Source organism: Corvus hawaiiensis, chromosome 15, assembly GCF_020740725.1.
Source record: "Corvus hawaiiensis isolate bCorHaw1 chromosome 15, bCorHaw1.pri.cur, whole genome shotgun sequence".
Lineage (NCBI taxonomy): Eukaryota > Metazoa > Chordata > Aves > Passeriformes > Corvidae > Corvus > Corvus hawaiiensis.
The window spans coordinates 14,389,797-14,460,162 of record NC_063227.1 but is presented as its reverse complement, the minus strand read 5'-3'; the positions used below and the strand labels follow the sequence as shown (position 1 = coordinate 14,460,162).

Genomic DNA, 70,366 nt, shown 5'->3' with positions numbered 1-70,366 from the left:
TTCCAGAAGCTGAAGAAGCTGTACATTTCTCCTGATAAACAAACGAGAATGGTTCTCAGCAGGAGGGAGGAGAACATTGTGCAAAACTCCCCACTTAATTGCACAGAAGATAATGAGGAGAGGGAATATCAAAAGCACGACTAAATGTTCAAACTAGTATTGTGCATCCAGTTTCCATGGACTGGATGTGTAATACTCCTTTTGTGCTTTTAGAAGTCAGGTTGAAGTGAACAGTACTCTTAGGGAGTGTGCAGGCCTCATGTAGGCTGAGACAAGCACTGCTGCTGCAGAGTGGTTCCAGACAGTGTGTGAGGGAGATTTGCTCTTACAGTATTTACGTCTTGTTTACATGAAAAGATAAGATTAATATTACACATTTTAGTATTTTAGTTACTAAGTTAAGCATATCTTCATTTACACTAATGTATTTGTTTTCAGATGGAGGACTTTTGTTTACGGGTACTGGTTATCTTGTACTTTAACTGTGTCTCTATGCTTTTCTTTTTTTCTTCCAATATTTGTTGCCTTTGTGTATCACTGTCATCAGTGTACACAGTTGCATTTTTGTTGGAGCTAACTAACCACTAAAGACTTGAAGCAGTCATGCACAGGCTTGGTCCCTGCTTCTTTTTCCTTTCGCTAATCAGAGATTGTCCCCCAGGACGTCTGATGCTCTATGTCCTCAGGGAGAAAATCGGAAGGTACTTAACCTGTGACAACCAAGCAGCTTTTCATATTGCCTCTTTGATATTCATACACCTGGGAGGGATAAAAAAATACTGCTATTGTCACTCATTGGGCTGTGTTCCTGTATTGCCCATTCTTGCAAGAAACAGTAGAACTATTGCAAGACCAATGATTTACAATTTAGATTAACTACTTTGAGAAAATATACAGAATATCACACAGAGGAATATGTTCTGCTTTAACTTGGACCCTTCTCCTATTCACAAATTCTTCCCTTCCTGCCATCTTCATTCGCAAACTGAATTTGGGCAAAATAAAACCTCTTTATATACAAGGGCATGTTGATTAATTTTCAGTTCTTTAGACTTACACTCATTTTTTGAACCTCCACTGTTGCAAAGCATTTGCTGCGCAAAATACTTCCCACTCCTGCTAGAATATTGAAATATATAATTCATCTTGACCTTGTGCCTTGTCAGCTTTTAATAGTTCTAACTGACCGTCTGCTCCAGCATAATCATAAAACCTTTTAACATCTCACTTACTCCAGTTTCCAAAATTTGACCTTCTCCAGCCTTTCTCATGAATCATGGACCAAATAAATTCACTTAGACTACTGCCAGTGTCTGTTCAAGTTGTTGTTGAACTAATTGAACTTATATAGGATATTTGTGCTACCTCTTTATATTTCCTGGGTCAACAGAACTAAGGGGCTAAGACTGGTATACAAATCCAAGCTTCTTTTTTAATGGATTCCTTAACCTTGACTCCTTTTAAGCCTTTTTTTCCATACTTTATTTGTCCATCCATCATTCAGGACTTTCAAAAATACTGTCTGATTTACCTGTATTCTAATGACTCAGAATTTGCAAGACACTCAGTATTAGATGATGATCAGTAATTCTGAAAATTAGACCTTTTGCTTGTTGAGTTAAAAATACACCAGTTGAATCAACTGGCAAGACAGGCAAGAATAGAACCTGGTATTTGAAATTGTTGAGTACTGGGTTGTTTTGGAAACTTCCCACAAGACAGTGGCAAGAAGCACAACCAGTTGTGTACCAAACATACTAGGTAAATATAGCATATATCTATAAAAAGGAGGATCAGAAACTCCAAGCAATTAAAATTTCTACTGATGACTAAGAAAGATTTGTGTGCTGGAGTGCTGGCAGAAGGAGGAAGAGCATAGCAGAAGCTGGGAAAATGTTTTTATGTACAACCAGGCGTTAAAAGTACATCAACCCCAATATTTCAAAGAAGCTTTTCCTGGACGTATCTGCCAAATGTGTCTTTTCTGTTTTCTGGAAGTTGGCCATCTTGGAGGACTCAGAGCCTGTTCCCACAACTGCTGACCATGCAGGCTGCTCCCTTTGCTCAAACAGCAGAGTCATGGCTGTTGGTCCAAGAGAACTTTTTCCCACACAGTGTTTCTTTAATGTCTCTGCTTGACTACTAGTCACTGTGAGCAGTTAGCTTTCCCAGATTTCCTTAAAGTAAAAACTACAAACTGTTTTAGCCCCTCCTTTGCCTTCTACCGACACAACAGCCCCATAAAATGCAGTATAAGCCCTATTTGCACACATTCGTACTTGTACAGCATTGTCACTGGGACTGGGGTAGGAGCAGTGGCTTTGGGGATCTCATCAGGTCCATCCACTGTGATTGCACTCACTGCCATCACCAGTTCCTAGACTTCAGTGAAAAGATTTGCTGCACTCTTTGATACCAATTTGAATTACAGTATCCCCAACAGAGTACTATCAAAACTTAAAAATACATGGAAGTCCATAATCTGTATCCTTATTTGCCTCTCATCAAGGTACTCCCAAGCATTTATGCTTAGAAGTTTTATCCTGTGCTTAAATGTAAGCATGGTAAGGAACCCTACTGAAATCAGTGGAATATTAAGCACAGAGAGAAATCCTTCCTGTAATAGTTTTCTTAATGTAATTCCTAATCCCTGCTGCCTACACACTTTTTCTTTTTCCATACCTATTAATGACATTTTTTCATGCTGGCAAATGCCCTATGACATTACACAGCAGTCATTATTTTGGAAGCCAGTGTCACTGAACAGCCATTCCTCCTCACAAGCCCTTTTTCAGGTTATAAAGAAGCCATTTCAGACAGAAGCCTCACTTCTCTAAGGTTCTAATTAAATACTAATTCAGGCAAGTAACTGAATAAAGTTTTTATAAAGTAAACAAGCAACACTGCAAAGCCACAAGTTCCCTGAGCTCAAAGCTGCAACTCAGGGACCCTCAAGACAGCGCTAAGCTTACCATTCAATTTATCTCTGAAGTCCAAAATCTCATCAAAAACAGTGGATATTGTAGGAGGCTATATATTTCTATCTTGTTATACAGTTCATTTAAGTTCCTGTTATACTGTAATCGCTAGATGCACAAGCAGTTTCGTATGTGAGTGACTGGTTGTAAAGTTAACACACGAAGCAAAGAGCTTAAATAAAGATGTGCCACTTAAAAAAACATCCAGTTTCAAATTAATTACAGAGTATGTGGGAACGGAATGGTTAAAAACTTGAATAATTTATGTCATTAGTGAGTTAATGTAAAACAGCCTCATGTAAATTAGGGCAGAAATGACTAATATCATTTGAGATTAAGTTACCTGCTCTGCCAGGTGCTGCACAAGTCACAGCTCTGCAGGTACCTCCAGCAGGTACACCCCGGTGCTTTGGAGCAGGAGTTGTTCCCCTGCTGCCGTCATGCTCTCCACAAGCAGGTGCTTCCTGAGCCTCCTGGAGAGATGTGCAGTCCCTTCAGACACATACTGGGCAGAGAATGTGAGGGGTGTCATTGGGGGAATCCTCCTTAATGGACTTACTTATTTCTCATTATATTAATCACTGAAAAAATGGTTTCAGCCAACTGTCCTAATTCCCATACCCATATTTGCCTCTGTGGCAGAACAGACTTGAATTCAATGCACTGAGATAAAGGCTTATGTATGTGCACGATGTTATAGGGGGATGATGTCAGGCAAGGCTGACTGAATTATTTCAGCTGTTTCTTAAGAACTTCAGCACACAGAAGAACTTCATCCCGAGGAGTATTTTTTTAATTAAGTTTTTCTTCACAGATTCAGTTGCAGACCCTGTAATTCACAACAGCCTTTGAAACGCATCTTTCTCGAAGGCCCATGGTGGGTATGAGAGGGACAAGCTCCTGGTCCAGCTGCCTCCTAAGCCAGCTGTAACTTGACACATCAGTGTATTACTCTGGAGTGGACTGCAGCCCGGCTGCAGCCCAGGGATGTGGACATCAAAACGTCCTCTCTTTTTGATCAGCGATGCAGCATGTGGTGCACTTCGCTTCTGCCTTCCTTCAGCTGTAGTAATTTAGTGTGCAACTGACAGGTGCATTGATCATCACTTGGGCAGATCCTTTTCCAGACAGCAGATGGAAAAAATGCCAAAATGCCATTTTGTGACTTAGAATTCTCTTTGTGTGATGAGAAATGTCACCAACTTTTTTTTTTTTTGTCAACCTGCTTTTATTTGAAATCTACTGTATAACTTAGATGTAGTGGGTTCAGTTTGTAAACCAGGCAGAAACACCAATTAAGTGTAGGGGTTTGGTCCAAAATATCCATTACTTACTTATTCTCCTCCTGTGAGATAAGAATTAGGGGAAAGCAAAGCACGCACAAAACTTAAAAGAATATAAAGAAGTTTATTAACAGACCTAAAAGGAAGGAAAAAAAGTCAGACTAAACCTTCAGAACACTTCTCCTCCCCCCACCTTTCTCCCTTCTCCCACTGAGAACATAAGAAGACAACTGTTGGGGTCTCCTCCCCTGCCATGGAGCCCTGGGAGAGGGGCCCTGAGGGCACAGACACGGGGTTTCCCTGCCCCTGCTCAGCCTCGTTCCCATTGGTTGGTTTGTGTTCCCTGCGCGGGCAGAAGGACCCTTGGTCCCGTGACTGGAACAGTTCCTCGGCAGAGCCCCGGCCATGCGGCTGGAGAAATAAACATCTCTCTGAAACAGCTATCAAGAATCTGTCTGTCCATATATATTTCCATTCCACGGGACGCCTGGTTTGATATATGCATGTTACAGTATCCGCACTGCAACATAATGGTGGTGAATTGTGAGCAGAACGATCCCCGATCCCTAAGCGACTGATTTGTGTGAGTAAACCCTGGAAAACTCTGGATTCCTCTTCTTGGTTTTGTTTTGCTATTCCATAGCTAAACTATGGAGGAACCGTGGGAAGACTCTTGGCTCTCAGAGCCGCATATGGACATTTATCTTAAACTTAAAATGATTCTTGAACAACGATTTGTAAATTTTAGCTTGATTCAAGCTCAAAAAGAACTGAAACACTTCCTGGCACGGTTATTTAAGAACTTTTTCTATGTTTCTTGGGATTTAATTCTTACCAAGGGCTTTTGGAAAACCGTTTGGACACAGTTAATATTTGAGTCAAAATATATGCCGATGGAAGAATATTTTTGTGAATATTATTTAATTACCGAGACTGTTGAGCAACGTCAGCTGTGTCCTAGTGAAGGGAAGCCTGCCTCAGGGACTGTGCGGCCCAGGCCATGTGCACCGAGCGCTCTGCGAGCAGCAGCAAGGCAGTTCCTGCACGTGGGCGGAGCCACGCGAGCCACAGTGTCGGTGGCAGAGCGAGGCACGGCAGGAGCAGCGGGACCCAGCAGTGCCCACCTGGCCCCGCACAGCGCGTGGTGGAGCGAGCCCCGTGAACGCCCGACCGAGAGGGGCGGCGCGCGGGCAGCGGCTGGCGGCGGTGGCGGTAGAACGGAGCCGCGCCCAGCCGAGACGTGCGCTGGAGCAGGGCGCGGGGGAGTCATCGCCCGGGGACCCGGCCGAGACGTGGGTGCAGCGCCCGGCAGCGGCAGCGAAGCTGCGACCAGAGGAGGCGACGCACGGAGAACTGAGCGGCGCGGCCCGGCCCGGCCCGCACAGCCCCGAACGCGACCCCGGGAAGAGCGCGCAGGCACGAGCAGCCTCGACAATTCCAACACAGGAGCGACCAAAAGAGAGAGCAAAGACACAGCGAGACAGAAAACAGCAGCCACTCGAAAAAAGGAAAAAATCATAGTAGCTAAGATCTTAGGGATAGTAAAATGGTATAATGTTAAGCAAAATTATGGTTTTATAACAAGGTGTGACAACCAGCAAGACATATTCGTGCATAGAACTGCTATTAAAAAGAATAACCCTGAAAAATGCATCCCAAGCTTGGGAGATGGAGAGGTGGTGGAATTCAAAATTATACAAGGTAGAAAAGGGTTACAAGCATCGCAGGTCACTGGGCCTGATGGTGTTCCTGTAAAAGGCAGTATATATGCAAAAAATCGTAGTCATGTTAGACAATATCTCCATTGTAAGCCCCCCCTACAGTCTCCCTTTCCTAATCCCACCTTTCCCTTTTGCCCTATGTCTTACTACCCCCAGTGTATTCCCAATCCGTTTTTTCATCCATGGTTTCCCTCACAAAACCATGCCTTTGCCAATTGTTTCCCCAAAAATCCCTTTCCAATGCCGAGGGGGGGATGAAAAGGGGGAGGGAAGAAATTAAACCCTCTCCTGCCTCAGTTTCCCCACAAAGCATGCTTGGAGAGTTCTGTCTCCCTTCTGTCAGCCCTAAGATGTTCCACAGAATCTGTTTGGACATTTAAAGACTCAGGAGGGTGGCTTGTTTTGTTTTGAAACTGTTCTTGTTATGTTTATCCAGTTGTTTTCATTCTCCTTTTATTAAAATAAAACGGGTGAGGTGTTGGGGTCCCTCCCCTGCCGTGTAGCCCTGGGAGAGGGGCCCTGAGGGGACAGACATGGGGTTTCCCTGCCCCTGCTCAGCCTCGTTCCCCATTGGTTGGTTTGTGTTCCTTGCGCGGGCAGAAGGACCCTTGGTCCCGTGACTGGAACAGTTCCTCGGCAGAGCTCCGGCCATGCGGCTGGAGAAATAAACATCTCTCTGAAACAGCTATCAAGAATCTGTCTGTCCATATATATTTCCATTCCACGGGACGCCTGGTTTGATATATGCATGTTACAGTATCCGCACTGTAACAGACAACCCTTAAGATTTTCAATCAGTTTACCACCACTATAATAATCTTTTTCAGTTCACTTAGAAGAGGAGTCTCTCTTCCTCATGCTATGGAGACATCTCCACAAGAGGTTCTCTCATGGCTTCAATGTCACAACGAGACAGCCACCGTGGTTGGTTCTCTGCCCGCATGTGAGAGTCCCTTCCCCCGATTTACAGCTTTCTCCACAACTGCTTTCAAGAGTCCAGTCTGGAGCTACTGGGGTACCATGTTAAGGTTGAGCTGTTCAGAAACAAAGGTTCTCTTCACCTATCTCTGGGATCATCTTCAGCTCCAGGAACAGAGGCCCTCCTCCTCCCCTGGGAGCAAGGGTCTTCATCACTTTCATCTCCCTCTGTTCAAGCTTATCATCAGATTACAGCTACTTCAACGTTTGCTTGTTTCAGCACAGGTACTTTTGCTCACAATTGCGGTTTGAATGCTCCACCCTCCATGCTTCATGGAATTACAACGGGTACTCTGATGTATCATAGTCCATCACCATAGCTTTACAACAGAATTTCAGCTTCTAGGCTTTGAAGCATCTCCTCTTTCTCCTCTCTCAGGGTTTCAGCTCTTCCTTCTTCACTGACTTTGGTGTCTTTATGGTGTTTTCTTCACGTGCCTTCACCCTTCCTTTTCTTTTGACTTGGGAGAGGATTGATGTCTGCAGGCTTCATCTGTTCTGGAGAAAACTTACAGCAGTAAAAGGGTTAATCGCACCCAGGCCCCGCAGCTGGAATTCACTTACCGTTATTGGGCACATGATCTTTGCCGGGCAGCGGCCTCAGATGAATTTCGGCCGCACTGGGTGAGGGCTGGCCTGGCCGCGCCATGGGGCCGCCTGCATGGAGCAGGGCTGCGGGGGCTCCGGGGTGGCTGTCTCCCGGCCGGCCCGGCTTGCACTGAGGGGGCTGCACCGGGTGTCCAGCGACCAGAAGCAGCTGAGATCTCAGCCAAACCGCGCCGAGCAGGGCCCAACCCGGCCCTGCTGGGCTGCGCCGCGGGCCCCCAGGCACCTGTCCAAAAGCTGGAAACAAGAGAGCTTTCCTGGCTTTGTTTGTTCTTAAATGTGGATCACAGAGGCGTGTCGAGCTTCTTAAGTGGCTTAAAAAAAGTTGCCAATATTCAAACTAGCCAGTTGATTGGTTCTGTTGGGTCTGGAGGAAGCTATAAGCACCTCTTTGCAAAGAATCACTTCTGGGACTGATGGAGCCCTCTTTAACTAAAAACCCAAACTATGCTAAACCATGACAATAGAGTAGGAAGTGAGAGACACTAAAAGACTGGTTTGAGCTGTAATTAGGTTTTCCTAGAGATTTTAATGTAAAATTCCAAAAATGTGGCTCTTAATAACCAAAAGGATTTCAAGCATCATGTGATTTTCCTGTTTCATTTTTACCCCATAAACCATGAATCCCAGAGTACTAAAGCAAAACGGACATGTAGAGCTGTGACAATTTTTCTTTCAGTTTTTACAGAACAAATATTAAAGTTTGGAATTTAAGAGAATCTAGAACTCCAGAATCCAGGTATGTCACTTAATACATTTACTTTTTTCTTTTTTGTTTGCAAAATCCTTAGCAAATTGGAAATTTAGAATGCAAGGAGGCAGTTTAAACCTTAAAAGCAAAAACAAACAAAAACCTCAAAACAATGAAAAACTGGCAACAATTTGTTTTATAAATCTAATGGGCTTCGAAGTCCTGCTCTGCACGAAAGTCCTTGGAGATTACCTCACTGGCACTTCCACAGTTTCTACTGAAAAGCAAACACTTCTTACACTTGGGCTTCCCAAAACAACCAAGAAATTTCCTCAAATGATTCACTTGTGGTTGCAAAGAACAACAAAAGTCAGAGGGTCTGCAAAAGCTTACAAGGTTTTATTAGTGAATTACACGCTTGGCATGGAAATTGATACCAGTTAATCCCTAACCTCCTACATAAGCACATAGCAGGGGGTTTTACATAAAGGAGTAGAGTGAAAGGGAAGGGAGAGAGAGGAGGAGAGAGGAAGAAAGGGAGAAGAGATCACCAGTCCTGGCTTCAGAGCTGACCCAGTTGATGGGGTGCCCAGGGTTCTGAGCTTGGTGGGGGTACCTTTCTCTAGGTAAGTTTTCCCTGCCCTGGACATGAGTTTATCATTTTCCATGCAAATTAGTTATCATGCAGTCCTGTCAGGTTTAGCGTGCTAGCTCGAAGAGAGCCCAGAGGTCTTAGCGGCAACCCGACTGGTCCTAGGCGGTCCACACAAAAAGAGAGGATGCAGGAGGGGATGAGCTCCTCACCCGAGGGAGCCATCTGTGAGCTGTGTGTGAAGGCATGCAGGCGGACGCGAAGAAGAGAGAACGGGGACTCCGTGTAAGTTCCATGCAGAAGGTTTATTTAGGTGAAATGATGTGGGGAGGAGATGGCGAGGCAAAGATCTGAGTGTGTCCAGGGATTTTATAGTGGGGATAGGAAAGGCAGGGATAAGGGATACAGCCAACTGGATACTTGACAGGAGGTGGGGTTGAGGCTGAGGGAACCAATGGAAATAACACCAAGGAGGGACTTAGGGAAGGAACCAATGGGGTGTCGAGTACAACAGAACTTTCTAGAATTAATGCATATTAACTTAGGGGAAATAAATATTAACAAACTTATACATTAAACAGGAAGGGGAAAACATGAACCAATCATACAATATGTAAACTGCAGAACTGGGGGATTATGGGCTCTCACCCTAAATAAGAATGAGGCATTAAACCTCAGGGCCTGACCACAACAGTTTGGTGTCTGTTGGATCTTCAGGGGCCAGGGCGGCTGCAGCCACTTGCACTGCCACACAGTCCATTCTTCCAGACCTTTCTGGAAATGGGTTAGAAAGCTTTGGGGTCTTTTTAAAAAAATGTATGCCCACTTCTGGACCACATTCCTGTGCTTGTGCTGTATGTGTTGTGTATATGTCCAGCAGCCAGAACAAGGACATTTGTCCCAGAAAAGTGCTGTTCAACCCACCCCTGTATGGCCCCTTCACCAGACACCAACAGTCCTTGGCTGACTCTGCAGCCATCCAGCTATTGGTGTTTGAAACACACATTAGCCCCTTCTCTGCTGAGCTTCTACAGCATCGTTGCAGCCTGAACAGAAAATGAGACTTTAAAACCAGTGACTTTTCCTCCTCTATGCCCAATGCTGACAGATAGCAATGAATAAATGAATATAAACCTCCGATAACCCTCAAATGAGGTCTCACGCAGGACTGTGTATTGCCATACTTCCATCACTAACCTGGCAGAAATTGGCACTGCTTCTGTAAAAAGAGGCCTCTCTTTCCTCCCAACACCAAGACTGTATCTCATGCAATCACAATGGTTTTGACCCTAAAAGGTTCCTGGGCCCTTGTTGATGAACACAAACACCTCCAGTGCCACAGAGCCAGAAACAAAGCCAGAGACAAAAAGGGAAGAGTATGGCAAGTTCTTTCAACAGCAACACATCTTTAAAGTGGCTGGAAAATGACAGTTCCACTGCCTCTTGCAGTATTTATTGGTGCTGTCTTAGATTTCTAAAACCAAAGGAGGGAAATGTCAGCCAAGGTGTCTGTCCAGTAGCAAAGTGCCTCAAGACTGCAGTCTCCAAGGGGGATGCTGAGGACATGGAACCCCTCTGACAGGCTGTAACTGGACAGTGGAACTTACCTGCTCGGTGGGGAAAAAAAAAGTTCAAATATTTCGATTTTGTCCTCCCAGTAAAATACCTATCTCATCTCAGTTAAGTCCTTTACCTTTGGGAGAAAAGTCATCCTTTTTTCCTTTCTGGTCAAACTGCTCCCTGCAAGGGGAAGGAACATAGAATGTTCCTGATCCAGCCCTGAGGCCCAGGACATTACAGGCTCATATTTTCAATGCCTTCTGTATCTTTTGTGTGTACATTTATCACATCTCCAAGGCAGTGACACTGACAGAGAAACTGATCCAACCTAATCTAACTCTGGAAATAAGTCTTGAATCAGAGAAAAAAACCCTAACACTGAAAGGGCACAGAGATTTCAGGAATTGCAAACATTTATGATTCAGATAAATCCTGATGGTAAAGAAAGAATCAACAACTGTTTCTCATGCTGGCACTATATATTTATTGTCATTTTGGAGATAGGTTACCATGTGTGTATCAGGACTTCAGAATAAAAACAAATTTGGATTAAGAATGCTTAGCGTATGCCAGTTGAAATGAAATGACTGAACGTAAAGCTGACCCTTACAAGACCTTCAATTGGTCTATTTTTGTGTGTATCTCCCCCACACAATTAAAAAAAAAAAAAAAATCTGCACATCTTTCCTTTCCCCTTCATTTCAACCTCAGAAAAATAAATGACCATCCAATTGCACCTTTACTAGCTTTACTAATAATATGCTAGCAATATCAGAACATTTATATTGTTGATTCTGCAACTTCAAAAGGAAACAAAGCTTAACAATGTTCTTGCTCCATATTATCTGGCTATTGAGTCCAGCTTTAAGACTAGACTTAAGCAGACTAAAGACTGTCTTATATTAGACTATTGCAGTTCCATTATTATGCTGCAAACCTTCACCACACACACTTTGCTGTTCCAGGACAAGCCGCAGCAGTGCCAGGTCCAACAGTCTGTGCAAAAGCCGCTACAGTGCTACAAATTCTTAAACACCTTTCCTCTCCATCTCCCATGTACTGACTAACAAACATCTTCCATTAATTTAGCCAGCTGGAAATGCTGTCCCCAAAAAGGGAAAGACGAAGATATTTTGTGCTTTCATACAAAAAAGAAACAACCACCCAGTCAAAAAGAAAAAAAAATAATTAAAAAAATCCTCCAATTCCCCACCCAAAAAACCCCCTGGTCAAAACTATTGGTTGCCCATCATCCCCACCCTCCCCTAGCTTTTATAAGTCACCATGAAAACAAATGCATACAACGTACTGTACAAATACAAAGCTGCAGGCATTCAATTTACAGAACATTCTGAAAATATTTCAAGCATAAAAAGTACACTTGATAATTGCAAAAATAAAGTTTCACTTTTTTAAAAAACATTTTGATCAGAGCAAAACAAACATTTAAGGATTCCTACTTCAGCTTAACTCTCTAAGAACACCACTTTCAGAAGTTAAAAACAAAAAACTCAGGTTTTTGGCAATAAAGTAACTGACCATGTCTTTAATGGAGAAATGGTATATACAACAATGGCACAGACCTTAAGCATCAACAACATATTTCAGCCAAAAGTAAGTGAGCAAGTGATCTGAGTCATTCTTAGCATCACACAGTACTGATTACTAAGAATCTCAACCCACCAAGAACAGATATTAAGTTAAGACTGGTACAAATGGAAGGAAAAATCCATGACATCACATAGGCTCAGTTTTTGTCACTGAACTTTTTTTAGGCTAAATTTCACTAGTGCAAGACCATTTGTTTACCCAATTAAATGAAAGCTCATAAATGCCACAATTTAAGAACACTCATACAAAACTATTTTTTCTTTTAAAAAAGTGCCACATACCATACTTTACTAAAAAAGTTACAAACTAATGAAAGACTGTCTGTCTCCATCTCTTGTCAACAAGGAAAGGCCAAAGTGATTCTCTGATCCCAGCTCGAAATGGCGTTCTCTGACCTATCCCCAGCATCTCCAACTTGGAGCAGTCCAGCTGAGCATTCTTCGGACGAAGAGCACCCACAACTGGACTATCAGTAATCTGAAAACAGAAGATAAAAAAAACCCCACACCAATAAGTAATGAGAAGAGACAAAATACTTGTATATATACATTAGAACTTTTTCTTCACAGTTTTCTATATAGGCATGTTCCCCTCCTCCCTTCCAACTATTTTGTGGGGTTTTTTTTGATTGGGATTTTTTTGCTATTTGCTTGTTTTGTAGTTAACTTTATTTCAACATGTCAGGCCAGGTGAAGTGTCTTAAGGCAAATTTTTCTTACTCAATTACTGCTACTGTTTGTGTTTTTCTACATTTCATTCATATTTTCACTCTATCGTTATTGTCACAAGGTAAGGAATGCTCCAGAATGTTAATGGAACCACGTCTTGATCAATATACTTGAAGAGAAATAGAGCTGGGCAGAAAAAATTCAGACTAAGTGTTCTCCATTGTTTTTCTTGCCATCTTCCAAATCACATTTCAGTTCCAGCGTTCACCAATTCTGAATTCTTGGAATTTATTTTGTACATAGATAACATCTTACTGACATGTTGTATTCCCACAACATTATCACTATGTCTTTAAGAGTAGTCTCAAATGTCAATAAAACTGCAGGAGACATGTTTTAAACAAAGCAAAAATAATTAGTAGTTCTTAAGTGCATGTATTCAGAAATAAATCTGGACATTGCATAGCTTTTACAGAGCCCTACCTTCAAGTTAATGTTCTATAAATCTGTAACAAAAAAGTATGGATTTGCTTGTGACTCAGGGGAACAGTTCAGCAGAAATACCATTACACTACAGACTGGGAAACTGGAGACTGACTGACTGACTAATTTTTTTAATTCAGCAGGTCAAATAGCTGTTGTTTTCCTGAGCTTGATACCAGCCAGCCCCCTGTGACACTGTGTGTCAATTCCCCATGCTTGATACCAGCACATCCAGCTGTGCTGGACATGCACAGCCCATCCTGAAGAGGAAGATCACTTGTACAGCCAGTGGGAGACCTGCTACTTGCAATGCCCAAGCACATCTGTCTGCCTACAGGTCCAACAACATATCACTTACTGGCCTCAAGTGGCTGCTGGGAAGGTTGAAAGCATCTGCAATTGCACATGCCATCTCATACTTAGTCATCTGTTCATTGCCAGACCAGTGAAATGTTCCTTTTATTGATGGGTCCTAAAGAAGAAACAGGAAACACAGATGAAAGGAAGCAGCCACCTGGCCCTCAGGCTAATTCCTGTGCAAGAACTGTGCAGCACTATCATCCAGCAAGACCCTATCCCGAAAGGCACCTTACAGCACCTCAGTGGTGTTCTAGAAACGTCTGTACCCTTTCAGAGAGCACCTGACCAGGGACTGAGACTGGAAATTCGTGTTACTTCTATTTGACCTGACTTTTCACCAACAGCTTATGTTCTGTAGAATGAAGAGGAGGGAAAGGAGCTGCTCACCAACTGAGCAAGGTCAAAGAGCTGGGGAGGAGGAACTCAGCAGTTCACTTAAAAAAGGCAAAAGGCATCACACACATTCTGAATGTTAAACTGCAACCCCTGTACAGGTCCAATCAAACCGACTGCACCATGTCCACGGTCCATATTCTCAAAGTTACCATGTGAAAAAATAAAGGTGGCTGTTTCCTGTTTGATTCTGTAACCTTGCAAAGATGGTAATCTGAAGATGCTCTGGTGAACAAATGCAAAGAAGTAATTCGGTCCCGTGGCTTTGTTTTGCCACTTCAGTGTTCTTAATACAATAAACCAAGGGCATCTTTGAGAATTACATTCAACCACCATGGCTTTTTTTAGTTCAAACTAGCAATTTGTAAAAGGCATATCAGAAAAAGTTAGGCATTTCTAATTCTCTCCTCTATACCAGAAGACACAAAGCAATTTTCAGAAGGTTCTGTCCCATCCCTTCAATCACTTTTGTTTCAAAGACCACAATACCCCCATAGTCATGTAAAGATCCTGCAGTATTACAGCCAGTTCTTTCCTCCCTCCCAGCATTCCAGAAATGCAAGTAGTCCAGGTGATGTGCAGTTCTCAGTTGTTCAGAAGCAAAGCTGAGAACTCAAACTGTTTTCACCTTGCAGAGGCTCATTTCTTGCTCTTACCAGCATTCTCTTCTCTGCTAGTTGTCTGCAAACAGCTGCTACATCCTTGACATTGGTAGGAAATCTCTGTTGCCAGTGGTCCATGTTGGCAGATTTATTACTGAACTGCACTTTATCAAACATAACCGTCACAGCACTCTCCTCCAGTCTTTCCACCTCTCCATACAAGACAGGAATCCTAAGTACTGCGGTTTCTAAAAGAAAGAATATTTTAGTTCATGGGTGGGTACAAAGGCTGCAGCATAATCCAAAAAGTGGTTTGGAAGCGTTAAGAAATATGTTGATCATATTAAGCATCTACAAATCACAAATAAAATGCAAGTAGTATGTTGGCTCTCAGAATATAATTTTAATTTATATCAAAACCAGTTTATAAACACCACGATTATATGCATTTATTTTCACTTATGCCATTGATTTCCAGAAAGTTAAGAAGCTTTCATTAGCAGCATAAAAATGCCTGTTTGGATTAGAACAAAAATTAAAAATTAAAAAACCCGACTGCTCTGTGCAGTTACTCCAGCACTCCCCATCCTCACTGGGTAAGAGCAAGGAGACAAATTCTCACCAATCACAAGTCATCAATTCAGCCATCAATTACAAAGATTTTTCACCCATCATGCAGAAACCTCCTGTATAAAGGAGGATATTATTTACCAGAAAAAAAGACATGAACCTTGAAATAAATAAAAAGCTTGACAAATAAGGAATAGGTTCGCAGAACACAATAGTAAATAATGTTAGATTCCAGGACAGTGATTTGAGAAATTAAATTAACAAAATGCAAAGAGAAGCATATTTCATGATGGAATACATCATAGTAGTCTATCTCTGTCATGAAGACTCGAAAAGCCTCTGAAGAGAAATCCAAGGCTATGACAAATTACTTAAAAGTAATAGATAGTTTTGCTGAAAGAGAAAACAAAAAAGTCAGACCTGAAATTAGAAGCTGAAGTCATCAAAATGTTGCAATTCTTAATATATTTGGAGAAAAATGCTATAGTTATTGGCAAGACAAACAGAAAGAGCTAACACAAAAATTGTTCTCACAGAAAAGTAAACCAGAATAAGTACTTAGACAGGAAAAACAAATAGAAAACCCAACATGACACTGATTGCCTGCTGCTCTAGAAGCATTTATTTGGTCACTCAGCAGGTATGTTCTTCCTCTCTTTAAATACTGGTTGAAACATCTCTTTTTTAATTGCTTTAGAAGTATTCATTCTTTGAGAAGACAATTGCCTTCCTTTTGTTCTCAGCTCTCTGGGACGTGAAGAGGATCAGCCTCATGAGTAACCTCCTGAGAACCTCCTGACACTTTGTAGTTTTATAAGCATTACTATACATATATATATTTATAAGCATGTATCCCCTTCTAACCAAAGTAAAGTATCTTTGTGAAAAATTGTTAAACCCACTTACTGGAGATTTTTGCATTGTACAACAGAAATGGACAGGGCAGTTCTTCACACAACTACAGATTTGACCAACAGAATTCTACCTACACCATATCAGCAAATTACTGGTTGGAACACCAGTACATGGAAAATACTTATATTTGTATGAATCAAGAGAACTCATATTTTCAAACACTTTACTCAGCACCACCTCGACACTCCTCCTGCTAATAATACCACTGCTGTAACCCAGTGCTGCCTGACAGATCCTGCTCCAAAAGTTTACAAAACCAAGCTGCAGTGTTGAGTTGGGGGAAGGGTCTAGCAAGATACCCACACGTTCTCGGATTTGGTAAAGTCTTATCTTCGTTACCAATCTAGAAGAGGGAGCAAACAGCATCACAGTCAAATTTGGAGATGGTATTTAATGTAGAGGTGGAGTGAGTAACTTGTCATTTAAATTTATTTTTACTTAAATAAGACTTTCCTATCAAAGTGTTTTTTGACAAAGTTTTTTTCTTACTAGTAATGACAAATCCATCATACATAGCATATATTTACTTACCGGAAGATCATCACACTAATTTATCAATAGCTTGGTTCTCTGGTTGGGAAGCACAGAAGCACAGTGTCAGTATCATACTGACATATCAGAAGCCTCTTCTGCGTGTGCACTGAGATTATTTTCTTCAGAATTTTTGATAAAATACAAGTGCTTCTGTCCTTATAATCTGTGACTGGATACTGACAGTGCACTAACTAGAAACAGCCAAATCTCTCTTTTATACAAGAAATAAATCTTAAATTAAAGGGAACATACTGTTTTCCCTTAAGAAAAATTTTTAAAATTATGTTTGTTTATTTTGAATGCCGAATTTTCATTAAGACTTAAACAAATTTTAAAAATCCTGTTGTTTAAAACCATAATATGTTATTAACCTTTTAGAAAGTGTTACAAGCAGTAATCTGACGTGCGCACGTGACTAAAACCAAAATGGGTGGCCTGTTGGCATATGTAATAGAGCAAAATCCAAAGAGTAACAAGACTCCATGTTGATTTGAGCTGTATTATTACTGAATCACAAGTCTGGTTTTCCCTTTAAGTAAACATACATTGAGAACACTTGCAATACATCTCCCTAAATAACTGCAGCTATATATTGAATGAAGTATTTTACCTTTCCTTAGGAACAGCAGATTCACAATAGACAAAGGCTTACAAATGTCCATCAGGGACAGACAAATAACATTAATGAAGATCAGAACAGGTAAGAAATAAAAGCTTTAGTTAAGATATAAGCAAGAGGAATTGCTCATGAGCAAGGAGACCAACTCCTAGTCATACTCTTCTCTGAAACTCATTTCCATTGTTTTTCAACTTCACCATTGACTTAAGAGTCTACTAAGCTAATATAAAAATAGAAAGCCTGTATTAAAAATGGTTGAGTGTCTTACCTTCATTGTTTTTCAGAACTGCTTTTTCACCCTCCAATTTGGTTTTACCATATAAATTCAGGGGATTTGGTACATCAGTCTCTTTATATGGAGGGCTTGTTCCATCAAATACATAGTCTGTACTAATGTAGATCAGAAATGCTCCAACTCCAGCTAGGAAGAAAAATGTTTATAGATAGTTTATATTAATTTATGCCTTCTTTGAAATATCAATAGACCCTTAAACCAATCTCCCAAGGATCTCATCTTCCATCACATTAATTCCCGCTGCTTTGTCTGTTCCCTGATCCTTCACAGAGTTGCGCACGCTACTCATATTGAAAACAGATCAACAGCACACTGAGGGCAGAAGTGACATTCACACTTACACTACTTGTATTGATGTCCCTGTATAAACAGATGCAGGACTTCAACAAGACACCAAATCCATGAGATGGTCTCCTTACCTGCCTCTTTTGCTAAGTTCGCTGAAGCAGCCACATTGAGCTGAGAAGCAGCATCTGGTTGACTTTCTACAATATCTGGCCTTCTCTCAGCAGCACAGTGCACTATAACATGAGGCTGGAAATTAAAGACTAATTTTAAACAACCCACATGTCAAGAGATGGCAGTTACACCCTAACTCTAGCGATGACACCCCTCAGGCAAAACTAAGTAATAAAAATTAGCATTGTTATTTTTAATTACAGCATTCTGAGGCACACCTTTTCCTTAGTATTTTTTTACAATACAGACATGCTGTTACAAGATACCAAAACCATTTATCATTAATTGTGCAATTATGGTCTTCAGTATCTTTGATTTTACAGCAAGCTTGAAGTTGTGGGGTTTTTTTCTTTTTAACTCTGTATAGTAAAATATATATTAATATAAGACATATCTCTCACACACACAAGGGTACTAAAAATTTTTAGGTAAGCTATTTACACATAGCTTATTTGACATATGCAGATTATTAAGATGACATTTAAGATTATTTTATAGAATAGCACCCTGTATAATGTATTTCAGGTTTTACATATACCTCTTGGCACTTAGACTGAAAAAGCAGTGAACACTGCACACTACACCGAGTTACTGCTGCTGTATTCAAATACTCCTCCACTTCCCCAGAACTGTGTATTAACACATTACCGTGTCAATAACCCACACATATCTTTTCCTTTCCTTTCCAGTGTCCTGGCATGTACAGCTGTGCCTGCAGCCTAACTGTAGTGAGCACAGCAAAGGCCAGAGCTGTCTGTACCTACAGAGCAAACCTCTGCTCTGGGTGGGGCAGAACACGCCAGCCGCACCTTTGTCAGAGCTCTGCCAAAGCACTAGCCCCACTCATGCTCCAGAACTCAGCAGCACTATCAGCTGACTACTGGACCCCTCCCATCCACTTTATACTCCAGAAACTTACCTGAAAATCATGGATAATGTCATGAACTGCAATAGAGTCCAGAAGATTAATCTGTTCAAATCTGGGCTGAGCTCTCCTGTATCCACAGCCAACTGCATTCCAATTATTTTCATTGAATTCTTTAAACACAGCTCTGCCAAGAAGTCCTGTAGCACCAGTGATCAAAACTCGCCTACTGGGAATGTCAACATCTTCCTAGGGAAATGACAACAGGAAAAGTTTTGTTTCTAGTGTAATTTTCCACTGTTTTTTCTTCAAAAGTATGCAAGGCTACAGTCAGAGGCTACTGTATTAAAAAAGCTTCTCCTGAGTCTTTTGGAGTGTCTCATGGAACACCAACGTCTGGGAACACCAATACTGCAGCCAGTCAGCTATTTAACCATATATTCAAAGATAATGAAAACAAAATTTCAGTGAGAAACTCATTTACTTCTACAACAATCCAAACCACTAGTGAAGACAGAATTTTAAGTTCATTCAAAAGCTGATAACTTGGTGCAATCTGAAAGGAGGGAAATAACTTCTTTAGAAAATGGACCCCAAAGATGTGACATTTAAGGTCCAAATCCTACAACAAATAATTCTGGATAGACTGTGCCTATTAAAACCTGCAGCAATACAATATAACTTACTGTAGTAATTAAAGACTTGAATTTTATTATTAAATAGAAGAGTAATTAATTGTTATTCAACACAATAGTCTAATAGTAAGTAAAACCAAGATACAAAATGCATCTGGAAGTGATTTGACAATTTCAGCTCTCAATCTATACAACAAACTAAAGCTGTACTTCAGCTGCTGCACATTTCGGTATGTGGGACAGCTGCGAACATCAGCATACACAAACTTCATCCCACCTCTCACTAGAACATACCAGTTTTTCAAGACAGCAAACACAAGACCCATGTCTGTCTCTGCAACTTTATTTTCCTTTAATGCTTTCTGTCTGTATCTGCCAGGAATAAACCCAAAAACTGCCTGCTAAAAACAAAAATGAAAGCATATCTTTACCATGCCTGTGCAGAAAAAACTTTGGTTGTGCAGAACCCATAAATCTTGCATTTCCTGACCACTTTACACACAAGGACAATTTGTGGCAACTTACCATAATTCTGTACATCACAGAATGCTTTCTGCTATGCAATCTCAGCAGCCCAATAATTTCTAAGCATCGTACCAGACTATTACTCTTTGATTGCAGCACAGGAAGCCACAGCACTCCCAAATTACTGTCTTTCACCCTTGAAGTTACAAAGCTTTTGTTCCATAAGGGTATATACAGAGGGGCCCGATGGAAACAGCCTACCCCAAAACAATTGTTTCAAGTTCCCTGCACAGCACATGCATTTTTCTCAACTCTAAACCTCCAGATGAAGGCTGACTTATTCTCATTAGTACTGGAAGAAAATTAGTAATTTACATCTGGACAGTTGCCAGAAAATGACAGACTGCAGCACGTGATGTTTCAAAAAGTTACTTTTATCCTTAAATTTTACCTGAGAACACAAACTGATTGACCATTTTTAAGACTACCCAGGCTTCTCAAACAGCACAAGCAAGAACACGCAACTACTATTTTCTTCAGTACTTCTTTTCTTAGCAAAGTCTGCACAAAGTGTCACAGAACCTATGATCAGGGCTTCTACAGCCAATAAATACCCGCTAATAAATATCCAACACTTGCTGCAGAACAGAGTCAAAAGGTTCTCTAAAAACGTCACTGAACATCTTCAGTAAGTAGAAAGTGACCAACACAAAACAAAGTGTCATTTGCAAAATCTGACGTTTTTAAGCCTCATTCATCTAAGTTTATTTTACATATCTTAAAGAGGATGTTACATCAGCAGTACAGCTTGAACTAGATACAAACACAGCTTTCACCAAGCACAGCTTGCATGCTGTTGCTGTTATCTGCAAGACTAATTGATTCCAGTCACTTGTTTCTGAAAGAGCAATACAAATGATAGATGCTTCTCATAAATCCAACACCAAATAATTACCAGTTTGAACCTCTTCTTGCCAGAAGTTTTAACAATCTGGTGATACAAAACCTGCACAGATGAACTCTTTCTGTGTATGCTACCTTGCTCCCTCAAAGGACATCACCCAGCTGCAGGACCATTTCTGTGGTCTATAGCACTACTGAATCACTGTGCAATTTTGAGCTTTATGATGAACCATCCAATTGAATGTTATCTGATGTCCATATTCACCAAGAATAATAAAAAAGTATTGTGTTTAGAAGTCTCATTCACATAAAAATAAACAAGCCACAGCATTATCAGATTAAAAAACAGAATTTGTGAGACACCAGATCACTTTGTAGACACTACCGAAATATAAAATAACAGTATAACTTATAAAAAGAGCAAAACGTGATGCATTTCAAGTTGAAAACCAGAAAACAAGTACTTATAAAGTTTTTCATAAAGATTTTCAAGGTTTATATTTTTATTTAGAAAATCATTATGAACTCAAACCACCAATTTTAAGGAATGGCCACTAAAGCCCGGAAGTTACTGGTATAACAGATTTACAACATAATAGGATGAGATAGAAGTCACTACAGGGAAGGGAGCATGAGACCGAACTCTCTCCGCTCTGACATCCTCTGCAGTCACAGAAAGCAAAAGGCAAACCCTGGGGCTTTCCAAAGGCTCGCAATGACAAGTGAACTTACATTCGCGTTGCCAGAAGTTGTTCTGCCTTTCCCTACACGCCCAACCCTCATTGCTGCGGTAGCTCACGTACACCTGTGGGGCACCACCGACACCGCCCGGGACAGCAGGCAGGGACGCGCCTCCCAGAGGATTCTCCTATGTGGAATCACCGCATGGGGTCTCTATCACCGAGCCCTTTCCTGTGCCACGGGCCCACCGAGACCGGAGCCGCGACCCCCGAGCACTGCGGGCTGCCGAGCACAACATCTCCGTGGCCATTCCAGCGACGCCGTGCGGATACAAAATGACCCGACTCTCGGAGCCCGCGGGCGCTCCCAGCTGCGGTTCTCAGGTACCCGCGGCCCCTCAGGGCGCAGCTCCAGCGGCCGCGGCCCCCCAGGCCCGGCCCCGTCACGAACGCGTCAGCGCTCCGGGCCTGCCCGCCCGGCCCCGCGCTGCACAGCGGCACAGCCGTCCCACGGCGGACTGCCGGCTCCGCCGCCCTCACCTCCACGAGTTCGCAGCGTCCCGGCGCGAAGCGGATCCTGAGCTCCTTCTCCCGGCCGACCATGGCGGGGCCGGGACAGGCCTGGTCGCGCTCCGCGCCCGCGGCTCGCCCGGCGCTGCGCGAGGGAGGCTCCGCGCCCGTGCTGAGCGCCGCGCGACAGGGGGCGCCCTCACCCCGGCGCGCGCGCCCAGCGCACGCGCCGCCAGCTGCCGCGCACTCATTGGCTGGGGCGTGCCGGAGGGGGCGGGGCCAAGACGGGGATTTAAAGGGGCAGGCGCAGTCTCGGGGGACAAGAGGGGCCCGCGCGTGGCGGGAGGGGAGAGCGGCGGGAAGCGCAGGGGGACAATACAAACTGTGAGGGACTGCAGCAAGCCCGCCCAGCGGCTCAAAGCCTCAAAGTGTCTTGGCAACAGCGCCTAGCATTTAGAAACACAGAGGCGATGCCCACTCCTAACGCTTCTGGCCTCAGGGCGGAGAAGGGAAGCAGAGGGAGCCTGTGGTCCCGGGGCACCACAAGCGCCGGGCTGCCGTAGCTGCAGGGCTGGCTCTTTTTTTCAGGTTCATGGTGCTTTAAACAATAATAAAAGTTACTGCAGCAAGCACGTGTGTCGCTGAATTTTAACATTGGACCAAAGTTCGCCTACTGAAACTGTGAACTTTCTATTGTGATTTTTCATTTGTGAAAAACAAAGTGAACTGCAGAATTAGACCAAAATATCATATTACCCTGCATATATTCACTATTATATTCACATATATTCACATATTCACTAAAAATTACTTAATTTCTCTTCTTAGAATGGTGGAAAATAAGCATTTTCAATCTGCCTTTATCCAGAGTTAAATGTAAAAGCAACTGGTAAATCCCACAGAGAAGGGGAGGGTTGTTTTTGAGAAAACGAGCACTGCTTACAGTACTCATCCTACGTGTATCATTACATGCTTACAAGGTGACAGATTTGATTTCTTTTAATACAAGTTTTGAAGGTAACAGGATACTGTATACAAAGCGTTACTGTACCATTTCTGTCCCACAAAGGCAGAGACTAGGCCTAGCATTTTTTTAGCAGGAGAACTTAAGTAGATGCATAAAAATTACCAGCCAAAACTCACTGTAGCTACATTCACACTTACTTGTATCTACCCCGATGAATTTATTTCAACTTGACTTGATTAAAAGAGTTTTAATTGGTAGTACTCAATGAAGAAAAGCAGAAAAGTCTACCAAAATTTAATAGCATCATACTAAATTTAATACAATATTGTAAATGACCTTTATTTATGGCAAACAACTAACATTTAAAGGACAAAAAGGTGTATATATATAAAAAAATTAAAATAAACCACTTCAGCTAGTTTCTGCCTTCATGGAATGCAGATGCCCTTTTTCCCTCTGTAACAAGCTATTGACATTTAATTCCCTTCCATTAACCTTAGAATTCTATTTCAAAATATCAGTAATTCATAACTTGAAATCAGTAAGAAAAATCTACAAAGAAATACCAAACTGTTTATCAGCATGGAGGTAAGAACTCCCAGTACACCTGATGTCACATCTCCTCCTCCCAACACAGCCTGGAAGAGCTCCCTGTGTTCTTAACAAAAACCATGATGTGGAAATAAAAATTTTGTCTTCCAGGCTCAGAGCAGGAAGAAAATAGCAAAAGCATGAGCCCTGAAATCTCAAGCTACAATCATCAATCAGCCTGTAAAATATGTCACCAGAATAAGTTAAATTATATATAGGTTTTGTATCTTTATTATATAATATAATCTATTTTTTCCTCAAATATTTACCTTGAGTTCTGTAGTGTTCTACCTATACTTTCAATTTCTTTATTATTGTCACATTCACTTTGTGAAACACTACGATTTCATGGAACAGCTAAATAAAAATGCTATTGTTGTCTAGCTCACAGTCAGTTAAGCATAATGCATCCGTGGGTGACTAAATGGACCACTCATTAAATTAACATTTCAGACTGTAATTCACAGAGACTAAAGCATAATTAAGTCTCTCCCTCCCTCTCTCGTCCTCCTGTTTCCTTTTCCCTTGATTTTGTAATCAAAGTGTGGTAGCAACCTGTTAATGCAAATATCCAGAGCCTTACCTGCTCCATTTCCAGCAGCATTTCAGGCATTGCCAAACCACAGAGGGAATTACCAGCCTAGGAAATCACTGCAGTTCAACTGTGCACTTATTCCTTTGCTGTGCCTGCAGAGAGCACATGGACTGAGAGCAGCACTGGCTCTGCTGACCTATGAAACCAAAACACAAATCCAAGCCCTACATCACGTGTGGCTCTGAATCCTGTTAAGCTTTTGGTCTGGTCCCAGTGGTACCATTTAAGCAGCTCACTATGAGCTTAAATTTTTACCTCATAACAGCCAGCATGAGCAAGCACAGCCATTGTGTGTGTAAGATCCATTCAAAGCACTGGCACTGAGTCTTATACAGTTTGTCTTCTATAGCAAACAGTGGGAGGGTTCTAATTAGGTCAGGCAGGTTGAGAATTCTAAGAGCTCTTCATTTTACATTTTAACTAAACACAGCCCAGCTCTTGCTACAATACAGCAAGATGAATGATCAGAGAAATAACTTTGTGTTAAATCATGGATTTGTCAATTAAAAAAAAAAATCTTCTGCAACATGAAAGTAATGGATTCCTGCAGTGAATACATAAGTCAGTTGAGCTACAAATGTCAAGGTTTTAGTTTTTAATGCTTCATTGCATATGTGCATGAAAGTGGTAAAGCCTCCTAGAACTGAAGCTGAAAAAACCCCCTCAATTTCCCCTTGACTTCCACCCTTTGCTTCTCTCCCCACTCTGCTCCACATGATTTATCAATGTTTTAAAGCTCAAAGATCACCCTTGCTGTAGGGCTAGCAGAATTATTTGCTAGAGTTTCCTTTTCTTCTGGCAATATAAGCATACTCATGCCAGCAACCAGATGTAGCAACCCTAAAAGCCCAGTCATGTGACACCTGCCATTTTGGCTTCCCTTGGCATATTTGTACCTTCTGTCAAAAAACTCTTGCTAATTTGACATAGGACATGTCAATCACCAAAAATTAGTCAAAAAAAAAAACCAAAAAACCCAGAAAAAAAAAGTACCTTATCTTAGTGTCTCCATTTTTATGTTTTGAGTTTGGTAGAACCTTTCATTAACATTCAGACAAATGCCTGTTTCCTCTACAATTTTTTTACTCCATTTACATCTTTCAGACAAGAAAACCTTCATTTTTTTTCTCCACAAAAAGAGAACTCCAGTATAATATACTTCTAGCAACTTCTTTATCAAAATGTCTCTCAACACTTTGGGCTGCTAAATTGAATACCAAGTGCTCTTTTAATTAAAACACTTGAAGCTAATCCTCATCCTCAGTCTTCAGAGGATCAAGTAATCCAGCAAATACACAAAGATGACATTAACAGACAACATCTAGCAACTTCTTTCCTTGGACTTAATGTGCATTTTTTGTATATAATTTCCTAGGAATTATGAGGTCTGTGTAAACTCACAATGTCAGCATAAATGGCAATAAATTCTACCAGCTAAGCTTTGGGTACTGCCTCTGCAGCACCTCTGTGCAAGATAGCTGCACAGACATAACAAAAACACAGTTCCACCTTTGACTTAAATTCAGTACTTACTTCTGTATTAAGAAATAAGAGAATTTCGGGTTGTATATGTTGTACAGTTCAGCTAAATAATTTCCCTAAGACTAGAGAATATGTATGTAGTTTTTGAAGCAAGGCTGACACTGGGCTTTGTTATGAAGACAAGACTAGAAAAAAGAACATTAGATGAATCCCACTGTAATGTCATTTTGGGTTTTATCCCTGGTTTGCAAAGGAAATGGACAAATCCTTTCATTTAAATTTTTTATTGTGCTAAAATAGTCTTGATTTTAAATGCAGTTAAACAGATTCTTTCTCCCTTGCCACAGTTCCAGTCTGTACAATGCATGTGAGTACAGTGGATGTCCTCCCACCCAAGTGAGACAAGTTTGGTTGTTATTCCCTGTCACTGTAGCACTGATCACTTACAACAGCTGGCTACAAAGATTTTGTGGCAATTTAAGAGTCTAGTGGAAACAACATTGCTCTTAAGACACTAATCTTCGTCACAGTACACAAATGTTTAGATAAATGCAGTCAATTTGACTTTGACCTGAAAATGCTCTTCTGAAGATCAATAGCTGCAACACCTAGCCCCAGGATTTAAATTTGCACATACTGAATATAGATCCCACACAATATCAAAATTAAGTGTACAGTCTCATTTTCTACACTGGTTCTATAGTATGTAGGCCACAGAAGTAGAAGGGTCTCTTAGCAGTATTGTTGCCATTGGTACCAAAGCGGGCTATAAGCAGCAAAATTAATTTAACATAGAATTGTATGCATTAGAAAAAAATTTTAAAATATATAAAAATCAAAAAACTTAACTGAAACCTGATTTCATTTGTAATCTTGTTCTCCAGTGCTTATTCACCTTTTCCAAACTTTAAATGCTTTGTTCAAAACTGAACTAAGCAGCTTCAGCATATCCAAAAAGTGCAACACTGAACACTTTTCAGAATTCATGCCTGCAATGTTGTTACCAGGAGTCAGGAACATGCATTCATGTGTTGCTTCTCAGTAAAACGTAGTTTTTCTAAAAGTACATAATTTTAGATCATTTTGCTAGGGCTCCTACTGATTTGTATTATATACAGCATCCAAGTTCACCTTGAAGAAGCAGCCTGCCGAAATCTCCTGTAGCACGTGAATTTATGGGTGATTTATTTTCTTAATACCAAGAAGACTTCAAATTTTGTTTTTATTACCTGTAATAGAAAAATGTTATGACATTTGAGTTTTTCACTATTGCTCCCACCACATGAAATAATTTCTTGTCTCCTGGGGCACAGAAGGTCCTACGCTGAATCTTACAGGTAAGCCAGGATTTCAGACCTTGGAACAGACACACTAACAAAACTCTCTCCCCTACCCTGCTTCCCTTGGTGCGTCCTCATGCGCTCCATCTTTTCCTCCAATCCACATTTATCTGCAGACCTTTTGCATCTTCCCTTGACACCTGCAGTGGTGTAGGGTCCTGCCAGGTAGCAGCTAAAGAACCAGGGTGCAAAGGTCTGGCTGAGCCACTTGTACCCCATGACCTGTGCAGGAGGCACTTCCTGTCACCTCATCAGCTGTAACATGTGAGCTGGTGACAGAAGGAAAATGGCTCTGCTGTCTGACCTGGCACACCACCTGCTCCTGTCAGATTGTAAGGATCTGGGCTGGAAGGCACAGTAGCAAACTGTACACTGGGAGTGCCCCATTGATGCAGCCTCCAACATCTGCTGTGGAACAAGACATTCCATTCACCTCCCCCAGATGCAGCAGACTATGCAAGACTCTCATACCTTCTTTGTTTAAGCTTAAGAGGCACAAAGGCTACATCAATATCAAACTTACCTTCTTTCAGAGGTGTTTTTGGAGGAATATTTTCCTTGCTATCATGCTGGAAAGCTTTGGAAGGATCAAAACGCTTAATGCCCTGTACTGCACACAGCTGCTCCTGAAGATGTCTGTTGGTTTGCTTTTCCTTGGCTAGCAACGCACGCAATTTTGAGACTTCCTGGAGAAAACAATGCTTGGATGTTAGATGAAGAACAGGAGAAGAGGCTGCTTCATCATTTACTGAGGGGGCCATTTTATCTAATGCTAAACATACAGACAATGACTGGTGGCATTAAAACCCAACCCAAACATACAGGTGTAGAGAAACCAGCAGCAAGGTACAGGTACAGCGTAACACCACTAAGCTATATGGCAGTCTGAAACTTTCAGCAGACTGTTTATTAAGTCTAGGACCCCAAAAAAAGGTATGAAAAGCCAACCAAACTAAGAGTAGAGGTACTTATTTGTACTGCTGATCCCTCTTGTATGTTGTAAATTCAGTCAAAAATTCAAAACCAGATTTTCTTGGCTTTTCTGAAGGCTGGTGGTTTATTGTAATCTGCTTCATGCAGGGAATTTAAGCACAGAAATAAGTAGCTTGCAGGATTAGTCTATAAATATTTACAGCAACAAACAAAAGCATCAAGCACATTAGTAACTTGCAGATTTCTAATTTTTCATTTCACAAACCTGCTTCAGGTGGGCATTGTCTTCCTTCAACTTCATAACATGCTTGATTTTTTGCTTCATGTTCTGGTGGCCAAGTAGTTTAGCATATGCATCACTCAGTTTATTCAGTTCTTCTTGGGCTGCCCCATGCTCCTCCAGGAGTGCATTCTTCTCAGCCTCAAAAGCATCTAGTTGTTGCTGAAATACATTTGAATGTCTTAGAAATCTTTCAACTAAGCATAGCTTTTTACTGAACTGAAATCTACCAAGGAAGATTAGTTTGGGAAGGGGAATAGCTAGCTCATTGGATAGTAACTTAGGAAACCACCGCAGAATAAATGCCTTGGAATGGGAAGTAGCATATTTACTTCTCAAGAGTACAACTTGAGCCAACTGCAAAAGTCTTATGTCAACAGATACTAACAAACACCTCCTTCACAACACACCTGAAAAGGCTTAACTTTGTTATGTAAATCTTCATACAGTTTACGCCAGGTCTGGATCTCTTTCTTTAAGCTAGAGGTCACATCTTCACTTACGGTTTTCCTAAAAAGAAGTGGAGTTTCATTATGTTCCTTGTTAGCTCTCAGCACTTCTTCCCAATAAAACTTGGATGTGCCATAATATGCAGTTCTAGTTTGAGAAAGTCACCTTAATCTTTCTGCTTCAAGTTCTCTTTTCAGATCTTCAGTTTGCTCCTCAAGTTTTTCCTGAAGTTTAGTCATTTGAGCAAGGCAAGACTCTTTTGTTCTCTGTGTTTCTGCTTCTTTTAGTGCAAGCTTGGTCTGGACTTCTAAAAGCATCCTGAGGAAAATACCATAATCTCTTAATGAGCCCTTGATTTTTATTTTTTTTCCCACTACACTAAATCTAAAACCTACAAGTAAATATGGTTGAAAAGCTGTTAGTAGAACTGAAATAAAAATTTGCACAAACAGTGCCACTAACAAAACAGTAGTACAGAAGGCAATTAAGATGAACAACATTTTTAACTTTTCCTATAAGCAGTCCTTTTGAAGCACAGAAAGATCATATTGCTCATTTAAGGTTGTTCAACGCCAGCAGCTTTTAGCAGGGATAGTTTAGCGGTTAGGCTTTACATGCAGAGATTTGCTCCAGCAGGAACTAATCAAGACTGTTCAGTGTGGATGTATGCAAGATTTCAAAAACCCTACAACTAAAAGCAATGACCCCTCTTCAGCCCCAGCTGTTTGTTCCATCCCTTCCCTGCCACCTCAACCAGGAAATACCTCTTCAGTTTTTCTTTTACCAGCTCTAATGGAAACTGGAGACATTAAGCAGGTGGGAGGAAAGAAAGGGGAGCATCTTAACCAGCACAGAACCATAGGGGACATAGATCACTGAACTGCTGTTAGACAGCCAGAGAAGCATGTCCTCAGCTACTGGCCTAACACAACTTCTTGGGTATTATTTCACATCAGCTGCACTGTGGTGCCTCATATTAGGCAGAGAGAGAACCTCAGTTTACATCATCACAGTGTGGCAATTCATGGATGGTTAATTGGCATTTGCTTGTGAGCAGAACTTGAGGTGACATCATTCAGACTGGAGTGGCAAAGAGTAAGTTCTGCATTAAGTATTTGTCTCCCCTGGGGATCTTATTTGCAGAGCAGTCACTGCAACTGGTATTTCTGAAACAGACTATTCCAACATATTTCATTCAAGTATTTTCCTCTTCCTCTGTGTTCCACATATAGACAAAAGTCAAAATAACTGATTGGACAGACCTAATGCATATAAACTTAGTAAATTTTGTCTGTCAGTATTTTCAACCTTGTGCACTGGGAAAAGCAAGAAACTACTGCTTACACCAAATACTGATCTGATCTTGTAGAGCATCACATGAAGTTCTAGTTAGAAAGCCAAGTCTTAGTTTTGTGTTCCTTAGCTTATGGAAAAGTTTGTCTGTGTAGTACCTTGCACATTCTTCGTTTGCTTTGTTTTTAGTGTATTCTGCTTCTTGAAGCAACTGCAGATTCTCTTGGCCTACTTTTTTTAGGTTGGCAACTTCTTCTCGCAGAGAGGTATTCTCCAGTTTAAAATTGCAAATTTCTTCAGCTGATGCTTTCTTGTAGCTGGTATTACAGTACAAATGAGAAAAATCTTATTACTTCAGGCAAAATACAGACTGACGTGTTTACACCTTACAAGAGCAATACAAGCTCATGCTAGCAAGTATCAAGGATTTTATACTCTGAAGATATGGCAGCATACAGGCACTGATGAATCCAAAGGTAAGAAAGAAACCACAACACAAAGTTCCATAAAGCCATAAGCAGTAACACTACAATGAATTCTATGATACAGATACTACCACATTTTTGTAGGTATTTTAAAACACAAGACCTACTCTATCTGAAGGTTATTTCAAACAGCAAAGCTCCTACTGTCTGTAGTTGGCATTGGCAAATATCCCACAGGATCCTTCATGAGTGAAGGATCACACATACCTAGTAGTAACAGTATCACTTTTTACATACTTTCACAACCTGAATATTTTAAGGTAAAAAACTTGCAGTAACTGTATGAAACTATTCTCAATTCAGTGCAAATTTTGATTCTAAACAAGTCTTTTTGCAAGACATTTCAGTGCCAAGAACACCATCACTAGTTACAAATCTCATTGTGATTTAAAAGCACTTAACACCTCCAATTGGTTACATTTTGGAAGAAGAAATATCCAACTTCCTGAACTAGACAGTGATACTGTCACTATACTTGCCTAGTGCTCAATAAATAAATTCTTAATGCCACCAAATACCATCACAAAATCCTCTGCTCTACTGCCATGCCAACACTCATATGGTGTGAAGTACCAAGACTCATAAACGAACAGTACATTTTATTGTCATCTTAGAGATAATCCCTGTCCTATACATTAATAAAACTTAAATACCTTTCAAAGTCAGCAACAGCCTTTCCAAGTTTCTGCAGTGTATTGCTGTGCTCTTCTTGGATTTGCAATACAGCACTGCTATGCATTTCCTTGATTTGCTCCAACTCTGCATTCTTCCTGAAATAAAAATTCAGCATTGCACACTGGAGAGAAGTATGTCTGAATGTATCACCAAATGCTGCTATCAGTTACAGAAGGCTTGAAGCAGCAGCAATAAATTCATTGTGACAAACCAGTAACTTCTCACATACTAAAGCACAATCTTCACAAATAGGTATTATTAATGATTTCCCCTCCCCTTAACTTTCCAAGGGAGTTATAGAATAGACTGAAGACCCAATAGTAAACTTAAACAAGAAACAACTGGCTTGAAAATCTTTTTGTCATTGCCTTCTCCAGGACAGAAACAGCCAGTACAACATGCACAAAGCTTACCCAGCACAGCAAGGTCAGAGCACTACAATACCAGCCTTTCAAGCAAATCTCAACTGCCTTTTTTTTTTTTGTGTGTGTTAAATTACAACAATGTAAAACTGACTCAAGTTACTATTAACACTGACTCAAGTTACTACTGCTAGTGATTAGATCTCATCACTATTAGTAATCAACAATCAACAAGAAATAACTTCAGATCTGCTCAGGCCTCTAAAACCTGAATTGGGCTCAGAAGCTCTGTTTACACTACTGATTTAACATTCTTCCTTTCAAAGCTTTAGAATCAGAAAATTTCTTTCACAAACCCTGTCAACTTTTCTTCCATCTGTGCAAGTTCAAGACGTTGAGATTTGATTTCTTGTTCCAATCGCTTCACCAACTTTTCAGCTTTCTTTTCCTTTGCATGCAATTTATTCAGCTCCTTCATGGTATCATTCAGCTCTTTTTCCAGAAGATGTCTCTCACTTGTTACTTCCTCTTCAATCTCCAGTAACTTCTGCTGCATTGATGCAGATGACTCCTGCATGCCAGAGTACCACAGATTTTAAAACTACCAGTACTTTCTGGGTAGTAGAGGGCTAGTTTTCAGCGTTTAAACTTCAAATCTATGGGAAGAACCAAAACCTCCATCCCACCAGCAATGACTCTCAGACCTATTAGACCACACAAGTTACTGCAGGCCAGTACCCACTTTGCCATGATAACCTAACTGTGGAATGCACATCTCATGCGTAATCCAAACAAGAATTTTTAGTGCCAATCCTTGAGATTACAACCTATTTTTAGACTTATTTATAGTCTGTATTTACCTTCTCTTGCTGCAGCTGAGAGATGACCTCCTCATGCTTCTGAAGCAGTTTTTCGTGTTCTTGTTCTGCCAAATCAATTTTTTTTTTCAGGTCTTCTATTTCAGCATTCATACTCAGGAACTGTCCTTTGGTCTCAGACAACTCTTTCTCTACATAGAGAAATTGTCAATAAAACACAAATTCTCTTCTCTATCTTCAAATAGGTACAATATGTATTATTCATAATACTTCCATTCCATCTTTAGTTTGTTTGTTTTTCCCTTGCCTAACTATCAAAAACACAGAAAGAAAACCCCACACAAAACAAACCCATACCTTAAACCCATCTGGAAACTCCTCAAAATTGGCTCGAGGTATACCACTTTAAAATTATTTTAAACAGCAGGAGTGTTTGGACCAAGCAATTGGCCTTCACCAGAAGAGCATATGGCTGGGGAAAACAACTACATGAGTTCCCCAAAGTTTCTTCCACAAACTAGTACACAGAAGGTAGCTGGTACAGAAAACTGAGTACACATCTCAGATTGCAGAGTTGCTGGTGTAGGGAGAGAAGGAGTAAGGAGGTGAAGATGGGATCCTTGCCATATTCCCAACACCTCAATGAACCTGTACACAAGCTGTTAGCAGTGAATTCACACAATATTATACTGCTTCTCAATGAAGAATAAGGAACAAGAACTTAAATGCTCACCTTTCAGATTAAGGCCACTCCTACAATTTTCATTGTGTACTATCTACCCAAGTTACCCTCCATGGAAACACCAATTCAGATTTAACAGATGTCAGATGTGAAGGGATTTCCCTGTTGTTAAAAATATGCCTTGGTGTTTCTAGCTGGAGCTCAGAGACTTCTCATTTGGAACAAACCAGTCTAAATTGACATTTTAGAAAAAACCTATTTGAGATGCTTTAAGGCATGTGAGTGATCCCACATATGGAACAGTGTACAAGAACTAACAATTACCTTTCTCTTGTTGAAGCAGTTGACACCTCTCATTAAGTTCTTTCATCAATTTACATGATTCTTCCTCTTTTGTTTTGAGGGTATTCTTCAGGATCTCAATATCTTGGTCTTTCTTACTCAGTGTCTCCTCCATCTGGGCGACTTCCAGTTTGTATTTCTCAGCTGTTTCTGCAACACTACTGTAGAAGAAAATTCAGGCACCTGTTACCACTAAATTTTGTTCGTAAGCTTACACATCAACACAAAGGAAAATGCTTAGGATTGTTGGTTTCCAAAAGGAAAACTAACTTCTTGAGAACAATTTGTTGTTACCTGAGCTCCGTGATATATTCCAGAAGTTTTTCAGTGTCAGACTTTTCTTCAACTTTCTCTCTCTCAGTAGCAGACCTAAAACCAGACAGTTTTTATGACAGATATATTTAAACAAATTCAGAGTTAATTAGTAACACACTTTCATCTCCCAGTTTGGCTGAAAAACTGATATTGGCTCTAAGAGGTGATTCTTCCCTCTTTTCATACCTGTTCCAGACAGTCTTCTCATTTGTAGTAAAGATGCTAAGCCGTATTTTGCCACGAGCAATATGCCACAAACATAATGCATTAACATAATGCAGCTTTTGTAGCAAATTATCATCTCCTCCCTTTGTGACCTGCACTACCTGCATTATTACCTTTGTGTACGTTAACAGCCAAGTTTGTGCTGCAGTGCCAGTTGTGCCAATCTGACATCAAACACAGCTTGGAAGTTCATTTTTCCTAGGTCACTATCCTCAGCAACAGGCTACACATTAGTGCACTGTTCCTGTACAGCACATGACATTTTTTGGGCAGAATAGAAAGTGCTGTGTTAGAACTCACTCTCCATCTACACAGAGCTGCTGAAGCTGAGACTCCGCAGTTGCCTTTCTTCAGAGCACATGTCTACATCAAAGCAGCTCTGAAGGCACCACAATGGCTCTTCAATGCACTCCTCTGGAGAGCATGAATGCGTTTATCAAATCCATGCCAAATGCCTGGCTGCTAAATTAGGATTTCAGCTCCTGCTCTAATGCTTTTCTATTCTTGCTTATTCCTAACTTAGTAGTCTAAAGAGTCAGAAATATCCTATCCATACAAATGTCCTCCTCCAACCTGAACCACAATTCTGTTCTAAAGACGTATGTCTTCCCTCTCCACCCCATACCCAAGAAAACCCCACCCATACCACACTGGAAGACAAAGAGTTGACATGATACAGTTTATCTTTTGGAAAAAGATTAGATACACTAGAGAAACAATGTTTTTAATGGTTGTTTTATCAAACCACAGCAGCTGTTAGAACTTCATTCCATCATATTTATTCCAGATGACAAACACTAATAATGTCTGTTCCTTCTCAGTAGGGAGGACAGCCTGTATTTTGGTTACTACAAAGGGTAAGCATGGAAACACAGCTAGATCATCATCTCATCTAATTCCCTTCCTAGCACTTACAGTTTTTCTTGTAACTGTGCTACTTTTCCTTTTGAATGCTCTAGATTTCTCTGCACTTCCTGCAGCTTCATTTCCATGTCTTCCTGCTTTGCCAGTGCAGTCTGAAAAAAAAAAAAACCAAACCCAAACTACATGTATTAACATTAAAATGACATTTAATATAAAAAGAGGGCATTGTGGAAGAGACAATGGTAAACCGAAATTTAATTCATCACTACAGTTTAATGATAGCACCTACTACTGTGCTAAACGGGATTGCAAGTATCCCTCTGTAAAGATATCAGCCACTTATTAAGCAACAACCACCACCAAGAGCTTCAAACTATACTGAGGATCACTGGTTTTGTTCCTGAGCAGCTCAGAATTACTGTCCTGTGCAAATGGTCATACCTTTTCCTTAGCATCCCTCATGTTTCTGAGCTTCATCAACTCCATGCACAGGCTGCTCATTTTCTTCTGCACACCATCTTCAGACAGCTTGTTAGAAAAGAAGATAAAACCACTAAGCATTATTCCTTTGTATGAATTGCTGTTCACACAACCCTTTCCAAGCTGTTCCCCTCCCACTCTGTGTTTAGACCAGGCACAAGATCCCAAACCAGACATGCTCTATGTCAAAACAGATGCTGATCAGCAGCTAACGCTTCCTTTTGCACAGAAAGCTCAATAACAGCAAAGGCAAAGCAAAGATGTACTTATTTGTGTGAATACCTTTGACTTCAGTAGTTCATTGCTTCTTGTTAGCTCCAAAAGCTGTTTTTTCAGGCATGCAACATTTGCCGAAAGAGAGGTTTTCTCCTGAACTGCAGCACTCAGCTTTGCTTCAATCTTAACAAAATCTTCATCCAGAGCCTGAAGTTTTTTATCCTGCTCTCCACGTTCTCTCACTAATGCACGGATCTAAAACATGAGGTGTTTTCTTTATTTCTTACTATCATTACTTTGGCCTCTCCAAGTAAACTACAGGCATAAGTATCCAAACTGTATTTACTTCCATTCAGAATATGTATCTGTAACTCTCATTCACAGGAAGGAAATAACAGAATCACCACAATTCTCTATTATTACACATGATACAATAGCAACGTTTCACCTGACTTATTTTATGCTACTGAGCCAGTACAACATGTTAAAATGAGAATAGTCTTAGCTTTAATACACAACAGAAGCAAACTTTCCTTTTTGGCTGTGACAGACAAAAAGGCAGAATGTGACATTTGAGACACAAGGCACCAATTAGCACACAGAAGTGTGCTGATACAATTTAGAGTGCCTCTTAAGCATTAAAAGTATGACAATTAGTGAGCAAAAAATCTTAGCTAGCAATAGTTAAATGAAACAGAGCCTTTATGGGGTAGCCAACAGAGGACTTAGTTCTGTTTTTGAGAAGACTGACAGAATAACTGTTCGCAATCAGCCAGAATTAATGCAATTCCATTAGCTTTGTACATGCATATCTGATAATCTTTCTTTTGCACAGAGCCATTTGTAAACACTTGTATGCTGTGTGATGCAAAAGAGGCCAATTCTACCAGCTTGTATTTTTTATTATGGTAAGTGGGAAACATGACAGGATTTCACTCACATAATGTATTCATACCTCCTTCTCCAGTGCCTTCTGTTTCTTTTTCTCTTTCACAAGCATAAGATCTTTTTTAATCTTCACAATCCCATTAGCCGGCTTTGGAAAAGAGATGTGTTAGAAATCTCTAGCTTCATAGTAGCTGAATACAATTAAATACAAGAGTGGGTGCTTCATATAGACAATACTACAAAGATACATACCAAATAAAGAGCAAACCTTTGTCTCTTCCAGACAGGGCAGAAAAGTATCAGGTTAGGATGGGGTTTTTACTTTCTCATCAGCATTACTCTGAAGGGACAGCTCATAACCACAGGGACAGGAAGGAGATTAACAAAGTTGGAGACTTTAGCACCCACTAAGCTTCATAAAAACATTTTAATATCTTCACCTCAGGTTTGTTTGAAGAATTTTATCCTACATCACCAATACGTGTAAACTTAAGTAAAGTCAGGGCTATCATTTTTCAGCTTGTTAAGATACGAATCTTGAAATCCATATCCTTGCATAGGACACTGAGAACCTGTACATGCAGTACCATCCCCTCCCTGTTTCTTACACCACCAAGTTTCCACTCTGCCTTGCCCAGCCCAGGAAAGAAGGAACCAAAACACCATCTCCTTAAAAAGAAAGGATCACAACGTAACTACATGGTGAGCAAGAGGAAAAGAAATCCCAACAGCATAGCACCAAATATAACAAGTTGCTCTGTAGTCCCAAGTTAATTATCGCACAATTCCCAAGGATGCAGCTATTTCATTTTTCCTGATTAGTTACTACGAACACAGACACAACAATATGTTCCATAGTTCACTTGGGTAGGTTAACGACAATTGTATGAAGAGGCTGTATTGTTTAAGCAGTCAGAGAGATTTAGCTGGGATTTAACACTGCTACAGACACCAGAGCAGAGTCTTACCGTTGATCCAAGAGATATGAGTCTCCTTGCAGTTACTGGGGTGGGTGCACTCTTCTCACTGCTCAGATTTGTCTCACCTGAAGAAGGATGCAGAAGAGAATGGTGAAGGAAGAGAGTGCACATGCACACGGGGGAAATGTAACCAAACTACACAAGGTTAATTAACTATGTACAAAAGACAACATTCCACCTGGTTGTTAGACTATCAACTTGACAACCCCGTACCAGCTGCTTTTTTACTGCAATCAGACAGTTCAATATTAGTCATCTGGGCACTTGACAAAGTTTAGAGACAGACTGCCAGGTGACAGACAGTTTTGGTACTTCCACTTCTGCCAAGTTTCCCTGCCATGATCCAGATCCATAATGCCAGTTTTGAACTGAGGGATGCTTTAGATACTAAAAATGCATTTAAAGTATCTCTAAACCCAAGGTTAATTAGTAGTTTATTTGACCTCCAGAGGCCCCCCTAATTAGAAGTAGTCACATATAAAGCTATTTTTGGAAGATTCCAACAGATGTTTTTACAGCTGCTTCTTTGAGTCGGAAGGTAGACAGTGAATCTCTGCAACAGAAACCAATTTCTGAAGAGCAGAGCAGTAACAGCACTAACAATTGTAGCATCTAAAGATATTTTATCATTGTGTTCTGTGCAATTTTTACTTACTCTTCTGTTTCCTAACCCCTTGGCATGCTTCAGAGGACAGCAAACTTCTCGCTCCATCTGATGGCTTAACATTACGGGATCCTTGCAGGGGGGCACATGCTAGAAATGAGATTTTCAGAACAGCAAAGAACAATGAAGGTAAATTACAGGGTTTTCAGCTTCGATGAATTGAGGCTGATAACATATCTAGGGTAAACCTACAGCCAAAGTCTCACTGTGAGAGACTCGTACATCAGAAAACACTCTCGCTAGCATTGCCTCGGCCGTGACAAGCCCTGCACGTTCCTCTTACAGCGCTGTACTATGGATCTAGAGGCCAGCAAGACTTGGCACCACTTTAGTTACTACGTAAATTATACACGTTCGCTACTGTATTTGGCATGCTAGGGCTAGACACGAAGTCGGAACCTTCTACCTTAGAAGGGGACCCCCGCGAGAACCCAGAGGGTCCTCAGGCACCGCGCTTACGGGCTGCTCCTCACAGGAAGGGAGGCCCTGAGGCCGGCCCCTGGTCCCTCGAGCACCACCGAATAGCTCACCACCGAATAGCTCACCACCGAATAGCTCACCACCGCTCCCTCTGTCCCCTCTCCTCACGTACCAGCACTGCCATCACGGTGGAGATGGAGCTGACGGCCAAGCGGCGCGCGCACAGAAGCCATGGCAGCGCTGGGACCCCGTGGCCCCGGCGTTCAAAGAGGCCAACGGCCGCAGCGCGCGCCGCCCAGCCAATCAGCTCCCACCGCCCCGCCCGCCTCGGCCAATCGGCGCGCCCGGCGCGGGGCACGCGCGCTGCGGGCCCGGCGAAGGGGCGCGGTCGGCGGTGCGCGTGCGCGGGGTGGGCGCTCCCGGCGGGTCAGGCCGGGCCGGGCCGGGCCGGGCCGGGCCGGCGAGCGGGGCCGGGATCGCGGAGCGGAGCGGGGCGGAGCGGGGCGGAGCGGGGCGGGCCGGGGCGGGCCGGGCCGCTGTGCGGGACTGTCTGTGCGGTTCGGTGCGGATCGCCGAGCGGAGCGCTGCCGTCGTGTCCCATGTCGGCTCCGTTCGAGGAGCGCAGCGGGGTGGTGCCCTGCGGAACGCCCTGGGGCCGCTGGTACCAGACGCTGGAGGAGGTGTTCATCGAGGTGCGCGTCCCGCCGGGCACCCGTGCCAAGGACGTGCGCTGCAGCCTGCGGAGCCGGCACATCGCGCTGGCCGTGCGCGGGCAGGAGCTGCTGCAGGTACCGCGGGCAGCCCGGGGGGAACGGGCCGGCGGCCGCGCTCGACGCGGAGGCCGCGAGGCGCCGGGGGGGCACGGGCTCAATTCGGTTATAAAATACCTTTGAAATCATCGAGTCCAGCCTATGAGCGACTGTGTCAACCGACCGTGGGCTTTCCTTAAACACAGTCCCCTCCAGGGACTGTGACTCCGCCACCTCCCTGGGCAGCCCGATCCAATGTCTAATCACAGTTTCTGTGAAATTTCTTCCTGATGTCCAACCCAGACTTGCCCTGGCACAGCTTAGACTGTGTCATCATGTGCTGTCATTAGTCGCCTGGGAGAAGGTTTGCACACCTGTGCTCTGTGGTGGCTGTTCTTTATCCCAGGTTTGATACATTAAAAATGACATTCCTTGGAAAACCTGCACGAGGTTTTTCAGATGGTGCATGTACTCCAGTACATGGAAAGAGAGCTGGAGAGGGAGTTCTTACATGTAGTGATGGGACAAGGGGGAAGGGCTTTAAATAGTCAGAAGACAGTGTTATACTGGATGTTAGGAAGAAATGAGTGAAGCCCTGGCACAGGTTCCCCAGAGGAGCTGTGGATGCCCCATCTCTGGAAGTGTTCAAGGCTGGGTTGGGCAGAGCTTGGAACAACCTGGGATAGTGGAAGGTGTCCTGGCCCATGGCAGGGAGCTGGAATGAGATGAACTTCAAGGTCCCTTCCAACCCAAACCATTCTGTGATTCTATGAAAAATAAAGATACAAATTCACATGGATTTTAACGTGGATGTGGGCAGCATTTCAGTGCACAGCTTCAATTGCTCCAGAAAGCCAAAAAAAAACCCAGCCTAAAGACAGATTTACTTTCACATTTATAATGAACTGCTCATACTGTCTGTATCCTGCACCAGAGCTAGATGTTACTCCTGGCAAAAACACTTGCATTTTCATGACAAGATTATTAAAAATGGCATTACCTGCTGAGAAACACAAGCCTTTTCAATGACTCCAGATACTGAAACAATGACAGATATTAAATGCTTCATTTTTTTAAAAATTGCATAACAAGCAATTATATTCTTTGACAAGGCTACATGCAAGTCTGTATTTGTAGGGCCAGATCACTCTGTTCATTTTCAGCAGAATAGAAGGTGGTTAAGTTGTGAGTAAAACTTCATAACAATGTGAACTAGATGCTGAAGACGTTTTACTGATTTTTAATATTGTACCTATCTTTTGCAGGGTAAGCTTTTTGACTCTACAGTAACTGATGAAGGAACATGGACCTTAGGTAATAACCTACATTTGAAGTGATATAAAGGCAGTAAAACTTTCCAATAGACACTGCAGAATAGTTTACCCCCTCTTTATCAATGGGAAAGATTACTTTCTTCCCTGTTCATAACTTTGTAAAAAGGCAATCATTATTGCAGGATTAAGGAACTGAGGTATTACAAAAGCACTTGAGACTAAGGTTAATGAGAAAATGCCACATCCTGGAAGGTCATAATCGATGGGTTACAAACATCTTCATATAGTGAGAAGTTTTTTGCAAATCTTCATTTAAAGGTAAACAGTTACGGTACAGTTGTGTGGCCTATGAATCTCCATAATTATTACTTTTTATGCATTACATTTTTTGAATGAGTGTCAAAATCTACAGTGCAAGAGAATCAGAAAGAAATTTAAAAATCACACTAAGGTGTATATATATATAATGAGGAAAAAATGTATCTGGCCATTGTATCATAAACACTGTAAAGTATTCAGAATATTTTGGGGTTTGGCAATCATATTTATGGACTGTGCCTCTCATTGTTTTCCTATGAAGGATTTTCTTTTCCGGTCAATATTTATTTTAAATTACTAAATAATCAATCAACCCTTAAACTAGAAGTGTTAACACACATTGTGAAGTGAAGCCCAGTCTTTTTCAGTATGTGAATGATCTTCAAAATACACTTCTAATGCTGTATTTATTCACTTCAGTAGAACTAAATACCCTGCACATTTACTTTGAAACATGCTTCCAATATATTCTCTATGGGCATACACAGTTTTTAAATAATCATCTGTTCATATGTTGCTAAAACTTAGTTCTAGCTTCTGTTGGTAATAACTCTCTGTAAAGCCTGACCTCAAATTTTTCATTATTGCTTTAGCAGAGTTGTCTGTATTAATAGATTAAATCTTTTCTCTGTTGTGAACCTCTGTGTTTGCAATAGAAGTACTTACGATCTGTGTTTTAATCCCTTAAAACAGCTTTAGCATTTCACAGGCCAGAAGGGGAGAGATGACAGTACAGGCTGTCTTTGCTTTAGCCTTTTTTTTCTTATTAATGTTTATTTATTTATCAAGAACCAGATTGGCATTGGCATTAAGAATTTAAATTACTTCACATCTTGTGCTTGTTAATGGTGAATTCACCAAACCAAGAAAAGAACCAGCACGTAGGACTGAGTTTAAAGGTTGTTCTATGTTTTTTCATTCAACAGAAGACAGGCAGCTGATACGAATTGTTCTAATGAAGACAAATAGAGACGCTGGAAATTGTTGGACATCTCTGTTAGAAAATGAATATGCTGCTGATCCTTGGGTGCAGGACCAGATGCAAAGGAAACTTACACTGGAGCGATTCCAAAGAGAAGTAAGTTAAAGGACCATAATTACTCCTTATATTTTTTGTTAGCACACAGAGGTTATGGCCAGGAAAGCTGAGCAAATGCAATGGAAATACATGATTTAGTTCAATATCTATAAAATGCTTACAAGGTTTTATTACTGGGCTTTGAAGAGATTATTCTGTCTGCACTCTGTCTGTAAGGTTTGTGAAAAGTTCAGGTGAGTTTAGAGAGGCTATTGCTGTTTTACATCATCTTCCTAACAAGTCTTCACTTTATAGGCTACACACAACTTCTACTATTATCTAGAATTATGACATAGCCATATTTACAGTAAAGTTTGAACATCAAACTACTGGATATGCTTGTTTATAACGTAAGATGGAGTAGAATAGTTAGCTGGGAAAGATGTTTCCTTGCGCTTTCACTAAAAGTGCTTAAATTGTTTTGCTATACCTTTAGCAGACAACTATTCCTGTACATGTCTGCAGAGTTGTAGAATTACATCATTTTACTTAGCAGCTGAATCAGCACGCTATGTACTGCAAAAGAGAACAGCAGTTTTATGAACCTTGTTATCCATCAGGGCATGTACGTAGATTCTCAAAAGGCAATTCCAAAGGACACCAAAAGCCAGATCTCTTAAACTTTCCGTAATACTTCTTTTCTGGGAGATCTGCTTGCCAAGTCAAGAACAGCATTACAAAGTCACTTCAGCAGTAGGCAACCAAACTATGGCAATTCAAAGTTTGTTGACACATTTTCCGAGAATTTCAGTGCTGTGATAAATGTTTGACAAGTTGGTTGTTACATGTTCTTGTTAACAATGGCAGAATATTAACAAGAAGCATTTTAGGGTTTTTGTTTGTGGGCTGAGATTTTTTAAAGCATTTTTATTCTAAACAATTTTTAATTTTACCTCCATCAGAACCCTGGATTTGACTTCAGTGGGGCAGAAATTTCTGGAAACTACAGCAAAGGAGGACCAGACTTTTCTAGTCTTGAAAAGTAAACTTTTTGTATGTGATGCTTTAGGCAAATTACATTTTACAGTTAAGGACTGGAATCATGTAACTATTGAAGACTTCAGTGATCTCTTCAATGGATTGTTCACAAAAGTAATTACTTCAGTGAAGAGAAAGAAGATCTTTTCCAGCAGAATGAAGACAAAATGTTCCCAGCTGATTTATAAGCTGTGCTAACTTTGTAATACTAAGGCACAAACTATAGAGGAAGGTGTACATAAAAAAGTAACGTCTTTAAGCAGAATGTTTTGCTTGGGTGGTTTTTTTTTTTAGGAACACCATAGTAAACCAATCAGTTATAAATCTGCCACTTGTCTTTATGCAAGGATATCTTATTCGTGCTTATCTACACTTGGGAAGGCATCTCCCCATGCATCAGGCTGGGGCTGATCTGCTGGAGGACAGCTCTGTGGAGAAGGACCTTGGGGTCCTGGTGGACATTGAGCTGTCCCTGAGCCAGCAGTGCCCTGGGGGACAAGAAGGCCAATGGTATCCTGGGGTGAATCAGGAAGAACATTGCCAGAAGGTCAGGGAGGTGATCCTGCCCCTCCCTTCAGCCCTGATGAGGCCACATCTGGAGTGCTGTGTCCAGTTGGGCTCCTCAGGACAGGAGGGACATGGAACTCCTGGAATGAGTCCAGCAGAGGCTGTGGAGGCTGTGGAAGGGAGGACATCCCTACAAGGAAAGGCTCTGGGAACTGGGGCTGTTCAGCCTCGAGAGGAGAAACAGCTGAGGGGACCTCATCCTTGTCTGTCCCTGTCTGCAGGGAGGGCTCAGAGCAGGGACCAGGCTCTGCTCTGTAGTGCCCAGCAACAGGACAAGAGACAATGGGCACAAACTGATGCCGAGGAAGTTCCACCTGGGCATGAGGAAGATGTTCTTCCCTGTGCAGTGACTGTGCACAGGAAGAGGTTTCCCAGAGACAGTTTGGACTTACTGGGGTTAATCAAGAAATGTCTGGATGAAATCCTATGGTCATGTATTCTGGTATGACCCTGCTTGAGCAGGGAGGTGGGACCAGCTGATCCCACCCATAGTCCTTTCCAGCCTGACCCATTCTGACCCATTCACTGTTGAAGAACAGATACCATAAGATACTTAGCATTTTCTCATGTGGTTGTCTAGCTGCTCCTTATAAAAATAAATTGGAAAAAAAATATCCATTATATCCTACCTCCTGCCTGGAAATTTTTCTCCAGGTACTCTCCAGGTATAAATCATGTTTATAGGCTTCCTACTAAGATGTTTCATAACAGACAAGAAGAAAGCTACTCAGTTAAGCACATTTCAATGTTTAATTTAAAGGTACATATCTTAATATTGAGACAGGACAATGAGAATTGCACATTGCATCCTCTCCCAGTAGCCTGACCACACCTTTGAATCACTTTGCACAGGTCAGCACAATGCCCAGGCAGCACTGGCAGGTGCAATACCCAGTTACACGTTTTGCAGTGCAATCACTCCCATGAGCTCATGAGAAGACTAGATTTGTCCAGTAGAGAGCTTTGGTACAGAGTCTCCTGTGACTGTGAAAGCTTTAACTAGTTTGAGATAGGCAAAGAATGGTTTCCACCTCAGCTGGTACCATTACAGGAAAGGGTTGGCTGGCTAACACCTCATCCCACACTCTGATCTCTCCTTCTCCACTCCATCAGTCCATATGACAATCAGGTTTAACAGCCTGTTGCCAACAGCCCCTGGCCCACAGTGATGCAGAATTCAAGAGGACATTAGCAACACTCTCCCAGACCCTCTTTTTATCTAACATACAATAGTATTCTTATCATTCACTTCCTTGTTAGCACTAGAAGCATGATATGCCTCAAATACTGACCTGGTCTTCAGAATAAACAGTTGTGTTTTACAAAGCTTACCATTAAAGAGATCAGAGTTGAAGCAATCTTCAAAGTTTCTCAACTAGATTGCTCCTAAACAAAGGCCAAGATGGGGAACTAGCCCTGCTCCTACTGTACTTGTAACAATGTGCCTTGTCAGCATCAGCTTTTAGTACAGCAAAACTCTGGAAAACTAAAGCCAGATTTAGGGCATGTGACCCAGTTCTTTCGCTTAGTCTTCATTAGGTATCACAAAGTTTTTACACTCTATGAGATAACTTGTGGCATCAGTAAACCACAGCTCTTACAAAATACTGCAGTTACTGATGCTTAGTGACTGCCTTTTTTAAAGGAACACAGTAAAGTTTCTCTTTTCTCCTGCTCTGCCTACTCGACATGTTCAGTGGGTATCACATAGGCTAATGTTTAATGTGACTGCGGTAGGAGGCCAGTGCCCATCCCAGCAGGAACACGTGGACACAAGGTACTGCCCAAACAGCACACCAGGTAAGCTGGCAGGTATTTGCTGTTGTCGTCAATATTGAGTGGGATTAGTCTTTCATTTCTTAACACACTGCAGCACTGCATTATTGCACGTAAGATTTTCCTAGTATTGCATACTCCCCAGAAAGTGAACCAGGTTTTAAAAATTAGTATCTAATTCAGCACCTGCAGTTACTGTAAACCAAGGTTAGATTACACAAGCTGCTCTACAAACTATAAGGTGTTAAAATTCCTTGTATTGGGATTGTTATTTCACTGACTAGGAAACAGTCTACCAAGTAAGACTGAAAACTGACACCACATACTGTTGTATTCATCATTGAAAGAACTGGTATTTGCTGGAAGGATCTTTAGTCTGAAATGTTACATATTCTTTCCATGAGTTGAGTTCTTCATTATTAAGATCATGGTTCAGACTGTTTCTCAAATATTCGTGTGCCTGTTGACAAGGTCACAGGATGGTCTTCTTAATTTTATTGTATTCCTGTAAAAAAATCCAAACCAACCAGTCAACTGAAGTGCTTTCTACAAGAGCCAAACAAAGCATGAGATCTTAATACAACAAGACAACAGGAAGACAGTGGTTATAGAAAAATGTGTAGCCTCTGGAAGTAAAGTCTAGGTAAGGAAGTAGTTCACCATTTTTGCAGAGTAAAACAGTAACTGAAGTAAAGGAATAACTGAATTACAGATTTTAAATAATGACTAAACAGTTATACAAGTAAAACTGCATAAAACTGTCTTGTAAGTGGCTTAAGTGAACAATTACAAGAAACTCATTCTAACAGGCTGGTTTTCTTCTTGGGATAGGAGCAAGGCAAGTTTTTTTTCCCCTTTTTCCCAGCTTTACTCCACATTTTAGTGTGAATGAGATAATTTGTCTGTAGAACATTTCTGCTACCACAACACATATCAGTTCTTTCTCCAATGTTCATACATTAATTAGGTTGTCACTTCTTTAGGTACAGCACTGGCTTAAGCATGAACACAAGAACAGGCCTACTACACTTACATTACATGATTCCAGGAGGTAACCTATAAGGAACCTGCAGGTAGTTACAAGCTAACTTTACTTCTACATTATCAGAAGTTGATTTTACAAGATCAGAAGTTGATTTTACAAGGAGTTACCTATTATGAGGTGGTCTCTGGAATGGTAGGAAGGTGTGTTATTCTGTAGTAGCTATGTTTAAGCTGCCGAGCTGTACGTCCAGACACAATCCATTTTAATTTCTGCACATTTGGTTTGGAACACTTGCTTGAGGAATATTCCATAAGGCACTTTAACACCAGCTCCTTCCAGAAGGTCAATTCTCTGTTATTTATCTACATAACAAGACAAAATGGCATATGTTAATAACTAATTAGATCTTTACTTTATACATGTACTTTCAGCTTCTTCAACAAGACAGGCAGCCAAATATCCCAGGCCAAATGACAAAAAACCAAAAAAAACCACAAGAAAGCCACAAAAGAAACCAATTTGCCAATGCACCTGTCCCTTCCCCATTGTGTAGACCTTTCCATGCGTTTTTCTTCCATCCTCCCCTGAAATTTTATCTGCACATACCTTGGAATGTAATTGCAGAAATTCCAATGCCTCCGTCAACTCCAGCAGTTTTTGTTCTTCTATCTCTAGTGCCATAATAGACAGTGCCAAGACAGAAGGCTGGAGAGAGAGAAAATGTTTTTAAACACTGCTTTGTTAAGTTTCAGCAGTTAATTTTTTTTTGAACTTTCAAGATGTTTACCTTGGCTTTAGAAAACATGATTCTGCAGTGACAGGCCTTTAGCTGTGTCTCAAGTCTCTCAAAATTAAGGTATTTTCCCCTGTAATAAAAACAGATGAGTGAATCTAGAGGAATGCAAGATTGATCAAGGCAGCATCACTCTGGAAACTCAGAGAAGCAGCAAGAATGTTAATTATCTAAACAAAGGCCTCATTTGTCCCAGAAGTTCTAGGGTTACATTCAAACAGGTGTTCAGTTTTGGCAGTCCCAATGCCAAAAATAAATCTTGTGTTACACTGGGGAGAGTTGCATTATCAAAGCAGGCTTAACAAGGAATTTCAGTGCTTACTAGCAAAAGGAATCTTTCTTGAGCCAGATTTTGCAATCTTTACAATGAGGCAATACTTCACTGCAGCATAAGTAGAGATTTATTATACCATCATTATTGAGCAAGTTTGGTTTTCGGCTCAGAGAGCAATACTCAATTTATGCAAACAATATTTAAAATTACAATAATACTAAACCACAGATACTCACATTTATGACAATTACCAGCAAGGGGGAAAGTTTGTGGGATTTTTGAAGTACAGAAAGGTCAATTACTCAAGCAACTTCCCTGCTTATTTTTCTACATTCTACATTTCCCGATCATAGGCAGTTATAGCAAAATCAGTATCAGTTATTGTACCTTTCACAGCTTAAATTCTCATGAATGAATGAATGATAGAGCTGTAGAAATTGGAAGGCTGTTGTAGCTTTGATTTTCCAACACAATTTCTCCAATATGATTTTCTCCATTCTCATCATATCTGAAACAGTGAACCTATACTGGCTTATTCGAATTAAGTCAGTGGCTAAGGGCACATTTCTCTCTTCTTCTGATGCCTTCACAGCCAAGTAGAAGCAGCTGAGTCCAACACAGCCCAAGTGTTTAGGCTGTACCTAAAGAAAAGTGAACTGTTGTTATTTTCAAAGAAGTAGGCCTCTGATCAACTATTACCACATGAAGTATCAAACTGTAGGCACAGATCTATTTCAGGAAAAAGTTATTGGGGGGGGGGGGGGCAGGGGGTTGTTTTGTGTTTTGGAGATTGAAAACTAAGTCTTTCATCATATATTCTTATATTTATTTAACCAAACCAGAAAACAGTCCCACACCATAAGTTGCATCTCATTCATCTAAAAAGCAAGGCTGCAGAGCAATTTTGATTGAGGTAGAACTGGTTTGCTAATGAGGTTCTAAAACAGCCTAATAAGAACCTTTTAGGACTTAATATGTTGTACATACTAGGTGATAGTGAAAAATGGGGATTTCTAACTCTTTTTAAAGTATATATATGTACACGTGTATATATTAATTGTCTTATTTAATCCATAGACAATGCAGTCCCCATTTTTACTGCTTATTCTGGATTCAGAAGTCTTTGAAATCATCATTTTCCCATCCATTTCATCTAGCTTTCTCATTTTTGCCTGAACACACAAGGAAAACAAGCTTTTGTTCTTGTCCAAATTGTACAGTGTAAATCCTATCTTGTTAGACAATTAAAAACGGCCTGGTCAGCATGTCACATCTGCACGGGAGAATGGAGTGCTAACTAATGTTTGACCAGATTTTAAGTGTTTGACAGCATCTTGATATACACAAGGCTTATTGACAGGTTGAAAAGGCAGTTAAGAAGAAGTAATTTAAGATGTTCTTGTATCTATGCAACAGGACAGGCAGTCTGTCTTGGTCTAACTCGTAAACACGTCCTGTGCTTCCCAGCCCCCGGGCATCCTTTAGTTCTTCCTTCTCCAGAGGAAACACCTTTCTTAACAATACCAAAATCTGAACGGAGAACACCAATTTTTAATTGTGCAATCAAGAATCTCTGGAACGAGCTTAACCTTTTTCTAAACCCAAGACATTCTAGCTTCGAAGAGGAACTAGGCTGGCAGCTTATACTATAAAAAGCCTTACCTTCATTTTTGATAAGAATCTATCTAAGAAATTCACAGCTAACGAGAACGTCTCAGTGTGGAAGCCAAAGAACTGAGTTAAGCTGAGGAGATCTTTCACTTCGAAGTCTCGCAGCCGTGCGGTCATTCGCAGGCCATTGTCGTGGGCAGCCTCGAGCAGCCTGAGGCCGGCGGCCCGGGGCTGAGCCCGCAGCTCCAGCTCCAGCATTGCGGGGAGCTGGAGCAGCAGGTCCCGAGCCTCGCCGCTCGCCAGGGTATCGATCATCTGCCACGAGAAACAACGCCAGCCAATCAAACAGCTAAAACGCGGAAAACTCACCAAAAGCCTCACAAACTCTACAGCCAAGATGCAGCAGCCCGGGCACACGCACGGAGCGCCCCAGCCCCGAGGCACCCCCGGCCTCGCAGCCCAGATTGTGCGGGGCACGGAGGGGCCGCGCAGGCGGCGCCTCCCGGGACATGCCCGGGCCTGTCCCACGCTGCCGCAGGGCTCTGCCGGCGGACGAGCGACGCGCGCGCTCCGCCGTGGGATGCGGGGACAGAGGGACAACGCCCACGCCACGGAAGGGACGGGAGGGGACGGGACGGACACAGCACGGGGAACCCAACCGCGCAGCCGGCGGGACGGGAGTCGGCCTCGCGCCCTTACCTTGTCTGTGCAGCCCCGCTCCCTGCCCGAGAGGGGAGGGCCGGGCGGGCCGGAGTGTCCAGAGCGGGGCCGGAGTGTCCGGAGCGGGGCCGGAGTGTCCGGAGCGGGGCCGGAGTGTCCGGAGCGGGGCCGGAGTGTCCGGAGCGGGGCCGGGCGGTCAATGCCGGGCACCGTCCGGCCCCGCAGCACCTGCGCGCGCCGCGAGCCCGCGAGCTGCCGCCCCGCCCGCGCAGTGGCGCCCTCTGGCGGCCTCACCGCGCCAGGCCCCGCCCCCCGCCTGCTCCTGAGGCGGCCGTGCGTCTGTGCTTCCATCGCCCCGTGGCTGGGAGCGGCGGCGCGTGCGGGGCCGTGTTCCTGCCGGAACCAGCCCGACCGCCTTCTGCCCCCAGCGTGAGGCCCGCACCCCCCGGTAAGGCCCGGCTCCGCCGCTCCCGCCCCAGGCCGCTGTGACAGTCTAGTTCGTTGGGGCGCTGGGAGTTCCCCGAGCGTGCACCCACCTCTGGCACAAATGGCATTTAAAGTATAAATCGCTTCTAAACTCTTGCGATGGCTCCTGGCTGGGTTTCCAGGCCAGGGCAGATGTTGTCCCCCGGGCTGAAGGCTGGCAGGGTTCGGTGCGTTACTGCTCTCACCTCCGGCACAGCTTAAACCTCTCAGGTACAAGGCACTAAAGGGTTCATGTCTTTAATGCTTTCGAGTCCCCCGATATATTTTGGTATATTAATGGAAGGTGAGATTGTCACCAAAACTGCGGGAAAAACAAAAACCTTCCAACAACATTTTTACTGTTAGAGAATCAAGGCATTACTTTATTCTGGCCATCATGTTGTTCTGGCCAGGATGTGCAACAGAAATAATTTCAATCCACACATAGCCCGGGCGTACAGAGAAAATCACTCCATGACACATCCAACACTCAAACCAGCATTGAAAACTATTCCAGGAGCTGAAAATATTCCCCTCCTGAACAGACTTTAGGCAAGTAAAGGAAATCGCTTAGTGTAAAGTGCTTCTGTTTTGGGCATGCTTGCGGCCCAAGGCATTTATTTATTTAATAAATATTCCAAAGTGATTACCAGTTCCTTAAAAAGACTGAACCTTGGCTGAAGAATCCATTTTGCAGACCTTTACGATCGTATTTCAATGGGTTTAAGGTACTTAAGTTTTTTCTTAGAGGTGTTATTTCTACTTCAGCCTAAAACTTGCAAGATATCTTGTGAGGGTTACTGTGAATTGCTTGAAAGGCTTAAAATTCTCTTTGAGGAGTGAACCGACCTTTTCTGAAAAAGAAAGGTTTATAGGAAGGCAAACCTGTTAGCTGTATTTGATCTTTTCCATCTTTAAAGAAAATACATGTTTGTATGTCACTAATACATGAAGTGATACACACCTCTAAACTGGTTTTATCGGTACTGATACAGATATTGAACACATACACATCTTGCTGATAGGAGGAAGTACTCTTCATCTCAGGAGGGCATGGAAGAGCTCAAATCCAGGTGGATTTTATGGTTTTTAGAAATTACCTTAGGAAGACTAAGATTGCAATAAAGCCTAGGTGATAATTTTCCTGAGAAGAATGCTTTTTTTTCAGTGAAGTCTATCAGCTTGTTTGATGTTCAGAAACCTTTCTGAAATGAAGGTTGAATGATATATTTAGCTTTTAGCCAGCATTTTTGGCACCACTTTTTTGCTAGCTCTAGTGATAGTTGACACCTGAACGCACAAGCCAAGTCATCCCATGTAGTCTGAGAGTGGGATTTTTGTCTCTACATATTCTGCTTTTGAGCATGTTCGTTTTGCACTTGCTGTAAGTTTTATTTCTCAAGTGCTTTATGACTTCCTTTGAAGCAGAGGAAGGTTGAGTTGCACTTTAAGTGGTGGCAAATTGCAAACACTCAGCACGTGTTCCAGGCAGTATTTCACACTCCCCTATAGCACAGTGTTTCCTTTTAATGGTGAGAACATGAGAGCTTGTTGCATGTGCCAGGGGTAAAGGATGAGTTAAAAGCTCTCTGGGCTTTCGTAGAGGCATGTATCCTCAAATTGAGACAATTCAGCTGACAGATGTGGTAGCTGTTACTGCAGTTGTTCAAAATACGGTACTTTTGTTAGCCAGGAATAATTCCAATATAGATGCACCCGGCAACAAACTATGAATGGTGTAAATAAATTCTGGTCCCCTCTGCCTGAAATGAGCAGCGTGCTGGATTTGCTCTCTGAGGGAGGTCTTTGTTTTATAACTATGGGAAACTGCAGTTGTTCTCATTATCATTATTCTGTCTTGGAGTAACGTTGTTAATGAAGCTATAGGGTATTTTTGTTTAGCAAAAGATGTTCATACGTGTGGGGTTTTAACTGTTTAGAAACACTGGCTAAATACTGGCAAGGGCACTGCGTGTGTTTTCACAAGAGTGAGAACTCCCCAAAGCAACGGCTTGAGTTGCTTTGAATGCGGTGATCGCAATTGGCTGTTAAAAGCACTTGGCACATCCTCTCTGTGTTAATGGATGTCCTTACCAGTATTCATTGCTCTGTTGTCACCCAAGGAGGGGATGATGAGAGAGCAGCTCCCTGGGAAGCCTCTGCAGTCGTGCTCCTTCCTTAGAAGGACCGTAAAAGAGGGACTGTTTCATGCATCCATGAGCTTTATCACCTTATTTACTCATATGCATCAAAAGTGATATTCATACTAGTTTCTCATATTGTACTTATCGTGGATTTATTGTTGGTTTATTTAATTCTTCCTATCACTTACCTGTGGAAATTAATTAAAATTTGTTTTATTGGAAGAATCCTTCAGAACACCTTCCAGCAGGCAAGACTAGAAGGAAGTGCAGTTAGAGATGCAGAGATTATAAAGAAAAGCGAGTTTTGCATAGCAAGTGCTTGGATTTCTGGAAGGCTCAGTGGAAGTCAGCAAGAGGGAGCCCTTGGGTGTGAAGGTGAAATGACCAAATACTGCGCCTGTGCCTCTTTCCCCTCTGAAACGCCATTCACTTGCATGAAATCTAACTTCTAAGTTTCTACGTGCTGTCCATTTCACTTCCTCTGTCAGACCTTTGCAAACTACTGGTAGAGAGAATGCATCTAAAAGGCACTGGTTTGATCCTCATTATAATGTCCTTGATTTGAGTGTCTATTAGACAAGAAAAAGTAATTTGTTAAAAAAATTAAGAGTGGAAGCATCAATCCCAGGTCTCATGCCACAGCTCATCTGAGAGAAAATGAATTGTCTTTCAGTGCTACAAACTCTGTAAATCAATCTGTTGCTACTGGATGACATTCCCATATAATTGCCCATGAATGCAAACTCAAGTACTTCAAGTATTCACAGATGCTGAACATCAGAAATAAAGATTATAGTAAATCAGATGTCATGAATATGGATATTTATGTTGCCAGTAAATAGTCTGAGTTATCTAAATTAAAATTCAAAATTATATACTGCAAAGGAAGTGTTCTTTTTTTTTTTTTTTTAAGAGTTGGAAAACATTTGCAGTATTCTTCCTGTCATTACTATGCACATAATAATCATGTGAAGCAAATGATACTTCTTTTCATGCTGCTTGTTTTAAATAGCTTTTATTTCTCAAATTGGTCTTAAAAATAGACTAAGGGAGTGCTGTAAAAAGCAGTGGGCCATGGATCTGGTTTGAAGCCACTGACCGCCAGCAAAATCGCTGGCCTGTTTTCTGTTGTGACAGTAAGGATTCTGGACTGAGGCAACAGCATGGAAAAACAGTTCATGTCGATTAAATGTAACATGTAAGTTATGATTTAAAAATGTTTTTTGGGCTTAGGCACATGGCAACCAGAAGCCCTAAACACCTTCATGGGGCTGCTGTTGTCACTTGGGCAGCAGCTTGAGAAGTGTCTTGCTCTAAGCTGCCAGACTTTCTGCTGGAGTGGCTGAAGCAAGTGCACATACTCCATCTGCTCTGCAGGCTGATGTGTGTGGGTAGAAGATGCTTCAAGAGAGGGGCTGCAAACAGTGAAAGCACCAGGAGCTTCTGAAATGCATTGCAGCTGTTCCCTTGTAGCTCTGGCAGAGGTGAGACAGAGCATTAAGACTGGAGAGTAAAGATGCTACATCTTCTCTCCTAGATATCTGTCCTGCCTCTTCAGAGGTTGTCATGCCTCAGACAAGGACACACAATTTTCTTGTGGATTGGTTTGATAGCTGACGGCACACACTGCTCCCAGTGTCTGCATCTGTGCCAACCTGAGAAGTGCTGGGAGTGCTTCAGGGGTGGATGGTGAGCCTGCCATAGAAGCAGCGTGGATAGCTGCAGGAGTGGTATCTTCACCTCTTTTCTACTTAACCTGTGTCAAAAGTCTTTCAGAAATCTGTGTCTGTTTAATCCTCACTGCCACAGTCAGCACCTGCAGGGCTTAATTACATGCATTGGTCTCACCTGAGACTTCCATCCATACTCCTTGCTCGAGAATGCAGGAGCCTCACTTAAGCTCAGGGCTGTGGTCCAGGAAGGACTGGGGTCAGCCTTCTCCTCTGCTTGGCCAGACTTGTTTATTGGATTTCCCACATGGGCCCCTTGGAGTTGCTGTGTCCCCTGGTTTGTCTGGTGATGACAGTGCAGCCTATGGCTGCTACCAGGCTGGCTCTGCTCCTGCCCTGGGGTGGTGGCTTTGTTGATGAGGTTCTGCCCTGCCTTTGCCAGAACTGGCCTCAGCTTTTTTGGTACCTTCTGTGGAAAAAAACTATATATCTACTGGTGTGAAGGCCAGTGAGCCTACAGTACAAGGAACAAAGAGAGTCTGCTGGTGAGACAATCCCTGGTACCAGAGAATCCTCCCTAGGTTAGGGTGACCAAAAAGACTTCCCTCAAATGCTTTGCCCTGCTATGTTAATATACCCCAGTTCTGCTCCCTTGGTTGGCTCGTGGCCGCTTCACCCCCTTGCTACCTTGTATGTTTCATACCTTAGAAGGTTTTCCCCTCCCTGTTCTCCCCATTGGCCTTTGCCCCTCACCACTCCCCCAGAGCTTCCCCATTGGTCCCCATTCCCTAGTCCCGCCTTTGTACCGCCCTCATGCCCTCAGCCCCACTCCCGTACTTAAACCTAGACCCTGCATTGTTCTCTATCTTTGCCTCTACAACCCTTCACAGTGTGGAAACAATAAACTGCTCCTGTGGAAATCTATGCAAAGACCCTTCCTGCCTCTTTGCCGTCGAGCCATATTACTGAAGCCATCCGCGTGTTTGTGCGTGCACATGTGTGTGAGTGTGTGGCTGATCCTGCCGAGCGGCTTCGCTTTGGAGACGCTTTTTAGAGATCGCAACACCTTGCGCTCCAGCACAGAAGCTGCAGTGCCAGAGATAGTGATATACTGGCACCCCATTCTCAAGACAGCTAAAGAAAGTAATGCTGGCTTTTCATCCTTCACTGTGTGTTCTATGACTATAGCATCAAAATGAACATAAAGATTCTTAAAATTATTTTTTTCTGCGATTTCAGTTAAAAAAAAAAATTACTGTAACAGCTGGAAAGGTTTCTCCCTGCCCCTTCTCTTGTGTTTGTTCTCTTACTGTAATAATTGTCTTGAGTTAGTTCATTAACATAAATGTACAGAAGGGCACACGAGAAAGGCAAACAAAAGGAAAGAGGTGACGCTTCCCAAGTAAATGTAAGATCCTATAGGAAATTTGCTTTGTCTGCTGTTACTCCTTTACCGATTCTCATTATATCAAATATGTCAGAGGAGAGCATAAAGCTCTCTGAGATGGGTTTAAGTACAAGAGCTTGGGAATACAGGTGCAAGGCAAATGAGACAAGTCTTCTAAGTCATTTGGACCTGCCTTAGGGAAAGTATGTTCATAATATTAAGTGTAGGCTCAGGAGAACGGTGGAATTCTGATTTCAAAGGCCCCCTTTCAAAGCTTGCAGAAATCCAGGTTCTTGAATGTGTTTATGCATCTAAATCTCACTCTCCTTAACGTAAAGAATTTAGATGTCTCAGCTTCACTAAAGAAGAAAGGTCATGGAGACCAGAGGGGGCATCAGTTAGCCCTGACAGTGAGTGATTTGTTTGAAACTTAGATCAAATGAATTCCAAAGTTTCTTGTGACTTTTTCCTTAAATTGCATTGTTCAGCTTTTAATCAGAAAAATTCTACAGGCCAAAAAGAAAGGGAGTGAGTTCTACATTTCCTTGCTATAAATAGAGAGAAGGACACTTTGTCAGAACATGGAGATTGTAAAACTTTTCATAAATACCAAAACCTGGAAAGGATTTAGGTGTTGCAATTACCTGTTGATATTCTTACACTGATCTTAGTCAAACATCTGCTTTATGCTTTCTTCTCTCTTTATTTTCTTAAGAATTACATGGTAATAACAGGATATCTTCTTTTTCAAACTAGAAAGCTTATTTCTGTATACTGTGTGAAATTGCCAGATTGAGGAGACTGTCAGAGGTTTCTTTACCTTGACTGCAAAGATAATGCCCAAACCCCTGTGTTGGATAGGGATAATGGCAGTCTATTAGCTCTTTATTACTGCATTGGAATAATATGTAATCTCTGTGCTGTCTGTATCTGATCTATATGCTTGCTTATGTGATCTCTTTGAGCTATTTTTGTGATGCATTGATTTTTAAAATAATCTTTTACCCCAAAAGTATTTATATTGAAATCACTCAGGAAAATCGGGAAACACTGCTTTCCCCCCGCCTTTGTTCAGAGCATCAGCAAGCATTATGAATAGGACTGGTGTGTAGTTAGCTGCCCTAGAAGAAGAGGGTGTGGATGGGGTATGAAATCATGGATCTGCAGTGCAAACTTAAAAACTAGCAGCAGTCATGTACTCTTCATGGTTATATCTTCTAAGCTAATAATTTTCAGCCAGGTATTTTCTCCTACTTTGAGAAGATTCAGGACTGCTTTTCTGGGAAGAGTCATGTCAGCTGGATTTGGAACACAGGGTAATTTGTTGAACAGACAGGGAAAGCTGAGACCAGGCACTTGTGATGATTAATAAGCCTGCTAAAGTGTGTGTGTTTTTGTTAATCACCCTGAGAGGAGCAGTCTGGGGGCAGCATCAGTTTCCTTCAGAGAGAACTGTTAGAAATACTTGAGTCATTACAAGACAGTACAAAGTCATGTTTCATGTTTCAATATTTTTTTTTTTTTTTTTTTTGCTTATGGACTGAACGTTTCCAATGGTTGTGTGGGTGCTGCGCATTTGCTTTAGGCTTACTGATAATGAACTCATTGTTTCTGACTACTCTGGAATAACAATTGGTGAGCCCTCTAAGCTGAGACTTGACATGATGGAAATACATGGTTTGACTTTTTTTGTTACGAAAAAATATTAGGAAGTCAATCACTTGCATGCTTTTTTTTTTCTTTTAAAGAAATCAAATTTTTGATAAATCCCAAATGAATGCAATTCGAAACACTAATTGAGAGCTCAAGAGCTCTCAATGGTAGAAAACAGTTTGCTAAAAGCTGTACCTGAGGATCTTTGGCACCGGGCTTCACTGATGAGTCCAAAGAGATGGTGGTGTGAGCTAGTAATTTTTGTTTGATATATCATGTAGGACTTGGAGATAAGCAAAAATATACAGAAAAGATGGTTGGGGGAAAAAAAGTTGCAGACTCTGGAAATTGCAGACATTATTCCTGCCACACCCAGAAGCAATGTGATACCTGGTCATGGGAATTTGCCTTGGCTGGGTTTGTGTCTTTTTAAAGAAGAAATAGTTTGTCCTGCTATCTGTGTCTTAGTTTCAAGAAAAGAGGGTCTGCTAATTCCTAATGTGATTTACCAAATGAGTTAAGTAGTTCAGGTAGTAGTTTAAAAAATCAAGAGTTGAATATCTTTTTCTAAACCACAGTTTTACAGTGCAGCAGTTTGCAAGTCAGTCAGTATCCATGTTGCTGTGCCAACTCTGTGGTTAGAGCTCGTCTCAGAATATGACGCATCAAGATATTTCAGTTCATATGCAGAACTACATTCTTCTTTTCAAAAGCTGTTTCAGGAGAAAAATGGACTGGTGTTCACAAAGGCAGAGCTGTGATTAAAGGACAGGCGCTTCCCTAATGGCCCCTTTTGGTTTTAGTAGAGATCTTCAGATAACCTAATGAAGTGAATGTTTTTCTTGCAGTGGGAAACCATAGCAACCTGCCACTTTAGAATTCACAGTATGTAATCTGTCCTTCAGATAGTATTTTGCAGTCCAGAAATAGTCATCGTTTCCTAATGTGTGAATGTAAAATGTCAGACAAATGTAGCTGGAGTGACAGTGTTGTCTCTGAGGTAAACATGAGCCCTGTTGTGCTGAGTGTCTGGTGCCACACATTTGGAAAGCGGGTCCCAGAGGAGGGCAAAGGAAGTCTATTTTTTTAGTTTTTCATATATAGGTTAGAGAGGTGCTGTGAAATTTGGTAATTGAAAGAGATGCTGCAGTCCCCCCACTGCTACTCTTACCTTGCCTTCCAACCTGTACATGCCCCTACTTATTTTTGTCATAGTTTTCTTAAATTATGGTATATAGAGTTCTAAGATTTTTGGTCAGTGGTCTCTCTGTTTGGAGGCTCAAACAGCCCTAGAAGTATAGAGTAATCATTTAGTGGGGGTAAGTGCCCTGCAACCTGCTCACAGCTGGCCAAAGCTGCTGGCTGTTGAAAACATGGAAAACATTCTTCCTTGTTTAAATAAATATATGCTTGTGAGCAGCCTCACTGACTTCTGCCTGTGTCACCCTCCCACTACAAGATCTGAAACAGCTGAGACAAGTAATTTCTGCAGAAACCAGCACTGATTACTGAACAGTTAAAATTTAGCTTGTGAGCCTCAGAATTTGCTGCCAGTTTTAAGGACTGGGCTACCAGTCTGAGAAGGAATGACTTAGCTTTTTTTTTGTGAAAAGGGCCAAATGAATAGTGCATTGAAGGAATAAACAGGCAAATATTTGATGATACTGCTAGGGATTGATTTAGACTAAACAGCTAACTAAATATTTTCCTTAAAAATATTATCATGACTCCAGCTTCTGTAGGGAGTATTTAAAAATCAACTTAAATGGTACAGAATGCTCTTTATGAATGTATGCTTTGTGGAATAGATGCATTTCAAATAGCTTTTTTGCTATAAATCAAATGTTAACAGCCAAAATTATTGTTTAATATGCTGAATTATTTTGATAGGGCTGTGATTTACTTAAGAGGAGAGCAAAATAATGTTTGATCAGTGTTGGTTGTTTTTTTGTTTGGTTGTTTGGGTTTTTTCTGTTTCTCTGTCATAGTGGGTCAAAGGTATAAGTTTCCTTCTGCTCCTTTAAACTGATCTGGCTCCTTATTATTTGTGACACATCGATTCAGTTTAAATTATGGTTAATTAAACTTTTCTTGTCACGACTCCATTTACCTGCTGTTTTTGGAAGTCATATCTGTTCAATAGCAGTTTTTGTCCTTCTGCCCCCTTTAAGTTGGTTTTTCATCCACCTTTGAGTAGTTATGCCTTTATAAATAACAGCGGAGCACATTTAAGTTATTCCCATTGTCACTATTTTTTGTTCTATTAGCTCTTTCTATTTGATCTGAATCCCAGTTGTTTTCAGCTTTTGATATTTTTGCACTGCATATTTGGTTGTTCGCATTTGTATGTAGATGGATTCGGCACTGAAATCACTTGTTATCACTCGTGTGGAAGCAAATGCTGTGGGTTTCTTGGTTTGGTGAATTTTTTTGTTTGTTTGCCTAGGTGTAATAGCAGGTTTTTCTCCTTGTCTTGCTTGGGGATCTAAAAGGAATCCTTTGTTGAGAGAGGACCCTTACAGTTGAAGGAAAATGTAAACAACAGTATGTATTCGCATATCTGTAGTATCAAAACAAATGATACAAACAATCGTGTGGAAAATTAAGAGTCTTTCCAGTAGAACGTGAGATTCAGTCTTCTCCCAGATGAGGGCAGTGGTGGCTCACAGATTGCACAGTCCCTGCTCATGTTTAATGTAACATTCATTACAGACTGTGAGATTTGGTGTATTTATATTAGGAGTTTCAGCAAATATGTTGTGGAATTACTTTTATAAATTCAGTGCTGAGAAATACGAGAAAAGAATGTGAAAGGGAGATATTTTTATAAAGAAGACTTTCAACTTAACCTCCCCCTAGAAGGATTTTTGAGTTTTGAAGAAAATCAGAACAACCTGCTGAAGGGAGTAAGATGCATTCACTTGACAAATAGAGTTTGCAAATCTGTATCTAGTTTTCTAGATAGAAGTTTTCTAGATTTTCAAATGATCCAGTTTTGCAAGAATGAAGAGTAATTTTTGCTGAAGGATTATTTTCCATACACAGTGTTTCATTTTACCATTTAGTTCGATACTCACCAAATCTATTTACATGCACTTAAATCTTGTACTTTTAATTGCTACATCCTCATGTGGCTGCTTCGCAGCAGTTATGGAAGATTTCGATGAGTAATTTCCCCTCCCTTTGCCTTAACATAAGACCCATCATGTTTTTTTAATTGGCTTTCAGTATTGAGTAATATAAATGGATTTGAGAGAGAACAATGTATGTTGTTGCAGGTGATTGAATGGGTGTTGTATTTTGATGTATGACTTCTCTACCAATTGAGAATTTTTTGATAGGGCATTTAGTGACAAGGTTTTTGGGGCAGTTAATGTAGCAGTGAAGATAAGATTGTAACCAGACAGATAGCTTGCTGAGGTGGCACAAGAACTGGATTGAATAATAGAATTAATGATGTAATTGGGTGTTACGGTTTTGAGAATCTGCTGATACTATGTCCAGTCTGCTTTTGTTTGTTCTCTGTGTCTGCTGAGCTTTACATAAGCTTCTGCTCCAGTTAGTCTGGCAACTCTGCAGTCAGAAACTAATAATGGTGCAGAACAGTGAGCTGAGGTCTCTCTGCAGAAGACTTGGCAGATTATTAAATGGAGTGAAAGAATAACTCCATGCAAGCACAACTGCTGCTGCCTGTTGAATGGCGGGATGTTTGTATTTATGTGCCTGCTAACACTGCTGTACATGATGAGTGTTTCCTGAAGGCTGTGCTAGAGCAATGTGAAAGATGGATATCGAATCCCTGGTTGATGAAAAGTGGTAGAGTCACTGGCTTTGAGGTGACAGGGAGCACATCCACATTTCAGTTCTGAGTGTTAACTGCTAGGCAGAGCTTTGATTTTAAGCTGAAGAACAAGTTCAGCTTGCACATAATTTTAACTATAATGTAAGAAATTTATCCAGCTAAATTTTTCTTTGTTGGATTTATCTACTAGTATGCCAGTGGAGTCTTGTACCATAGAATAATGCTTCCTGCTTTCTACACATGGTAAGCAATGGCATGGATGGACCTTGGAGGTGGGAAGCTAAACTCAATCTGTATAAAAACATAATCATGTTTTCAAAGTATGTAGGCAGCAAATTATCGCTATCTCTGGCACTGCAGCTTCTGTGCTGGAGCGCAAGGTGTTGCGATCTCTAAAAAGCGTCTCCAAAGCGAAGCCGCTCGGCAGGATCAGCCACACACTCACACACATGTGCACGCACAAACACGCGGATGGCTTCAGTAATATGGCTCGACGGCAAAGAGGCAGGAAGGGTCTTTGCATAGATTTCCACAGGAGCAGTTTATTGTTTCCACACTGTGAAGGGTTGTAGAGGCAAAGATAGAGAACAATGCAGGGTCTAGGTTTAAGTACGGGAGTGGGGCTGAGGGCATGAGGGCGGTACAAAGGCGGGACTAGGGAATGGGGACCAATGGGGAAGCTCTGGGGGAGTGGTGAGGGGCAAAGGCCAATGGGGAGAACAGGGAGGGGAAAACCTTCTAAGGTATGAAACATACAAGGTAGCAAGGGGGTGAAGCGGCCACGAGCCAACCAAGGGAGCAGAACTGGGGTATATTAACATAGCAGGGCAAAGCATTTGAGGGAAGTCTTTTTGGTCACCCTAACCTAGGGAGGATTCTCTGGTACCAGGGATTGTCTCACCAGCAGACTCTCTTTGTTCCTTGTACTGTAGGCTCACTGTTTTCCACAGCAAACTTCTGATGAGATGAGAAAAATGTTGGAGGAGTAGGTCTGTATGCAGTCCAAGGAGTAACTGCAGGCTAAATGAACTGTATTTTGTGGCCACTGCCTTCTCAATGTGCAAAAGGAGAAAGTAGCACTTTCCAACTGAACTTTGCACTTTTGTGTGGGAATTTGTTCATAGTACAAATATAGCTTGTGTGCTGGAGGTGCCATTTTGGCACCTGCATGTCTGCAGGCACTCTGCAGATGTTCTCCTTGTAAGAGATAGGGTGAAGCATCCTTGCTGGTCACTTCTTGTGCCTCAAGTAGTGGGGTCCACGAGAGACTGGCTCCTTCCTTTGAGGCCACTGATATGTGCATGGTTAGAACAGAGTGGTCAGTGACAGGAGTTTGGGAATCTTACCTTTCTAGAAAGTGGACAGGGAAAACACCCCTCTCCTGTTTTGCTGAGTTTCATGACTGCCTGGAGAACCTGTGCTTCATTAAGCACACAGCTGTAAATTGTCAAGCTACCTGAAACAAAACCAATATTGATTAGTTAAATATTTATGGACTCCTGGCTGGCTGTTTATTATGTTGTAACATAGTATGGTTTTCAGGTTAAAGCTGTGAAATAAAATTTATTCTGATCTTGACTTGGGAAGCCCTTACCTAGGAGGCATTTACACTTGGCTGGCTGCTGATCTGAATCTAGCATGAGTGTAGGTCCAAGGGGCTGGCTGCTGATCTGAATCTAGCATGAGTGTAGGTCCAAGGAACTGCAGAAGCATGGAGAATTATGATACTATTCTGTTTGCAAACCTTCTATTTAACATTTATTGTGAGGTTTGTGAATATGTATAATGGCCAGGAAACCTAGTTCTGTGCTCCATGTGCACTGGGGGTCTGTGGGAGGGAAGGCTGCATTTTGGAGCTTTGACAGGTAATCTGTGTGCTGAGGTTTCAGAGAAAAGAGGCACTGCCCTTCCTTTTCATTTTGGGTACTCTTCATTACCTCTGAGAAACACAATTTGCAAATTAAAAGGCTGTCTGTCAAAATGCCTGCTTTGAATAAAGAGAGTTTTCCATAAGGTTAAATTTCCATGTTGTTATCTATCTTGACAAAATTGCTGTTGCTTCTATCAGTTTCTTAGGTGTCACTTATCCCTTTTTGATTTGTTGCTTGCTTCCTGTAAATGAGCTTATACATTATTCATCTAGAAGCTATTTTTCTGGTATTCCTCTACAGAATAACTTAAAATATACGGAAATCAATGCTGCTCAGAAAAACTGTCATACTTCCCAGACTTCTTGGAAGGTTAAAACCCTGTAGCTGACTCAAAGGTGATAGCTTTCACAGTAATGGATTGCATAGAAAATCAATAGGAAAGAACTATTGTTTGAAAATGTTATTACAAGCTAATGTCAAATTTAAAAATATATATCAATAAGGCTTGTTTTGGCTGGTGACATGAGAATGTGTGGTTTATGCGGTTACTCTGTATGCAGTTTCATTTTTCTTTCAGGGTAATGAGCATCTTTGCACTTCAGTGTTTCATGCCTTTCTTTTTCTTACATCTGATTTAACTGTAACGTGGAACTTTTTTCAGACTGACAGAGGAAAACCTATAAAGGCTCTCTTCATAATCATCACAGTGAGATAAAGACCTGCAGCATGTGAGATGTTTTTCTTCCTTTCAGTGCTTGCTTACTGAGTGTCTGAGTTCCTCCTGAGGAAAATAATTTAAGGAAAATATGAATTAGCAATTACTGGTTTGTTTATCCCAGTAGATAAACAGATAAAATGTGTTTCTTGCTTGTCTTGTAAAAAAAAATATGGTTTTGTTTTAAGCAGAAGTCAAAGGAATATCAACAGCTACCTCCATTAACTTGGCATTAGCAACTAATGTCTTGATTTACCTAAGAAAAGAACAAGTTGAAAAATGGGCTAATAGAAGTAATCTGAGTGTTTTTAATAAACCACAGACAATATATCCTGTAATTTCTAAGGTCTTGTGGTGCTAAATTTCGCCATCTGGCAGGACTAGATAGTCAGGATGCTGTACTATCAATTTCTTTTGTCTCTCCTGGTCCAAGATTTCTTTTCAACCTCTTGCCTATATTTGTGATTTCCGGTGCTTGCTATGCTGATAAATCTTCATGGACCCGTGTGCCTCAATCAAGAGCTGCTTTGCATTGTAGTGAAGGCCCGTCCTGCTGCTGGGAATGTGTAAGGAATTTCTGCTCTGCCAAAGATTTTCAGGTGTACCTTTTTATTTCCTTTCACCTTGAGCTTTACCCAAAATCTGCATTGCTGATTCTCTGCTAAGCAGCAGCATGTCCAAGTGCTAATGGCACAATTTGTAACTAAGCCATAGATAATGAAGAATTTACTGAAGGAAACCATTTTGGGCACTTGTATTCAGTTCTTCCCTTTGCATAGAAAGTTATGAACACCCTAGGATCCAGCCAGGAACTATGATACTGATGTCTGCAGTCCCTGTAGTCATCACTGCACCAGGCGTTGACTAGACATAATGCAAGAACTCCCAGCTTTAATAGCTGGTAACCAGTCAAAGCTTAACTATGAGTGAAGGGAAAATGGCAGCTTTTTTGGTGAATCCCTAAATCCTCATTCAGTATCTTTCATCAGAAGCATGCTTTTCTTCTCTTTTTATTTTTGTCACTCTCATTTGGAACATCTCTGAGACAGCACTGAAAACCAGTAAATGTCATAAAGTACTCCAGAGAGGTCCTAAACTCTAATTCATCGCAGTGTTTACTTTGTAATTAAAAAGGCTATTCTTGATGGGCAGGTAAAAAGGATTTAGAAAGGAAGATATAGATTTTATTTATTTATTTATTATATTTAAAAATAAAACTCTTTGAACAGAGAACTACTGATCTGTTGAGAAAACTCAAGTATTTTCTACATGTAATAGAAATGGCATATTTACAACAGGTAGTTATTGGAACTACTTTTCCCCAATAGGTCGAGAGAACTGAACTCCCTGGCCTTACAAATTGTGTTTTGTACTTAAACACTTAAGAAACAGGAAAGAAATGCTTTTTTATACTGCCTACCATGTTCTAGATGGCCTCCTGCATGCTTTCATGTAACTTCTCATGTATTAAAAATAGTATTTTAAGGATAAAACTGACACACTGTTCAATGTGTTGTGGATATATGCAAACAAAGTATTGCAGAAGTACATTTTAAGTACCTAAGTGACTTGTGCTTTAATGGAAACAAGAATTTCAGTAGAAGCCAGCCATCTTTGGCTGGAGAAGAAAATGTAAGTTCTGGCTTTTTATACCTATAAACCAGGAAAAAAGAAAAGGTTTTACTGCAAGTCATGCAGAACTACATTGGCTTTTAAGGTATATTGAAATTCCCACATCCTTATTCATAATGTTTCAGTTTATAGAATGCTTTGTTTTATAGTTTACAGTTTACTGAATGCTTCAGTTTATAGAGAAGAACTTTACTGGATGCGTACTTATTTCGGAAATCTCCTGCAAGTCTGCAGCCTGTGCTTAGTTTTCTTGACTGATTTGTTGAAGTTCTCTGTCACCATCCTTCTCGGGGCTGTCTTTATTGTTAAAGTAGTTTTATGCTTTTGTGACTTCTGTGAAGTGATGATGTGACCAGAATTGTTTTGCATGCAGAGGACTTGCTCTTCCAGATGTGTTGCTGAGCATTTGTGACAACAGCTGAAGTCAACACACATCCAGCATGTCTGAAACTTAAGCCCCGAGGCCCAGTCAACCTTTTGCTGAAATCAGTGGAGAGGCTGGCAGCAGTGGGAGCTGGACTGAGGAAAAAAAGTCTTTTGAGGCTAAAGTCAGAGTGGGAATATCATGAAATACTGGGTTCCTGCCCAGCTCCAGTGCTGGCTGTTGTCCAGTACTGGCTAGTCTGTGCTCTGTGCCTCCATTGCTTGGCTTTGTTTCTGTGAACAATCGTTTTAGCACTTTGAAATGTAACGTTTTGAAAGCTCCTTCTGGCACAAGCTCTATGAGTGTGAGAGTGGCCATGTTTTGTTTGTGCCTTTTTGATTATGTTCTGGGAAAAACAATAAAACTAAAGTGTGCTGTTTCTTGGTTTAGATACTGTGGACTTTGTAGAATTTTTCCTGAGAGACAGAAGCAGATGGAGCCTTGCTCTAGAGTAAGTGAATATAAAATCACATAGAGATTGTTTTCACTTGTTCCCCTCCACAGTTATTGCAAATCTCTCTTTATTGTGCTGTTCAACACAGTGTGTCTGAGCCAGGACTTCTGGTCAGTGTTCAAAAGGGTAATTGCAGGAGATGAACCTGAGAGACTTCTCAGTAATCTTGGGCAAACCCTTGAGTGGATGAATAATACTCTTACCTCTTTTGAATGCAAGGAGCAGGGCAAGGGTTTTCAATGCAGCAGTAAACATTGCAGTGTAACTTTGAGGGCTTTTTGTGTGGAAAATAGCTCCTGTTTCATGCCTTGCAAGTTGAGTTGAAATGGGACCCTAGTCACTTGTAGGCACAAGGGTTTGTTTGGGTTTTTTTTGTTTATTTTTTTGGTTTTGTTTGTTTTATGCTTTGTTTTCATGAGTCAGTGTTTCACTACAGTGTGGACACTTTCACAGCCCCAAACTGTCAAAGATTTATAACTTAGAATCACAAATGAAGCGATGTTTGGCAAGTCTGAATGGATCGTGTTTTCATTCCTTCTGCTTATTTAGTGATGTTCAAGCTCCTAAATCTATGTTTCTTGACAGTTTTGTCAGCTATCAAAAAGAAATCTTACTTTTTGTCTATAAACCCAACAAGTGCCAGGGTCTTGTTTCTCACTCTTTGATGTGAACATGCTTTATGCTCAAATGTGTGGCTGAATTGAGGCACCTTCATGAAGGCGTGTTAGTGAGTCTTGAACTGCCTGAGTGAACCAGGGGTGTTCTTGCTGAACAAGCATGGAAGAGAAACAGAACAAAATAATCTGCCTCTGTGAACCTAAATGCTTAACTGGTGAACAAGAGCTGGTTAAGATATTTTTGACAAAATGCTTTTCTTAGGATAGGCCAATTTCAACAAAAGTTTGATTTGAAAATGTTGAGATGTTGCTTCTGGTCAGAACTTGGAGGTTTGGCCCCAACCATCAGCAGCCCATATTCCCTACTCCTGTATTTACAGTTATGGGGAACTTGGCTTGAAGCCTTGGCTATTTGGACATTTCTGAAGTAGAGATTGAAATAGGTCTTGTCTACATCCCTGATGATCAACCAGAGGAATGCACTAATATTGGGTCCTTCAGGATCTTCAGAACCAAATTCCATGACTGTTTTTGAAGGTCTCATCTTCAATGATATCGAGTCTATGCTGGCCAAAAACAGATGGGCAAAACCCTACCCCTTTACCACACTATTATGTGTGAATATCAAGAGATGTTAAACAGTCCTACCTCGTGTAATGAGTCTCTAGCGATGGATCCTTCCCTGGAGTACCAGAGGAAGTCTGGGAGATGTATTGTCACTGCTCTGTTCTTTTTTTCTCTCTTTCTGATAAGCTTCTTGATTACCAGAAGCAAGCGTAAGTAAGAATTAGTGCTGCTTTAAAGCATTAAACCCCATTCATCTCTCTTCTAAGTCTGGTTGTGTACCCCAACTAGATGAGGGTTCCCCCAACCCTCGGGGTTTGCTGCTGGATTTTGTGGAATTCAGTGACCTTAGGGATAATTTGCAAAACAAATATTGTTTATTCAGGAGCTCTTCTAATGCTTGCTGAAGGGCTCTGTAGTCCTCTTAAAGGTACTTGAATTATTTGTTCTGCTTTGTTCAGCGTTTTGCAGAGTCTGGAAGCTGAGTAAAGCTATTAGAGGAAATTGCCATACAAATGGCAAAGTCACTGAGATGAGAGGATAACAAAGAGTAGTGGGGTGTGGATGGGGGAAGCATGAAAATAATATTCGTAGTACTCAGTGGTACTGCAGCTCAACTGAGATAGAAAAGTGTTTATGTGGGCTACACATATCAAAGTCAAATATTAAATGGTATTTGTGATGTAACTGTAGGTTGATCAAATTCTGTTTTGAGGTTGCAGTGGTCTATAAAATGTGCATGTAGCTTCTGAACTGACCATCATGAGTCCTTGGATTGTAAAATCTCTACCTGTCTGTAGTGTTTCTTGACTATGTAGTAGGTCTTAATTTTCAGTCATATTACCCTGCAATATTTTGAACTTTCCCCCACTTCATTTAATCAATGTCCTTCCAATCTACAGAAAAAGGAGATTTTAGTGTGCTGGTTTCCTCTGTTTGACATTGGAGTAGTTAATAAATTAGACCTGTATTTCAGATACTGTATAGTGAGACAAAGAAATGATTTTAAGCATTCCAACAGTTTCTGCTTAAAAATCAGAATATGATGCCAAGCGGCATCTTGTGTCATTTGCTGCCAAGTATCATTTTACCTCACAGAATTTGAATCCAATCAAGTGGTGTGAAAGTAAAATTAAAAATCAGCCTACTGCTGTTACTTAGAAGCTTTCAAGTGCACTTGGAAAACTGAGATGAATGGAAACCTTTACTGAAATATCAAATTAAAAATAGGGATTATCTCACTAATTTAAAAACTAATTTAAAATCAACTATCTGAAGCAGGGATTCCTGTTCCATGGAGGACTTGCAAGGTTCAGTTCACATGGTTTCTGGTGAAGCTTTTGTGTTTGGGTTTTTGAAAAATGGGAATGATTGTGGAATAGTCTTCTATGTTTATAAATACAGTAATACAGGTTGGAGAGATGGGTACAATTTCAACCTGTTTTCTTCCTTTACAAATAAATCCAGGTGAAAAGATTCAACTCCTTTAGAAACACTATGTAGATATGCTAAAACCTCTCCAAATTAACTTGCATTTGGTAATGACAAATATTCTATTGGTGTATATGCATAAAAAGGATTCTGTACCTAGTGGTATCACATTCCGATAAAGTCCTTTGTGTGGGAACTAAAATATTTCTGTAAGGTACAGATATCTATAAACTGGTGAATTTAACTGAGGTTACCCTGGCACGTGTCTCCACCTGGGCATCCAAGTGAAACTTCGGAGGTGTGTAACTCTGTGAGCAGTAACCATTGCTGTCACACTGTGCAGAAGAGAACAATGTCTTAGTTTCATATAGGAATTGGTGAGTTTAACAGCTAAGTGTGTGCCAGAGGGTTTGGAGAGTTTGCCTTTGGGGCTGGGCAGGCAGGGGGAAAATGCCTTGTGGGTTTCCTGTGAATTGAGTTTTCTTCTGCTGCATGGGAAGTGCAACCCTTGATGCTCGTTCTGTTTGATCAGTGCTGCTGATGTATGCAGATATCAGACCTCAGTGTTGAAAGCAGAGGAGCTCTTAGCAAAATCAAAAATGGTGTTCAGTTCAGTCCATGTTAGGAAAATGTTGTATTTTCCAGAAGGACAGAATTCCTTATGGAAGGGAGATTCTCTTGAAAAAAACGATGAAACTAATGTAGTGCTAGAGTTACTAGAAGGCACGAGAATTTTTAAAGTAAGCTACTTCATTGACTAGCTCTGCTTGCTAGGAAAAAAACAAAAAGAAAAAAAAAACTAAAGAGCTTACAATTTGTTCCTAGAAATTAACTTAATATGTGTTATGTGGATAAAGCACAACCACCTTCTTCCGTGTTGTGAAAAGGTGTGCATGGGATGGCTTTCTGCAAGGTGAAACATCCCTGGGAAGTTCACCTTCCTGTGCCATATTCTATTTTTGTTCAATAGTCCTTGAACTAGAACTCCTTAATGTCTTTCCCAATTAAGAGAAAGATAATCCCAAGGAAGATATGGGCACTGCAGGGACCTCACACATCATCTTGCACATGACACTTGTTCTATGAGTATGTTTGGATGTAACACCCTCAAGTTTTTTGTCTTCCCCCTCTCCCCACCATTGCCTTCAAGCCTAAGCAGTCTTCAGATACGCCAAAGTGTGACTGAAGCTCAGATCAAAAGGGAATAGCCATTAAATAAAAAGCCAATGTTAGAATCAGGTATATCTGTACATCTCCTAACACTGCACAGTTTGAAAGCCTCTCTCTCTGCTTTACTTAAAACTGATTAAATGCTTAGTCCACCTGTCTCCCATATTTTTTCTTTCAATGTTTCTATTTTTGCTTTTGATTCTCTTGTGCAGATCTGTGTTTTATCAAAATGCCTTCACCTTTGTCCATTGGTGAACCAGTATTAGAAACAACCCTTAGGTCAAAAAAAAAATAGCCATTACATACAAGTAATTTAGAAAATAGCTTCTAATCCTGGTTAACTGAATTACATTCAAAAAATACATTATTCAAAAACAAATACAAAATTTTGATGAAGGAAAAAGGGATTGCTCTAATATTTGGGGTAAACATCACAACTTCTTGATACAGGAAATGTAGAGTTTCTTTGGCTTTTGCTTGATATGTAAATGTGCTTATATCACATGTGAATGGTTTTGCAGTGTGGTGACTTGCTGGGTTCTAATTTATTTTCAGATTTATATGCTAGTTTCTTTCATTAATACTGTGTTTTCCTTTTGATTTGTAAGGCTACTTCTTTTACTTCTTGTTTGCATCTATTCCCAGAAGAGCCCTGTTATATGTTGAGTAGAGCATCAAGAGGTTGCAGATCAAATGCCCTTTGAAAATGAGTATCTGGGATTTTTTTTTTTTTTTTTTTTATAGGGAAAATTAAATTTCAGGCAAAGTTTCATTTCCTGCTCATACCATGTAGCAGTATTATGTGTTTTGATGCTCCGTCACTCCTTTTTTTTTTAATTACTTTTCTATTTATGGTAGTTCCTTAGAAAACATTTTATCTTAATAAGAACAACCTATCAAGCACGAAAGCCAGCAGACTTCACAGTATCACACTCTCCATACAGGAGTTTATCTTGTTGCTGCCACTGCTGCATTCTGCAC

General features: G+C 41.3%; 4 protein-coding genes across 6 annotated transcripts; 1 reads left to right on the top strand and 3 right to left on the bottom strand.

The window, feature by feature from the left end:
- Positions 1-10,869: 10,869 nt before the first annotated feature.
- MAT2B (methionine adenosyltransferase 2B) lies at positions 10,870-24,220 on the bottom strand. 3 transcript variants are annotated; one of them, XM_048319742.1, is made up of 7 exons: positions 24,118-24,220; positions 18,838-19,032; positions 17,879-17,993; positions 17,433-17,585; positions 14,581-14,774; positions 13,530-13,643; positions 10,870-12,497 (listed from the first exon to the last, which is right to left on the bottom strand). In XM_048319742.1, exons 1-7 carry the CDS (start codon positions 24,145-24,147, stop codon positions 12,327-12,329), a joined length of 972 nt encoding a protein of 323 aa, XP_048175699.1. In that variant the 5' UTR covers positions 24,148-24,220; the 3' UTR covers positions 10,870-12,326. The 3 variants fall into 3 exon arrangements, with proteins under 3 accessions (XP_048175699.1, XP_048175698.1, XP_048175700.1); XM_048319741.1 differs by lacking the exon at positions 24,118-24,220 and adding an exon at positions 22,007-22,152; XM_048319743.1 differs by lacking the exons at positions 13,530-13,643; positions 24,118-24,220 and adding an exon at positions 22,007-22,152.
- A 1,659-nt stretch (positions 24,221-25,879) lies between these two features.
- HMMR (hyaluronan mediated motility receptor) lies at positions 25,880-38,612 on the bottom strand. Its single transcript, XM_048319739.1, has 18 exons — positions 38,496-38,612; positions 37,895-37,993; positions 37,228-37,304; positions 36,327-36,407; positions 35,438-35,626; positions 35,117-35,203; positions 34,727-34,827; positions 33,566-33,640; positions 33,254-33,432; positions 32,290-32,438; positions 31,786-32,000; positions 31,046-31,162; positions 30,066-30,224; positions 28,780-28,932; positions 28,575-28,674; positions 28,150-28,326; positions 27,475-27,637; positions 25,880-26,840 (listed from the first exon to the last, which is right to left on the bottom strand). The coding sequence occupies exons 1-18, from the start codon at positions 38,554-38,556 to the stop codon at positions 26,821-26,823; spliced, it is 2,202 nt and encodes a 733-aa protein (XP_048175696.1). The 5' UTR covers positions 38,557-38,612; the 3' UTR covers positions 25,880-26,820.
- Positions 38,613-38,784: 172 nt separating this feature from the next.
- On the top strand, positions 38,785-42,985 carry NUDCD2 (NudC domain containing 2). Its single transcript, XM_048320032.1, has 5 exons — positions 38,785-38,811; positions 38,847-39,111; positions 40,338-40,386; positions 41,591-41,742; positions 42,645-42,985. The coding sequence occupies exons 2-5, from the start codon at positions 38,923-38,925 to the stop codon at positions 42,726-42,728; spliced, it is 474 nt and encodes a 157-aa protein (XP_048175989.1). The 5' UTR covers positions 38,785-38,811; positions 38,847-38,922; the 3' UTR covers positions 42,729-42,985.
- A 1,033-nt stretch (positions 42,986-44,018) lies between these two features.
- Positions 44,019-49,639, bottom strand: CCNG1 (cyclin G1). Its single transcript, XM_048320031.1, has 7 exons — positions 49,426-49,639; positions 48,778-49,041; positions 47,503-47,756; positions 46,836-46,914; positions 46,655-46,753; positions 46,216-46,410; positions 44,019-45,568 (listed from the first exon to the last, which is right to left on the bottom strand). Exons 2-6 carry the CDS (start codon positions 49,039-49,041, stop codon positions 46,219-46,221), a joined length of 888 nt encoding a protein of 295 aa, XP_048175988.1. The 5' UTR covers positions 49,426-49,639; the 3' UTR covers positions 44,019-45,568; positions 46,216-46,218.
- Between the last annotated feature and the right edge of the window lie 20,727 nt (positions 49,640-70,366).

Bases quoted from the DNA above. Each gene is read 5' to 3' on its own strand.
- NUDCD2 (XM_048320032.1), top strand. From the start codon at position 38,923: ATGTCGGCTCCGTTCGAGGAGCGCAGCGGGGTGGTGCCCTGCGGAACG. The intron at 40,387-41,590 runs GTAATAACCTAC...TTCATTCAACAG, and splicing joins TGAAGGAACATGGACCTTAG to AAGACAGGCAGCTGATACGA. The intron at 41,743-42,644 runs GTAAGTTAAAGG...TACCTCCATCAG, and splicing joins TGGAGCGATTCCAAAGAGAA to AACCCTGGATTTGACTTCAG.
- HMMR (XM_048319739.1), bottom strand. From the start codon at position 38,556: ATGGCTTCTGTGCGCGCGCCGCTTGGCCGTCAGCTCCATCTCCACCGT. The intron at 33,641-34,726 runs GTAAGTGCTAGG...GTCTGGTTTTAG, and splicing joins GCACAGTTACAAGAAAAACT to GTCTGCTACTGAGAGAGAGA. The intron at 30,225-31,045 runs GTATTTAAGTTT...CTGTAATACCAG, and splicing joins GCTGTTGCTGACTTTGAAAG to CTACAAGAAAGCATCAGCTG.
- CCNG1 (XM_048320031.1), bottom strand. From the start codon at position 49,041: ATGATCGATACCCTGGCGAGCGGCGAGGCTCGGGACCTGCTGCTCCAG. The intron at 47,757-48,777 runs GTAAGGCTTTTT...ACTTTTCTTTAG, and splicing joins GATTCTTATCAAAAATGAAG to GTACAGCCTAAACACTTGGG. The intron at 46,411-46,654 runs GTATGTGCAGAT...CTTGTTATGTAG, and splicing joins TTCTGCAATTACATTCCAAG to ATAAATAACAGAGAATTGAC.
- MAT2B (XM_048319741.1), bottom strand. From the start codon at position 22,069: ATGGTCGGCCGGGAGAAGGAGCTCAGGATCCGCTTCGCGCCGGGACGC. The intron at 17,586-17,878 runs GTAAGGAGACCA...TTTTCTTCCTAG, and splicing joins GAACTTAGCAAAAGAGGCAG to CTGGAGTTGGAGCATTTCTG. The intron at 14,775-17,432 runs GTAAGACACTCA...TCTTTCTTTTAG, and splicing joins AGTTCTGAAAAACAATGAAG to AAACCGCAGTACTTAGGATT.